This window comes from Gobio gobio (assembly GCF_949357685.1).
Source record: "Gobio gobio genome assembly, chromosome: 14".
Classification (NCBI taxonomy): Eukaryota; Metazoa; Chordata; class Actinopteri; order Cypriniformes; family Gobionidae; genus Gobio; species Gobio gobio.
This window is the reverse complement of record NC_137107.1, coordinates 25,330,681-25,394,470: the sequence shown is the minus strand read 5'-3', so window position 1 is coordinate 25,394,470 and position 63,790 is coordinate 25,330,681. Positions and strand designations below refer to the sequence as shown.

The 63,790-nt window shown below is 40.9% G+C and overlaps 1 protein-coding gene across 2 annotated transcripts; it reads left to right on the top strand.

The window, feature by feature from the left end:
• The first annotated feature begins 12,121 nt into the window (after positions 1-12,121).
• On the top strand, positions 12,122-41,106 carry LOC307136906 (complement factor B-like). 2 transcript variants are annotated; one of them, XM_079834265.1, is made up of 18 exons: positions 12,122-12,285; positions 12,545-12,760; positions 13,220-13,405; positions 13,695-13,868; positions 14,006-14,101; positions 14,963-15,096; positions 17,844-17,988; positions 20,045-20,176; positions 22,866-22,958; positions 23,142-23,279; positions 23,676-23,773; positions 24,020-24,146; positions 24,254-24,392; positions 24,469-24,548; positions 36,275-36,387; positions 36,834-36,963; positions 37,128-37,177; positions 39,732-41,106. In XM_079834265.1, the coding sequence occupies exons 1-18, from the start codon at positions 12,225-12,227 to the stop codon at positions 39,900-39,902; spliced, it is 2,283 nt and encodes a 760-aa protein (XP_079690391.1). In that variant the 5' UTR covers positions 12,122-12,224; the 3' UTR covers positions 39,903-41,106. The 2 variants fall into 2 exon arrangements, 1 of the variants encoding a protein (XP_079690391.1); XR_013817855.1 differs by lacking the exons at positions 36,275-36,387; positions 36,834-36,963; positions 37,128-37,177; positions 39,732-41,106 and adding exons at positions 25,538-25,647; positions 26,113-26,458.
• Positions 41,107-63,790: the final 22,684 nt, after the last annotated feature.

Below are 63,790 nucleotides of genomic sequence, written 5' to 3'. Positions count from 1 at the left end.
ATTAAATGGAAATTGAATTGAAACCTAAATAAATGTTTTAGTGGATAAAGTTGTGTCTGTCCCTCAACAGAAGCAGAAGGTTATTAAACAATTCTTATCTTTTTTTTGTGACTTTTATCAACAGTTTATCAATATTTGTCTCTCAGGCAAAACATTGTTTTTAGGGTAACATTAATGTATTAACTATGAGCAATACATTTTATACAGTATTTATTAATCTTTGTTAGTTTTGAGTAATTAAAAATACAGCTGATCATGTTCACAGTAAATTATTTTGATTTTAATGTGTATTAGTAAATATTGAAATTAACATTAACAAATAATAAATGCTGTAGCAGAACTGTTTATTATTAGTTCATGTTAACTAATGTGTGTTCAAAACATAAATGGTAATTTCCAACTTATGGACAGCTAGTGTGAATAAAAGTGTTGAGAGACATTTGTATCCTTAAAATAATTATTGCATGATAAGATGCATGCCGGTTAGAAATGTGTCCGAGGGCGGTGCGCCTTGCTGTGATGTCATGCCGACGTATCACAAACTTTGGGTGTCTTGTTCATTATATTTATTTTCATATAAAAGTAACATAACTTAAATTACATCCACTTTATCAGCAACAAAGCGCACGAGTGTGAATCCCGCGATATCCGCCTTTGATCTCGCAGGTGTCTGATCCACTACTACGAGAAGAGAGAACTGTCCGTCTTGCCTGCACTTTTTTCACTCCTCCCCTCACTGCAGCCGCCTAGTCTCGGCTGAATTTCAGGCGAGGCGCATCTCAAACTAGCCTATTGAATCAACATAGAATCGACGTTTCTCGTGACATCGAAACGACGTTGATCTCCGACGTCGAGCCGGCATCGTTTTGCTCATCGAAGTAATGTTGAACCAACGTCAGAAACACCATTCAAAACGAACATAAATCGATGCAACTGGTTTGCTTACCTAACGTTGAAACGATGTTGATTTCCATTAGTTGAAACGACGTAATAGAATTAACACATATTCAACATAAAATCTATATAATTGATTTGCCTACCTACCATTGAAATGACGTTATAAATAGGCTACAAAACACATTTTCTACTGCATGATTTAAAAATCTCATAGTACTTAATTACAATAAATAAATTAGTCTGTATAGGTAATAATTTATTAAACACATCACATTCAGTAAAAATTGCTTTATTATTCATACAAAATACATTTACGAATACCATTTTAGATCATACAAATACACAGAAAGTATAAAAGTAAATTATAGTAATGTATAATCTAATGTCTCAAATTACAATTTAAAAAGCGATATTTACTCGTGCTATTTTGAAAATAGGTGTGAAGCCATCATGAAACTGTCCCCCTTACTTTTAATAAACTGCAGTTACCTATGGTTACCCCCATCTATGGTTACCCCTGTCTCGGTCATAGACCGTAAAATAATATATAAGGTCATGAAAACTTGTGGAAAAGTGAAAATGCATAATGGGTAGGTAGGCTACCGTTTAAAAGTGATGCATTTAGTTTATGCGACAGTGCCACCTAGCGGAATTACAAAAATACAGCATATTTTGCAAACGCGCAGTCCACGCGTCAACAGGTAGGCCTACATGTGGATATATTAAGATCAAATATATTATATTATAGATCAAATAAGAAACTTTTAGCTGCTTTTAGTTGCTATGTGTCATGGGAGTAAGCAGAATCCACTAGGCTATTCCGCGGGTTTAATGGAAGTTCAAGTCCATTTACTAGTAGGCAGTGGCGGTTCTAGACCACGGTAACTAGGGGGGCCAGGCAGGGGCCACTTGTGCGTTTAGATAAAATGCACACGTTAACATTTATCTTAACCAGTAGTTAATTAGGTAGTTCACCTAAAAATGAAAATTCTATCACCATTTACTCACCCCCATGTCGTTCCAAATATGACTTTCTTATGTTGAACACTATTAACTTATTTATTTTATTAAACTGTTGTATAAGAGCAGTAGGCTATCGCATTTGCAGTCATGCTATTCTGGGTAGAAAAACTTGTGTGATATTGCACTCGTTACTCATGTTAATGCTTAGTCTATATCATGATGTAAATGTGAGGGCGTTTTCACACTGGCAGTTTAGTTCGAATAATTGGTAATGTGAAAGTTGTCATGACCCAGGTGAGCTGAGCTCAGGGGAACTGAATTCGAGACTGCCTGAAGGAGATGCTCTGAGCTTGGTTGCGCAAATTGCGCTCGAGCTGTGCTGCGATTCATGGGAATATGAAAGCAACAGCTAACATACGACCAGCGGGCCAGTGGCGGACCACTGGAGGCAAAGTTGGCGGCCCGCTGGCATTTTGCTCATTGTTTTCCTAGCGGACCACCAGCAGCAGCCACCACTTTTCCGACAGTGCTCCGCTACCGAGCCGCTGGTTTATATTACATGTTTTCTGGCCGCCCACGGACGATCCACGGGTCATATGATTCACAACTGGGTAATTTATAGTTAGATCCAATATAATATTATTTTATGCAATAATCAAAAACAAAATACACAACTGCTAATAACCATTGTATATGTATTTTATTGGATAGAGGCAACACAAATGCGTAACAAGCTAAACAAATGGAAATAAACATAAAATAACTAAACATTATGGTAGCCTATTCAAAATATGTACTTTTGTTTTTTTTATTTATATTATATATATATATATATATATATATATATATATATATATATATATATATATATATATATATATATATATATATATATATATATAGCCTATATATATATATATATATATATATATATATATATATATATATATATATATATATATATATATATATATATATATATATATATATATATATATATATATATATATATATATATATATATATATATAAACAGGATACATAATATTGTATTTTATATTATAAGATTAAGGACTCGGGTGCGCAAGAAAAGTAACCTGCACATGCATTTTATCAGATGACGATGTATTTAGTTCAATAAAACACATGTAGGCTAAGGGATGATAGTGTTGATGATTTACCTTGGATACGAGCGAGAGGGAGCCTGCGGTGTATTCGCGGTTTAGAATGCGCTCTGACGCGGACCACAACAAACGTGCCCAGTGTAAAAACGCTCTGAGACTAAAACTCAAACGGGCATTTTTGCCGCATATCTTGAATTTTATGGACATTCTAACTAAGAAGCACTGAAATGGTTTGGTTAACAACATTCTAACTAATACAGGTTTTGGAACAACACGAGGGTGAGTTACATTAGGTGTTTTTATTTTCTTTTTGGGGGAACTAACCCTTTAACTTATTGCCGGATTATTGGAAGTCTTTTTTATTTGGCCATATACTGTATCACTCTGCAGTCTCTACACGTGAAGTAAAATAATTTTAAGTTCATTTATTTATTTGAAAAGTAATGTAGGGTAGAGTGGGGGAAAACGCCCCCCCGGGGTAAAACGCCCCCCACCTGTTTTTCCCAAAATAACCACTAGAGGGAGTCAAGATATATTTTCACTGTTGCTATGCACTTCGTTGACAACGGGGATAAACAAATCTCCTTGGAGAAGCTGACACCAGCGACGTATTTGAAGAGAAGAGGATTACATGCTAAGTGCTATAATTTTCAGATATTAGTAAACAAGTGTTTAAGAGAATATTGTTCTGCAGGATATCACAGTGATGTATGATAGATGAATAGTGAAGTCTGTAGTTTGAGAGGAAATGTTATTTATAAGGAATATAATTATATCTTAAAAATTAAACATTTTTTTAAAAAGTCATAGCTTGTGGGGTAAAACGCCCCCTACGCTGAGGGGTAAAACGCCCCCCAAAGGGCATAGTTTCTCTCTATCATAATTACTATAATAACATATTAGATTATGTGAATGGCTACTGAATTAAAGTTTATTTATGTATGTATTTATTTATTTGTTTATTTAGTATTTATTTTTTTATTTATGTATTTATTTATTACAACACATTTGTTTGCATGGCTTAGTTATATAAATATAAATGGTAAAATTGCTGCGAATGGCTAATGAATTAATGTTTATTTATGTATATATTTATTTATTTGTTTATTTATTATTACAACATATTTGTTTGCATGGCTTAGTTATATGTATATATATAAATGTTAAAATGGCTGTGAATGGCTAATGAATTAATGTTTATTTATTTATTACAACATATTTGTTGCATGGCTTATATATAAATATAAATGGTAAAAATTTGGATATTTTGGACATTCCTCAAATAAATATTAATATATATACATGTTGATACATTACTTGCCTTTTACTTTGAGAGATTAAAAACTATAGTCTGCTCATTTTGCTGTTGATCTATGAAGCAAACTGGTTGGGAAGAAAGGGGGCATTTTACCCCACCTTGGGGGGCGTTTTACCCCACCGCTGGGGCAAAACGCCCCCTTTGTACAAAAATATTTTCAGTCAAAATACTAATTAATTATGAAGGCTGTGCAATTTTAATATTTGGTGAATAACTCCTGCCATAGTCACTCAAAACCGGGATGGCAATTCAAGTCACATTTATGTTTTGTTTCACTGTAATGTCACATTTTCCTTAAGGGGGGCGTTTTCCCCCACTCTACCCTATCTGTAATATGATCATGCATGCTCAATTTATAAAAGTAAAACTAAACCATTTATTTTACATGTTTTGTAGCCTTCCTGCTCTCTGTTAGCGGACTCTTCGCAAAGTTAGCATGGACATAAAAACAAACATCTAATACTCTAAGCAACACTGGACAATTGGATAAAATAATATTATTTCTCGCTATATGTGAACAAGACTGAAATTACATTATTTTCTGTATCTTTTCTCGGGTATGCCTATCTGTCATATTCGCACATGAATGGTTCTTTCATTGCGTTGGTCATAATTTATCTTTGGCTGCATCTTCCTAATTCGGAATATGATCAAAGACATATGTGTTCAGTTAGAAATTAGAAATTTTGAAAAAATATATATTAACTACAAGTAGGCTAAATGAACCAAATGACTGAATGGAATTCAAAGTCGTCAAGTCAGTAAAATTAATCTACAGTAGCTATCACTGCTGCGTATGGGTAAAGTTACACACAACACAACGTGTAGAGAGCTTATTTTATCTATAATCAAGTGCGTAGCAACCATTATAGCCCGTGTTTTACAACTATTTGAGCGAATGCAGACTGAGTGACGAATCATTCATAAACAGACTACTTGCGTCCCACAGCGAGCAGCCTCCTCATTGCTTCTCTGCATTGGTTATTGGTTATGACACAATAAAGTGCTCTTTTCATCACTCACCGCCACAGCAAAAACCGCACATTGCAACCAGTTTAACCAGTTTTTTGTTTGGTGCGATATGATTCCAAATTTACGGGGGCCAGAAGGGGGGCCAAGCTTGTTGACACAGGGGCACCGGCCCCCCTGGCCACCCCCCTAGAACCGCCACTGCTAGTAGGCTAGTATAGACCTTTTTCGTGTTAAACAAGTTGTTGAAGGAAAGCTGCTCTTAATTTTTTTTTATTGATTATTGCAGTGTTCGTTTAAATTGGAAATGTTTAAAGGCCCACTGAAATCAAAATAAAGTTTTTTAGCTTTTAGTATTATTATCTTAGCCTTAAGGTTATGAATAAGCTGGGCTGCGTTCAGCCCCTACAAAACGTTGCAAAACGTTTTTTAAACGGAAACGGTGCTGCGTTGAACACCCTGTTCTGTTGACACAAGAGTTGTAACTATGGCAGCCGAGAAGGCCATTCTTTGTGTTCTTTTCGAGGAATTTTCGGAGCCTGATGAAATCGATATAAATACGTGTTTAGCCTAATACTGCAAAATACATGCAATCACTTCCCTTGCCATTCAGAATAAATGACAACACCACAATCACATTTATTTAACTTTTTTATCTCCTCGTAATCAATTCTAATTTAAATCATTTTATTTCTAGTTCTTACTTTTTTAATAGCTTGTATTTCTCACTTTATGTCAAGCAATTACCATATATGAAATTTGGTATATAAATAAACTTGCCTTATGTATATATATATATATATATATATATATAAAACTCTTACGACAATCATGTCTTCTAATATCTTCAATTGTTGTGTATACCGAGCTGCAGCGGACACATTTGTAAACATTACTTGGACCCATTGTGTGAGCTGTCTCTTTAATACCGCGTGGTTTATATACATGTTGCTGCTGATTGGACTGACATATTTGACACACCCACCAAACGAGAAAAAAACGCATCTCAAACCCGTTGCACACCGTTACACACCGTTTCCAGGAAACATGACGTTCAACCGGAAACCGTAGCAAAACGTTGCGCACCGGTTTGAGCTTTGAACGTGCCCCTGGTGGCGATATTTTTTTTCCCAGGATGGTAGGGGAAGGTACCGCCTTTTTCGTCTATGATTGCTAGAAGGGCTCTCCTCCGATTGGTTATATATCTCACGTTCATGGCAGGCTGTCAGTCTGTTTTGATCGTCGTTAAACGAAGTCAATCCAACATAGCCTACTAAGAAAAGCGCTATATGTGCGTGTCTTCAGATTTATATTTCAAGTTCACAATTTCATAGCCTGTTTAGATTAGTCTTAGCTGTTTCCTAACCCTAACCTCTCAATACCTGCGCCAAAACCATTTATTACTGGAGCTGTTCTCCCTGTCCGTTGATTTATACCTAATCCTAACCTCAAGATGATACGGTATGATGTTCTCCAAGTTCTGGGACAAGACCCACCCACTTTTTACGATCAATAATATTGGACCCACTCTCTTTTATCGTCTCTAACATTCAGCACATGTCTGTTTACCTACCCCTAATCGATAAACACTTATTATTAAACACATATTAGACGCTTTATTTCCACTTTTCTAATATTTTCTTAATTTGTATTGAAAATAAATGCCTTTCCGATTTGATATGTGATGGGAAAACGGAGAAGATTGATTTCGGCGAAAGCCGGACTCGAACCGCGGGTCGAATTGTGTCAAAACTAGATGCCGTACGTCTTACCCCTACACTACTGTCACTCTCAATGATAAAAAGATTTACGTAATTTTGTCTTTCCGACCTATACGTTTACCAAGTAAAGCGGTATATTTGTACTTAATGTAATTGGCTTCTAACGTTACTCCAGTAAAAAAATTCTGATGACCCACCCACATTTTTTTTGCTTCCGACGCCCATGCACACACACACACACACACACACGCACGCACGCACGCACGCACACACGCACGCACGCACAATAATTACTAGTAATGTTTAACATACAGTTAATGTTGATGCACTAATATTGTGTAATCCTTACCTTGAAATGGCTAACAAATGTTATTTGTTTTGGAAAGAGATTGTTTCTATAGAAGATGGGACGAATCAGTACATTAGCATGACAAAAAACTCTGCTAGCTATTGAAGAAGATGGGACGAATCAACACATTGGCATGACACAGTGGCCCTTAACCACCACATTTCTGTGTGGCTTTAAAGTTACTGTACAGTCAATTTACCCATAGTGTTTGCCTCACCTAGATACACCATGTGAACTTGGAATATAAATCTGACGGTACGCACACGACAGCCTGGCCTGCCATGAACGTGAGATGACGTTTCACGGCCAAATCAAATAACCAATCGGAGGAGAGCCCTTCTAGCCAATCATTGACGAAAAAGGCGGAACCTTCCCCTACCATCCTGGGAAAAAAAATATCGCCCCCTGGTGTGTTCCAAAGTCTCTCACTTCCGGTAAAACGAATCACAGATTTTGATGACATCATCGCAGACTTCACCTTCTCATCAAATCTTCTGTCCAATCAAATGCGCTCTATAATCTGAAGTCCCGCCCCCTGCATTATAAATAGACCCTGAACTGCCTGAAAACGGTCAGTTGTTCACGCATTTGCTATTTTCTACATGGTGAATGGCACAGCGCAATATGCGATAGGAAACGATTCAGAAGGTGTAAATATGCTTTCGGTTGAGGCGAATGAAGTCTGGGTTCACGATAGTTTCACACGCACCGCCGCAGCGCACACACAGTCTAGACCAGAGCCGTTGACTAGAGACACGAGAGCGCAGCGCGGATCATATGCGCGAGTCGGCGCAGACAACAAAACATATCGGACCCATTTAAATGCTGCACAGAATGCTGTATTTCATTTAGTGCACGAGGAATGAACACTAAATGTATAGAGAGTGCATGCAAATCATTGACACGTTTGACAGACTCCAAGGCCAGGTGCAGAGCTGTCTTGAAAGACAGAAGCCTAAGGGAATTGTTTCCCAGGGACTCAAAAGGCTGTTGGGACAAAGCCTCCAGCACCATGGAGAGGTCCCACTCTGGAACTGCTCTACAGGTGACTGGAAGAGAACAGCGAGTGCGCTTCATAAATCTATGAATAAGGGGGTGTTGCCCCACCGTAGCATCCGAAATGACATGCAGCGATAGCCGCTAAATAGACCTTAATAGTAGTGATGGCAAAATGAGGCTTCCTGAACCACTGAGACCTTGCAGCTCATCGCTTCACCAAAAGGTTCATTACCCAAAGCTTCATTAATCATTGCTCACTATAGTGACACCTAGCTACAGTGAAAAGAAATAGCAGACAAATCCATTAATCCTGAGCAGACATTTGTCCATTGCCTGGGTATGAAATAAAATATGTTTCTTTCTCTGTGTCGGACTTTACTTGCACAAAGACAACTGTCAGACCCAGTGTTGATTAATTATTCATAAATTGTTTGGATAGTGACAGTATGAACAACAAAAGTGATGCTGTGTTGAGTGCAGTGATGCCCAGCTTTTTTCTGTAACCATTTACAAAGATGGCAAGTGTATGATGCCTGCTGTTTAAAAATCTCTTCACATTTTAAAAGTCATGTAGTGTATTCCAGCCTTTAATCAAACCATGAGCAACCGGCAACAAATGCAAACAAGGAAACAGAACGAGAAACAGCAACAAACCAAATCAAAATCCAACAGAAACACAGACTACACATGACATACATATTCCTTTCTCTCTCCTTTTGTTAGTCTTTTTCTCTTGAAACCAAGAGTTAAAGCACGTTCCATGAAAATAGGCCACATGTTTATTATTAACAGCAAAGTCAATAACAAATGTATTGTTTGGTTCCAAAGATGAATCTACTGCCTATGTGGGCCATTCTACAGAACTGGTTTAAAGTTGTTTCCCCAGCGGCGTAATATCATTGCTCCGCTGCTCCCATGGTACGGCAGCAAAGTTCCTTGATTATTACGCGGGAATGAGAGAATAGTCCCTAGCCATATCGGTCTAGAAAATCGCAACTTTTCATTTTCCGTCGGTCTTAATACACGATGTAACTATACACATCACAGCATGTAAATAGGAAAATGTTGGTGTCATTTTGTCACGTATTAAGCAGTAGGCTAGCTGGAGCCGTTTACCCCGTCTTTGTGCTAAGCTAGGCTAGCGGTGGGTGCATCAGACAGAGTTATGGCACGCACGGAGATGAGAATGGTATGTATTGTAAGAATCGGTTTTGGTGCTAAGACAAAAGCTGAGATACACACCCCAGCAATAGAACAATAAAAGTCACTAATCTTGAGAGAAGATCTCACAGAAACTGTGTGACACCACCCTGACAAACATTTCTCCCCCCTCCCCATTTTGCCCTCTCCTTGCCCTGTTTTCAAGTCACCAAATGCAGATATACCAGTGACGATGTATCTTGTAAATCTATTGTTTTATCCCTTTCATGTTTGATGTCTTTTTAAAGGTCTCGGTGCGAATGGTAAAATGGTCTCAGTTTCACTGCAGTCACTAGTAGTATTAGAAAGATTGAAAACTAATGAGAATTCAGTTCTCCTTTTGAGGGGTCTCTTCAAAGATATCTGATCCACTCCCCCAAAACCAGGTGGTTGTGTTGCAAATATTTACAACCCTTTTGTTCTAGTTGGAGTATTTAAGCCAGGGTAACCAAGCTTTCAGGGGGAGAAAATTCTGTATCCAGAACCCCCATGTGGTGCTGTGTCAGTGTCTTTGGGGCACACACATACACGACATGTAGACTATGAGCCAGACAAGATGACTCTTTTAAATTATTTTTATATTGCTTTGCAATTGTGTTTTATGTTTTTACGCTGATCAGTTGTGTACCATGGATTCTTGTTTACTTATTTACTTTTCCTGTCTGGCCAAAATAAACTTTCATCTTGATTTATCTTGTATTATTCTGAAATCATTATTCTAGTATGGATCGATGTAGACTCCTTTATTACCGCAAAATCTAGGGTTATGATAGATCACACCGATGACGGCACGACTGAAGCATGGGGCGCAGCGTGGGCGATATTCCGATTTCTGACTATCGCTGGATTGGCAAGTTGCAGTTCGTGAATATTACTAAAATTACACTTTTTGTTGAGTGAGCACGTGCAACCACTTAAAGGTAAAATATTCACTCTGCATCCTCTGACTAATTGCAGAAGTAAACATTTTGTGCCCGTGAACGCGCGTCCAGAAGCGTCTGTTTCTCTGCGATATTGGGTCTCTCGATGAACGAATATGAAAACTAGGAAGATACAAAGAAAATCAACGATCTAAATTAAATCGCAAATAATCTTAAAATCAGCTGATAAACTCTAAACCTAACACACTTTATGGAGTCACATAAAATTGGAGTCAGATAAAAATATTAATGGAGTCAGATTTAAAATGAGAACTTCACCAAAATGCTGAAACGGCTTACATGCAGAATTCCTTTTGACCAAAAAGTTAGCATCCGGTTTTTGGGCTAAATGGATGGAAGTTTACAGTATGGACTTATCTAACTCTGGGGGATACGGTGAATAAGATAAAGTCCCAAAAAGTCGGCTTATTCCTTTAAAGAACAAGCGTGTTTCCAATTGCAACTACAGCTTTAATGGTGCGTTCACATCAGACGCTAATGAAGCGTTAAGTGCAAGTGATTTACATGTTAAGTCAATGCAAAGACGCGAATAGACATTCTGCGGTGCGAATGACGCGATTCACGCAAATTGAGTGTTGAAAAATCTGAACTTTGGCGGATATTCGCGCCACGTTAACCAATCATGAGCTGCTCCGGAGCAGGTTATGTTCAGAGAGTGAGTTGCTATGGCTACTTACATACCCTGAAAGTTAGCTCTGTTTTTGGAACTGAAAGTTGAGGTAATCCGCTTACTTACTCTTCAACATACCCTGGTATGTCACATAACCTGCTTTCTGGAATACCCCCCAGAACTTGTTCTTGATCCAGTCACATTAGTATAGCTTCAGGGAGTCCATGTCAAATGCCGCGATGCAATAACTCAGTCACTTCCATATCAATGCAGCGAATTTGCGTAAATATATGAATGTGAAATCCATGTGGGGAACGAATTCCTCTCGCTACATCCCGATTGCACAATTCTTAGAGGAGATGGAGTTTCGCCCACCGAATTCACCATATGAAGGAGCTTATATATGTATGCTGTGATAGACACATCATATGGCAACCTGTGGTTTCGAAATACTATTGGGTAAACCGGCAGCGAGCGGTATCGCACAGACCAAAACAAAAACAGACATTCCGACACGGAATGCACATTTCAAAGTAGAACTGGCTGTAGCTTTGTTTTTCTGAGAAACAAGTAGGTGAATTTAGCACGTTTCCTACATATCTGCAAGCATATTATGGTATTTTTATGCTTTAGAAAAAAGTGAAAAACTTACATACAGTATCTTAAATATTCATACAGTAAGCTGATGTCAATGTATGAGGCAAGCATTTTAAAGAATATTGTTCTCAAATTGAACCCTCAAGTTTGAACTGCTCTTTGGGCCCTAAAAAAAAAAAAACCAATTATTGTGCTGTTTAACTTTAAAAATAATATTCTGGATTTACCCAACAAATCCGCTGCTTTCTACATCTGTATATTTGATGCAAATAGAATCCATGATAGTTGGCCGACAAGAGACAAGAGATGAACATAATTGTTTTTGTTTACTGACAAGTAAACAAAAACAATCTACTGATGACGGTAATTTTTTTTTCTGTGTACCAGGAAATTGATTCTCTTTATTTGACTTGAGGTTAAACATTGTCTAAACATTGATTAAAATCCACTTGCTGACCTCACTATAAAGATGTTCCCTCCAGTCCATTTGCTTCAGTTTTCTTTTATATCTCAGCTGAAGAATTGTAATAAACAGCATGGAGTGTGAGCAGCGGTTGAATTGGTTAATGCTTGCAATGATATGTCCTCTTATTGCAGGTAAGTCTTTTTGCTTAATCAAGATAAATGCATTCTGAAATGTATATAAAATAAATATTTAAATAGAGACAAAACATCTTTCAGCATGAAAGGAATATATTAAAACAAAGGTAATTTGAAAGACTCTGTGATAGACAGCTAACAAATAATTGTCATCTAATTCTCATCATATATATATATTTATTCCTGGAAATCAAACGACAACAAAGGTTATTTTTTCTTGCGACCTCTTCCAATGATTTGATTGTTTCTACTATAGGTGCGCCATCTTCCATGTCCAAAAGACATGCATCATGTCCTGAGGAGAATCTAAACATTATCGGAGGGAGCTTTGTTCTTTCTAACGGCTATTCAGATGGGAGTTTCCTAAGATACATCTGTCCGAATGGATATTACCCATCGGTTCAGTCACGTCGTTGTCAATATGGACTCTGGACCCCAAAGACTAGCACCAGAAAAACCCCAGAGTGCAAAAGTAAGAAACAAGACAATATCATGTGGGTGAATGTGATTTCACCAAGTAAACGTTCCTGGATCAACATTCCAATCAACCAATCAGATTTGAGGGACACGTTTAGAGTTTATTTCAAGTTTAGACTTAAAACAAGGGTTAGGTGTCTACATCAGAGTTGTTCACCCATCATTTCCCTCTGATTTTAGAGATAAGTTATGGATAGTGTTTGGTTTAGGGGTAGGGATATGGTTAAGAGTAATACTACATTTCTGGACAGGAATGATGTTCAACTTCCAGGATCAACAAAACATGTTGATGCAGGTACATGTTGTACTTGGTGAAATCACGTTCGCTCACATAGTCATTTTGAGTCATTATCATGAACTTAGTTATTTTGAAGCAGAGTAATGTATTTTTTTATTTGAGGCTGCTTTAAAACATCTCTTCTACATTATGTGTTTATCCATGCTTTTATTCTAGAGGTCACATGTCCCAATCCTCGTGTTTTGGAGAATGGAGAGGTGACCCCATATAAATCCAGGTACTATGTAAATGACACAACCACCTACTCATGTCATTCCGATTATAAGTCCCGTGGCTCGGCGGTCCGTGTTTGCAAGCCGAATGGAAAGTGGAATGGAAGCACCCCAATTTGTGGACGTGACTGTGAGTAATTGCCATTATTTTCAGCAGTTTCCATAAACTAATCAGATATAAAAAATGCAAATTGAGGTCCTGGTATAATATCACCTGCAAGTTAAAAACATATACCTATAAAGTCCTTGGGTTTAGCTTAAAAAACTGTGATGTGTATTCTGTTGCGTTTTTATCTGATGTCATGTTAGTTTGACACAGTTCGAGCAGGAAGTTCTCTCCATGCATCTGTAGATCAAATGGGATGTCCACAGATCTTCACTTCCATTAGTCTCTTTTTAAAAAAAATACTTTCTCACAGCTGATCACTGCCCTGATCCTGGCGTTCCCCCTGGTAGCAGTCGAACAGGCCACATGTTTAACATTGACGACAAAGTCAAGTACCGCTGTGACAGTACATTGACCTTGATTGGTTCCAAAGAGCGAGTGTGTCTGGATGGTGGCCAGTGGTCAGGGACAGAGCCACAATGTTACGGTGAGTCTTCTAATATCTACATCGAAGCTCCAAAATGATGTGCCTTGTTTGGACTTGTGTTCGCAAAAATAAGAGCTTTTGTTTATGAAATGTTGCTTTTATTAATAATAATATTGTTGTCTAAATACTAAATACAGCACATTTCACATACGACACCCCAGAGGAAGCATCAGAAGCATTCAGCAGTGCTCTAAAGTCAAATCTAGCAGTTTCTCAACAGGATGAAGGAAAAGGTACCTTTGTGTGACTTAAAGCCTTAATCATATAGGGCTGGGCGATTTTTTGATTCAAATGTAATGTTTTGCTGTGATTGCGTTATTTTAAATCGAAAAATTACGGTTTTTAATAAATATTTCAGCAAGCGTTACATTTAGACATATTGACAATATATGATAACAGTTAATGAATGAATGAGGCATTTATATAGTGCTTTCATATGTACTACTGTACACCCAAAGCGCTTTACAACTATGTCAGGGGTCTCTCCTCAACCAATGCAAAAAGTCCCACACACTATCAACTTGCAATTACGACTGTTTTGGTCTCATACAGCAATCATGACAACTTTGTATCTTTGATAGCTTGAAAAGCTTCAAGCCTTTACTGGTGTTATTTATTGCTATTACTTTTTGGCTAAGAAATATTTAGCATTGCTCTTATTTTATATTATTTCTGAGTATATAGGATATGTTTAAGATACGTTTGTACAATAGTTGCCTTTATATTTCATGCATATTTTCTGCAAAGATATTTAACAAATAGCAAGTCATTTATTTTACATTACACAATGATGATCACTTCAGGTGTGGTGCACTTGGAATATAACTTTTTTAACCAGATGGTTAATAAAGAGAATGTTACCTGAATCATACTGTAGTTAGGTTTTTAAGTTGATTAGTTAAACATAAAAAAATATATAATAATAAATCGTGAATCGGTCAATTATTCTGAAAAAAAAGTAGATTTCTTCTTTTTGCAATATTGCCCAGCCCTAATATATACACAAATGCACGTTTTTCATTGTCATGCTCAGAAAAAGAAAACAATCATATTAACAAATTTAAACATGAATGCCTTGTTCCTTCTTTCTTCAGATCAGCAGGGGAAGAAAATAACTTTGGATGAAGGTGGAAAACTTGATATCTACATTGCCGTGGATGCATCTGACAGCATCAATAAGACAGAATTTAAAAAGGCAAAACAAACCATTAAAATGCTTCTAGACAAGGTATGTCCCCCAGAGCTTGCTGTAGTGAATTTGTAAGTCCACTTATTTAGGCATTGTTTTTAGGCTATTGATGTAGGTAATGAAGATTTCTTAAATTGTTCTAAAAGCAGTAATTTACTTGCTGTTCATTTGGATGTTAAAGGTTCTGGAGAAATGAATCAGTAAAAATACCAATATTTGAATAGGAAGCATTGCCATTGTGATACTTTCAATAGTGAACTTGATTTTTAACCCCACATCCTTGTCGAAAGCCTCCAATATGAGCCTTAAAGGGTTAGTTCACACAAAAATGAAAATTCTGTCATTAATTATTCACCCTAATGTCGTTCCAAACTGGCAAGACTTTCATTCATATTCGGAACACAAATGAAGATTTTTTTTATGAAATCTGAGAGCTTTCTATCCCTCCATAGACAGCTATGCAACTGAAACTTTGACGCTTCAAAAAGTTCATAAAGAGATTGTAAAACTAATCCATATGAATTGAGCCGTTTAGTCAATTTTCTGAAGAGACACGATCGCTTTATATGATGAACTGATCGAATTCAGGCTTTTATTCATCAACTCACACACTGGTTGTGGTAAAATGGAAGCTCAAGCATGTTCGCTTGAAGTGCATGCGAGAACCAATGAGGTTTGTTTTTGCACGTCAAGCAGGTTTGGTTGAGCTTCTTTTTATATTCGCTGATCAATATTTAAATGTAAATAATAGCCTATGTGGCACCAAGAGGTTTTTGTTGTATCATTTTGGACTCATGCTTAAAAGATAGTAACTCAGAACTTCCTAAACTCCTTATAACTCCAACTATGCCACCCTGGGAATTTCACCCAGGGGAACTAATGGTCAAATAGGACACATAGGTTCGGTACCACAAAGATAAAGTAGAGATGAGAAAAAAAAAAAAAAAAAAACCCAATTACTTTATTTATAAAAACACAGTTCCACACACAGTGCAAAATGATGGGAATAGGTCTGACAACAACAACAAAATAATAATAAAGGACAAAAAAAACTAATATTCAATCCACAATCAAAAATATATGTGAAATGGAAGGGAGAAATAACAAAACCACCCAAACTCCACTTCAATACGCACTTCAAACATACACTAATGTATTCACTTCACCACGCACGTGCATTCAGGTGACAAAAGAAAATGGTTTCAAATCACTCAGTGAACAAGGGTACCCATTAGTTTAGAGTGGTTATCACTCCTTCCTAAACAAATCGTTAGACAAAAGGTCTCAATTTTCACAGATTTAAATTAAACACACAAAGTGTGTAAAAACGTAAAATCAATAAACATAAGAAAAATAAATAAAGTTGACCAATTATGTCACAATCTCAAACAAAATACAAAGGAAACAGAATAACCAAAAAATAAATCACATACACTTTCACTCAAATGAGACCATACTCCATCTGCACGTACGCACAAAGCACCATGACGCATGCGCGAGAATATGACGTAGAGCACAGTTCGGGCATCCATGAAATGCACACTTTAGCACCATTTTGAGCACTACGCCAAGACCTAAAGCACAATCAATGTTGAATTCAATAGCTTAGATACAGGTGTCATGAGAAATCGTGTCCTCCTGTGAAATAGTGTCCACTTGGGACCCAACGTGGTAAAAAATGGGAGCAATATCATGCCTAACATATTGTTAATTATATCAATTATAATTGATAAACTAAGTAATAATACCAATACAAAATCATAACCTAGTAATGTACCTATAATGTAAATAATAAAGAATAAAATAAAAACAATAATATACAGAACAGGTGCACAAAATAAATACAACAGGATTTTTTTTTTATTGTATAAACATTAAAGCGGGGCTATGGCTTATAAAATGTAGGGTAAGTGCTACTGTGGTGTATAAACTAAGCTAATCGGGTAGCTGTATGCTATGCTAGAACGTACGCTAACTAAAAAAACATTAAGAACGAGATATGCTTGATTTCACAACTTATAGCTTCGGTTATATACTAGTATATGAAACATATGATTTGCAAGACTTGTAATCAGGCTCTGAACAGATTACCCATTAAAAGTTCTTTTCAGAATCTCCTTCACTAGCCAGGATAGTCTGCATTGTTGCAGCAATCGTTGTATCGAACAATCCTTGCAATCAGCTGGAATGCAAATTGAAGGAGCCAGACAAAAAACGGCGTGGTGACCAGTAGTTCGTTCTTTGTTAAAGGTTTATCTAAATTTGTAGGCTTCTGGTGAGAAGCGAGAAGAGATTTTTGAATGTCATAGTGACGCTGCTTTTAGCTGTTATGCTCCTTGCCTCTGGAATAACCTTCCAGAGGAGGTAAGATGTACTGAAAATATTAATAGTTTTAAATCTAAATTAAAAGCATTTTTTTTTTAGTCTGGCCTAATTTTTCTTAATTTTATATTTGAATCCTTATAAACTTTATCCTTATTCTTGATTTTTAATGGGTCTATTCGTATTTTATTTTTATACTAACTATTGTTTTAATGTTTCTCTCTTGCCTGTAAAGCACTTTGGACTGCATTGATTTGTTTGGAAAAGTGCTATATAAATCAAATTTGCTTTCTTGCTAGCTAAAATCAAGTCTCTCACTAAATTCGATCCTAATGAAAATCCTGTTTCACATTATAGAAGCAAAATGCATGTTATTTCATGTAGACTTACACTTTTTAATTTTTTTGACTGAATAGCTGACAGATGTTGCTTCCAACTGAATTCTTAATGCTCTTTCCCAAAAGATTAGTTATTACCAGGTCTCCCCAAACTATGAGATCCTGATGTTTGCTACGGACGTCCACAAGATAATCTCTATGAGGAACTTTAAAAGTAACATCACAAGCCTATCGCAGGTTTTTGAAGATCTGGATGGATTTCATTATGACAGTAAGTATAGCTCTGCAGCTTATTGTATACACTGATACAGTATGATTTAGAGATGATTATTACAGAAAATGTGCCATGCCAAAATAGAACATTTAAAGCTGGATAGCTAGATAACCTTAAAGACCCCCTGAAATCAAAATGTAAGTTTTTAGCTTTTATTATTAAAGGGTTAGTTCACCCAAAAATGAAAATTCTGTCATTAATTACTCACCCTCATGTCTTTCGACACCCGTAAGACCTCCGTTCATATTCGGAACACAAATGAAGATATTTTTGTTGAAAGCTGATGGTTGAGAAAGGCTTCAGATAGGCCTCCATTGGCATTCAGTACATTTACACTCCCAAGACCCATAAAAGGCACTTAAAACGTCGTTACAAAGTCCATCTCACCACAGTGACTGTTCAATAATTTTACGATGCGACGACTATAGTTTTTGTGCGCAAAAAAAAATCATAATAACACCTTTATCCAACTTGTTCTTGTCCTCCGTGTGTGCCTCCACGACGCATGCGCGAGAATATGACGCAGATCCGGCGTTCGGACACATGACCCAGAAGCGATTTGTTTACAAGCAGAGGAAGACGCGCGTATCTAAGATGTTGAATTCTACATTGATCGTGCTTTAGGTCTCGGCGTAGTTCTCAAAATGGGACTAAAGTGTGCATTTCATGGATTCCCGAACCCCAGCGCTACGTCATATTCTCGCGCATGCGTCGTGGAGGCACACACGGAAGACAAGAACAAGTTGGATAAAGGTGTTATTTTGATTTTCTTTTGCGCACAAAAACTATTTTCGTCGCATCGTAAAATTATTGTAGAGTCACTGTGGTGAGATGGACTTTGTAACAACGTTTTAAATGCCTTTTCTGGGTCTTGGGAGTGTAAATGTACTGAATGCCAATGGAGGCCTATCTTAAGCCTTTCTCAGCCATCAGCTTTCAACAAAATTATCTTCATTTGTGTTCCGAATATGGTCTTACGGGTGTCGAACGACATGAGGGTGAGTAATTAATGACAGAATTTTCATTTTTGGGTGAACTAACCCTTTAATATGTTAGCCTCAAGGTTATGAATAATCTAGTGTGTTCCAAAACAATGACAAAATTCTAATTTAAGAGATATAAGCATTCAAAATGTACAGTCTCTCACTTCTGCTAAAATGGATCACAAATTTTTATGACATCACCGCGGACTTCAGCTTCTCATCACCAATCAAATGCTCTCTAGAATCTGAAGCGCCCCACCCCCTAAATAGACGCTGAAGCTGCGTCTGAAATCGGTCACTTGTTCACACATTTACTGAATGGTGAATGGCACATAGTGCACACTATATTGGGGATAGGGAACGATTCAGACAGCGTAAATGTGCTTTCAGTTAAAACGAATGAAGTCTGGTTTCATATTAAATGCTATTGGCTGTTTTTAAAAAGGGGAGGAGCTGCCTGATATGTCCCGCCCTGTCTCAGGGGAAATTACGTCAGCAAATTGAATAATGCTGCACGTTTCAAGGCACTTCAGTGGGCCTTTAAGTAACAGATGCCTTAAACAAGTTGTTGCCAATAACCTGATAGCTTTCAGCAAAACAGTGCTTCCCACAGATTTGAAATATACTTTTTGCATATTCAGCAATGAACAAATATTTTCCTCGAGCTAGTCTAGACCAGGGATGAACACTTTCAGTCCTGGAAGGCCACTGTTCTGCAGAGTTTAGCTCCAACCCTAATCATACACAACTGCCTGTAGCCTTCTAGTAATTCTGGTTCTGGTGTGCTTGATTAGGGTTGGAGTAAAACTCTGCAGAACAGTGGCCCTCCAGGATTGGAAAGGCCCACCCCAGGTCTAGACTAGCTCGAGGAAAATATTTGTTCATTGCTGTCCAATACAGAGTAAAAAAACTAAGCAAATCGTATATTCTTAAAAAAAAAAAAAAAAAATATTCATGTTACAATTTAAATTAATTTTCATTTAGATTTAATGTTGTCATTTGCTTTTAGAATCAGAAAATGTTTCTCATTAACTTGCTGATTGTATTTGTTTATGGTGTTTTTGTAACAGATAAAAGTGATAAAACAGGTACCAATATCGCAAAACTCTATTTAACAATTCTTGAAAGTATGAAAATAGAGGAGATCAAAGATCGAGTTGGCTTCCTTGAGACCCAACACATCGTCATTGTGTTCACTGATGGTATTTACATACATCTATTCCATTCCATTTTACTATTCTAACTACACACATGTATGTATGTATGTATGTATGTATGTATGTATGTATGTATACTGTATATACCGGGTTGAGTTTAGGGTTAGTGTTAAAGAGATAGTTCACCCAAAAATGAAAATTCTGTCATTAATTACTCACCCTCATGTGGTTCCAAACCATAACACCTTTGTTCATCTTCAGAACACAAATGAAGATATGTTTGATGAAATATGAGAGCTTTCTATCCCTCCATAGACAGCTACACCATGTACTCGGTTACTCACGTAACCTCGGTTCCCTGAGAGAGGGAACGAGTATTGCGTATGGGACAAGCTCCTTTTCTCGAGAATATGAAGCAAAAACTTTATTCTATATAGTATCTATGTAAAGCCCAGTGCAGCTGCACAGCCGATAGAACAACGCAAGCTGCGCGCTGATTGGCTGTGCTGCGGCATCTGCAGGAACAATAATGTACATGTAGGCCGGATAGAATGGAGCCATATGATTATAGAAACTATGACTGGACATAGTCGGGCCTTATAGTTATGTAGTATAAACACAAATGCTTGTGAACAGTTTATATGTGTAGAATGGGATAAGACTGGAAGTAAATTGGGTCTAATAATGAATGGCAATACCTATTAAATGGAGAGAATCCCAGCTTGTAAACGGGGACTTCCAGTTTATAAAAACCTGATAAAAGTGGACGGAGAGGCCCAGCCTGCCGCCGCACAGATATCTTCCAGAGGTATGCCACATGACCATGCCCACGACGAGGCCATGCCTCTGGTGGAATGGGCTTTGATGCCTATAGGGCAAACGATACCTTTAGACTTATAAGCCAGTAAGATAGCGTCTACTTTCCAATGTGACCGTCTTTGCTTCGTGACAGCGCAAACTTTAGTGCGGCCAATAAAGCACACAAAGAGCTGTTCCGACTGCCTGGAAGGGGCGGAAAGCTCTAGATATAGTCTTAGTGCTCTAACTGGGCAAAGCAGATTCGCGTCTTTTTCGTCCTGTGACGCGGGCAGGGCCAATAGTGAAATGACCTGTGCCCTGAAGGGAGTGGAAAGCACTTTAGGAATATAACAAGCCTCCTGGCCCCTTTAAGAAAGCGCACAATAAGCTTGCTTTTCCCCAGTGATTGTCCCGAGACCTGAACATGATATGCTGCTATGGCGGCAACATACACCTTGAGCGTGGAGGGGGAACGACCCGCGTCCATTAGCTCTTGAAGGAAGGTGAGCACTTCTGCCACCTCGCACAAGTGTGCATCGAGGTTTCGTGCTGTACACCAGTTAGAGAATACCGACCATTTCAGTGCATAGAGCCACCTGGTTGCGGGGGCTCTGGCTTCAGAAATAGTATTCAGAACGCTTTCAGAGAGGTCCCCGGGTATCCGTTGATGGGCCATACATGAAGGGCCCATAATTTGGGACGGGGATGCCAGATTTTCCCTCTCGCCTGCGTGAGGAGCTCTCTCCTCAGCGGAATCGGCCATGGGTCTGTGTCTGACATCTGAGTCAGTTCGGAGACCCATATTCGTTTTTTCCAAAGCTGAGCTATTAATAGCACTGTGGATTCGGTTTCCCTGATCTTTTTGATGTAAAGTTTACTGTAAAGTGTAAAGTTTGACCACAGTCTAGTTGACTGCAATATTTACATCTCCAGGCAGCCACCTGAACCAAGGGAACTGGGAGAATGTAAGGAAGTCCGGGTGGTATGGAAGCCATTTTACAATGCCGTTATACTCTAGTCTAGACCAAGAGCGTGTGTGCAGACGAGCGTGTTTGACCACAGGCTAGTTGACTGCAATATTTACTTCTCCAGTCACCTGAACCAAGGAAACTGGGAGAATATAAGGAAGTCCATGATGGTAATCCAGCCGCGGTGGGATTTATGAGTGATTTTGTGGCGCTGAATTAACATTGCTTATGCAGGGGTGCACACTGTGTAGTGGACACATTGCCTACAGTGTTGAACCTCTCCAGCCGACTGAATAGAGGGGACTGGGAGAAGTGATAGAGTGAAAAAGGCGCAGGTCTTGGCAGCCATATTACGACACCGTTATGCTCTAGACAGAGAGCGCGTACTATGACATAAGTTGCTTAATGTAACACTGCCTTCCGTGTTCAATTTATGGAAAAAGTGTTGAAAGGTCCTCGAGCAACCAGGTACGCTCGTCATGACGTCAAGTACGCATCTTGAGTTTCACTTTCAACATTCAACACTTTTCCACGGAAGGCGGTCGGTCGAAAGTTTACTTCATAAAGTTTTAAATATGGATATTTTTCTTACACAAACACGTCGATTCGCTTCCGAAGGCCTTTATTAACACCCCGGAGGCACGTGGAGCATGTTATTTGACGGACAGATGCACTTTTTATGGACTTCAAAAACAGAGTAACTATTACTGCAATTATAATGCTTGGATTAGCCTGGACTTTTGTAATATGACTCCGATTTTATTTGTCTGAAAAAAGAATGTCATATACACCTAGGATGACTTGAGGGTGAGTAAATTATGGGCTAATTTTCATTTTTGGGTGAACTATGCCTTTAAGGGATGGGATATACAGTTTGTACAGTATAAAAATCATTATGTCTATGGAATTGTAAATTAGAGATCAACTTTGAAGCAAATATTCACCATAATTGTTCTCATCTTCCATAGGTCATGCAAACATGGGGGGGGATCCCAAACCTAAAGTGGACCAGATCAAACATCTTGTCACCAAAAATGATCCGAAGCGAGAAAAGAAACTTGGTAAGCAATGAATTTTATTAATCATAATTATAAAATGAAATATTTAGGACTAATAGTATTTTCAAAATTGTCTTAAATTTACAAGCAGTATCATCAGGACAGGCAAAAACTGCACATATTGATTTGCACATATTGGATTTATTATTGATTTCATATTGATTTGAATGTGTCCTCTTTTTCCAGATCTTTATGTGTTTGGAATTGGAGGTGATGTAAATAAACATGACATTAATGGCTTGGTGTCACAGAGGGAAAAAGAAACATATTTCTTTAAGCTTCTAAACTTGGATGAGGTGCAGAAGATGTTTGACGACATGATTGGTACTGTAGCTTTTAAGAATAGATTTAATATAGATATACATTTTTAGGTATAATATTTATAGATATACATTTCCTTCATGCTTCTGTTCAATTCAAACATAGTGCCTTTAGATATGTCATAGCAGGTTTGACTTCATTGACAGAAAATGTCATTAATTCTCAAGTGTGTGTATATGTCAGAGGAGAATGCATTTCTTTGAATATGTAGAATGGACAATGAGATTTTCTTCAAGATTTGTACTTTTGTGTTCCATGAAGGAGAGAAAGTCATACAGGTTTGCAACTGCATGGAGGTGAATGAATGTTGACAGAATAAATGGACTTATGGACTTAAGGAACCTCTGGTTCTTATCATGAAATGAGTGATTGTTCGTATGTACCTGCTTCCTTACACAGATGAGAGCACCAGTGTAGGATTGTGTGGGATTCATCAAAACTATGACGAAAATAATAAACGACGTGCATATCCCTGGTTGGCACAGATTCATGTTGCTGTGAGCATAACCTTTTTTATCATATGTTTATTTTTGATAGATAGATAGATAGATAGATAGATAGATAGATAGATAGATAGATAGATAGATAGATAGATAGATAGATAGATAGATAGATAGATAGATAGATAGATAGATAGATAGATAGATAGATAGATAGATAGATAGATAGATAGATAGATAGATAGATAGATAGGCTGAAGAGATGGCGCATGACAACATCTATCTTCTCTGCTCTTCATACAGCATCCTCCACAAGGTTCAAACTGCATGGGGTCATTAGTCACCTCAAGTTACATCTTGACAGCTGCTCACTGCTTCAAAGAGGGAGACACACCTGAGAAGATTACAGTTACTCTGCAAAAAGAACTGGGTAATGTTGTGTCCTGAACTGATACACCCGAATTGTCAGTGTGATTAATGAAGAAAAATGGGTTACAGCGTACATATTATCAATGACGTTTACTTATCCTTTTGCAGTTGTAAAAGTAAAAAAATTCATACTTCATCCTGACTATGACATCAGAGCAAAAGTGCATATGGGAATAAAGGAATATTATGAATTTGATGCTGCTCTTATACAGCTGAAAGAAGCTGTTACGATGAGTGTTAATCTACGGTGAGTAGTATGTAACGTGATGTTACTTTATTAAGAATTTTAAAAAGCTGAATTCATTAAAGATCATCATGTGTAGACCAATCTGCATCCCCTGCACCAAAGAAACCAATGGAGCTCTGAGACTTTCAGACAGTGAAGGGACGTGCAGAAAACATGGTAAGGTACCAGATAAGATATCTGCCAGACATGCTGCATGCATATTACAACCATATCAAAAAGTATGAAAGATTCACTTTAACTCTGCGGACCCACCGGTGGGTCCAATTTTGCATCATCATAATCATTTTAAAAAATCTCTAAGTTGTGCATCACAAACATAAATATATATGGTATTGTTTGAAAGCTTAGAACCTCAGCTTTCAGGAAAACCCCATCACTTTAGGATTTATGTTACATAGAAGAAGATAATACGGTCTAAATTCGACCCCCCCGCAACGACCCCCCCTTGAAAAAATGGTATGAGCGATATTAAATTTAATATTTATATCACATAAACTCACCAAAAATAGACAAGTCATATATCAAATGAAAGCTCTCACTCTCAAGAATATCACTGTGCAGTTTATTTCACCGATCCAACAATTTACAGTAACATTATTATCAAAAGATTTACGAAAACTGAATCGATTCTTTTGAACAAGCAAACACATGAGTCATATTCCTGCTCGGATCACTTACTCCGTGTGGAGCTACTAGCCACAAACGCTATATCAACTCGTTCCTTATGTTGTTTTCTTCAAAATGAGAGTATTTTCACATGTCTGTGAGCATGCATGGCCAAATGACACTGTAATATGTCACCGATGTCCAGATCAAAACATGCGATGCAGATAAATACTTTGAGTGGATCGTCTCTATCACACGCGCTGTCTGAGACGTCATCATGTATTGCGTCATACGTCAAAAAAGCTGAGCTTTCTAGTGATCGATAGACATGTCGATCATGATTGTAGACTAATCAGAGCCCGAGATCTCCCTTCCCAAAGTTTAGGAGGCGGGTCGTCTTCATGATTTTCCAGCGGCTCGACAGGCCAAGGGAAGACAGTTTGGATATTGGTTTTTCGAGTTATTGCGTGCTTTTTAGGACTGATTGGAGTGTTTGTTTTTGAACAATGGCTTCAAGAAAGTTTTTTGTCGGTGTGGAGGCTGTTTTGGCAGAGCTTGATCGAGAGAGCGATACTGAAACTTGCAGTGATGGAAGTTTTGACTCTGTTAGACAAGCAGCGTACAATGCGGGCGAAGATCCTGAATTTGAGTAAGTACACATTTCGAACTTATAAACGTTGTATTTGTGTATTTCATGAACAAATGCATGCAACAATACAAAATATGCATGCAACAGACATCGAGAAATATTATAACCCATGCATGCACGCGATGATTCAGACATGCATATTTTTAGTGTTGCACGCGTTTGTTCATCACTTGCATTGATGCATGTGTGTATGTCAAAAGCAAATGCTCCCAAGCTTATTTGAACTATGGCATGCATATGTGCAGCTTTTTTTATTTACTTTTTTTGTAATCTATGCATAAAATGCATTCTACATGTTTCTGTTGCATTCATATTTGAATGCACATTTATTTGTGTATCTTATGTGGATATGAAAATGATATTCTTGTATCTGTTATGTGCATATGTGAATTATTTTTGTGCAAGTAATATCAGCATGCATTTCTAAATAGCAATGTGGATTTATAGATTTGTTTTGTTTTGCAGTCTGGACCGTGAGGAAGAGTGGCAGCCTAAACTTTCAGGCCTCAAAGTAAAGACTCCATTGTACTGTACAAAGTGCAATGTACCATTGTGCTTGGTGCCATCTAGAAACTGTTTTAGAAAATGGCACACTGATGGACACTCGGGTCCGTGTAACGCTTCACAATTCAATTTCAGACCATATAGTGCCAATGCAAAAAATAAAATATTGAAACAAACGTCCATTTTTTCCTTTTTCTCGGTTACTTCATCAGTGGATTTTTGCCATTTTCTCTCCTTTTTTCAAATTTCCTTTTGCTAAATTATGACTTAAGAAATTATCTTTTGAATAAATTGAAATCTAACCGACTTTATTTTCCTTCTATTTTTCCCCCCAATTTACGTGGACTGTGCCATATAGCGGGGGGAGGTCGCGGACTGTTTTACATCGTTTATTTAGGCTATAGCCTGCGTCGTGCACGTTAAGAAGTAACTTATAGTTTAAAAGGCTAACACAGAGGACGCCATAGTTTTTATTGTTAATAACTGTGCTAAATGTAGAATTCAGGTCTGGCCATCGGGAGCAGAGGGCAAAACGGTGGCCTGGCTACTTATTTAGCCCGCTGCTTTGTATTTATCTATACTTATTTGTTATTAGTGCACACACACACACACACACACACGTTTGTTTTTGTGAAATGTGAGGACATTCCATAGGCGTAATGGTTTTTATACCGTACAAACCGTATTTTCTATCCCCTTACCCTGCCCCTGCCCCTAAACCTAACCCTCACAGGAGACTGTGCAGTTCACTTTCTGTGAAAAAAACCTTGTTCTGTGTGATTTATAAGCATTTTGAAAAGTGAGGACATGGGGAACGTCCTCGTATTTCACCCTCTTTTTGTAATACCTGTGTCATACCCATGTCATTATACACATTTGTGTCCTGATATTTCACGAAAACATGCCCACACTCACGTGCACACGCACACACACACACACACACACACACACACACACCTACTTTATTATATTGATGCATGCCTCGATGTACCCGAATGATTTAAGGACTCGCCATTTGATAATTACGGCTTGTAATGAACCGAGTTAATGACTAAATTTAAGGGCACGAGAAGATACGTGAGAAGCAGTATATTCAATGAAAAGTTCAATGTTGCCGTGGAAACGAAGAATGATGATCACTAAGTGAAAACATCGGCAAATGAGTTTATTTAGGCCCAAATATTTTGTATGTTTGCATGTAGGCTAGGCTAAGATGTGAATAAAAGCTAACAAAAAAAATTGCTGAACTTTATAACTTTAACAAAATTTTAAAGAAAGAAAAAGTGAAAAGACAGTCACAGACATAGGCCACCAATTCAGATAGATTTTAAACATTAATAATAACTTCTTCTACTCTACAAGAAGAAAAAGTGAAAAAAGAGAGAGAGCATTTTCTTGTGGTGCCCCTGAGCACTTGGTGCCCTATGCGCAGCACGTGATGCACGTAATGGGAGCGGCAGCACTGTGCATTTGTCACACTTCCATGTCTGAAAACCAGAAGCAAGCTCAGCGTAAAATAGGCTCTTCCGCTGCCTGTATCAGTGGCAGTGCCCATAGCACGAAAGTATCGTAATTTATTGATGTAGCCTGCAGTTCATAACAGCCACGGGTAACAGGTGCCATGGACCGCTCATGTTCGCATCAGTGGCATAACTTTAACCTAGAAATCACGGACCACGGTGCACAAATACCATAACTATCTAAAATAGGCCTACTGTAATATATTGTATGTTATACTGTAATACATACAGTGAGGAAAATAAGTATTTGAACACCCCGCTATTTTGCAAGTTCTCCCACTTAGAAATCATGGAGGGGTCTGAAATTGTCATCGTAGGTGCATGTCTACTGTGAGAGATAATTTAAAAAACAAAAATCCAGAAATCACAATGTATGATTTTTTTGCTATTTATTTGTATGATACAGCTGCAAATAAGTATTTGAACACCTGAGGAAATCAATGTTAATATTTGGTACAGTAGCCTTTGTTTGCAATTACAGAGGTCAAACGTTTCCTGTAGTTTTTCACCAGGTTTGCACACACAGCTGGAGGGATTTTGGTCCACTCCTCCACACAGATCTTCTCTAGATCAGTCAGGTTTCTGGCCTGTCGCTGAGAAACACGGAGTTTGAGCTCCCTCCAAAGATTCTCTATTGGGTTTAGGTCTGGAGACTGGCTAGGCCACGCCAGAACCTTGATATGCTTCTTACAGAGCCACTCCTTGGTTATCCTGGCTGTGTGCTTCGGGTCATTGTCATGTTGGAAGCCTCGACCCATCTTCAATGCTCTAACTGAGGGAAGGAGGTTGTTCCCCAAAATCTCGCAATACATGGCCCCGGTCATCCTCTCCTTAATACAGTGCAGTCGTCTTGTCCCATGTGCAGAAAAACACCCCCAAAGCATGATGCTACCCCCCCCCATGCTTCACAGCAGGGATGGTGTTCTTGGGATGGTACTCATCATTCTTCTTCCTCCACACATGTTTAGTGGAATTGTGACCAAAAAGTTAAATTTTGGTCTCATCTGACCACATGACTTTCTCCCATGACTCCTCTGGATCATCCAAATGGTCATTGGCAAACTTAAGACGGGCCTGGACATGTGCTGGTTTAAGCAGGGGAACCTTCCGTGCCATGCATGATTTCAAACCATGACGTCTTAGTGTATTACCAACAGTAACCTTGGAAACGGTGGTCCCAGCTCTTTTCAGGTCATTGACCAGCTCCTCCCGTGTAGTTCTGGGCTGATTTCTCACCTTTCTTAGGATCATTGAGACCCCACGAGGTGAGATCTTGCATGGAGCCCCAGCCCGAGGGAGATTGACAGTCATGTTTAGCTTCTTCCATTTTCTAATGATTGCTCCAACAGAGGACCTTTTTTCACCAAGCTGCTTGGCAATTTCCCCGTAGCCCTTTCCAGCCTTGTGGAGGTGTACAATTTTGTCTCTAGTGTCTTTAGACAGGTCTTTGGTCTTGGCCATGTTAGTAGTTGGATTCTTACTGATTGTATGGGGGGGACAGGTGTCTTTATGCAGCTAACGACCTCAAACAGGTGCATCTAATTTAGGATAATAAATGAAGTGGAGGTGGACATTTTAAAGGCAGACTAACTGGTCTTTGAGGGTCAGAATTCTAGCTGATAGACAGGTGTTCAAATACTTATTTGCCACTGTATCATACAAATAAATAGTTAAAAAATCATACATTGTGATTTCTGGATTTTTTTTTTTAGATTATGTCTCTCACAGTGGACATGCACCTACGATGACAATTTCAGACCCCTCCATGATTTCCAAGTGGGAGAACTTGCAAAATAGCAGGGTGTTCAAATACTTATTTTCCTCACTGTATATTCTAGAAATGTATTAAAAAGAAAGACGCTTTCAGCCTTACTCAAAGGCCGCGGAAACATGGCCAGTGGGTTCTTTACGCAATCCATTCCCGGGATTCTTATTTTGTTTCTTATGTATTAAATATACAGGCCATTAGTTTATGAAACCTTGATCAAAATTAAAATACAATTTATAGAAAAAGAAATTCACTTTAAAGAAATGATTTCTGCAAAACAATACTCAATAAAAATCATGTCTGACCCCACTCCATGTCTCCAGACATATTGCGCGTCTTATAGCCAATATCTTACTCATGCTGCTCACTTTTCATCATCAACATATGAAATTAAAACAATAATACAATAGGCTAATATTTAAACATATAGCCTAACTATGAATCTAAATAGGCTACGTTTTGCATTTAGCCTACTCCACTCCAAACGCTTCAAAATTTTATTTTGTTTATTAACGCAAAGTTTTTAATTTCAAATTTAATTTCTAAATTCAGTTCATATTTCCAACAAACGAAATTCCGAGCCAAAATAACGAAGTGGTAAAAAAAACCTGCAAAAATGAAAAATATTAAAGAATTCGCGGGCGCTTTCGTTGGCATGAGTAAGATAGGCTATAAGACGCGCAATATGTCTGGAAACATGGAGTGGGGTCAGACATGATTTTTGTTGAGTGTTGTTTTGCAGAAATCATTTCTTTGAAGTGAATTTCGTTTTCTATAAATTGTATTTTAATTTTGATCAAGGTTCATCTAATTGCCTGTATATTTAATACATAAGAAGCAAACCGAGCCGGGAATGGATTGACATGCGTAACGAACCCACTGGCCATGTTTCCACGGCCTTTGAGTAGCCTAAGGCTGAAATAGCGTCTTTCTGTTTTTAAAACAATTTTTGAATATATGTCTTAATTACAGTAGGCCTATTATAGACAGTTATGATATTTGTGGCTGCACCGGGGTCCATCATTACTAGGTTAAAGTTACACGCTTATCATTAGTGATCCATGGCACCTGCTACCCATGGCTGTTATTAACTGCAGGCTTCAATCAATAAATTACAACAATTTCGTGCTATGGGCACTGCCACTGATACAGGCATTGGATGAGATATTTTTCTGCTTTCAAACAAGTGTGACAAAGGCATGGGATAAATACATTCTCTAATGTGGATACAGACATATATACACACATCACTATACAACACCTTATTAGGAGAAAATACATGTCGTTTTAATGAGAAAAATATGTCGTTTTAACGACATAAGATCTCGTTATTACGAGAAAATTATGTTGTTTTTACGACATAAGATTTTTTTTTTATTTATCCTTTGTTTTACCAGGGTAGTCACATTGAGACCGTAGTCTCTTTTTCATAAGATCTCGTTATTATGACATAATTGAGTGAAACAAATAATATGTATGTGGCAGCAATGCGTCACCGTAATATTTACATAAGGCAAAATGTTTAAAATCTATTTGAATTGGTAGCCTATGTCTGTGACTGTCTTTTCACTTTTTCTTTCTTTATAATTTTGTAAAGTTATAAAGTTCAGCAAATTTTTGTTAGCTTTTATTCACATCTTAGCCTAGCCTACATGCAAACATACAAAATATTTGGGCCTAAATAAACTCCTTTGCCGATGTTTTCACTTAGTGATCATCATTCTTCGTTTCCACGGCAACATTGGACTTTTCATTGAATATACTGCTTCTCACATCTTCTCTTGCCCTTAAATTTAGCAGTCATTAACTCGGTTCATTACAAGCCGTTAGCCGAGAATGATAGGCTTTGATATGCCTATGTATATGTAGGCTATATTATGATATGCTGCAAGTCAAGAGTAGCGGATTCATAATTTGTATCGGTTAATTATCAAATGGCGAGTCCTTAAATCATTCGGGTAGCCTACATCGAGGCATGCATCAATATAATAAAGTAGGTGTGTGTGTGTGTGTGTGTGTGTGTGTGTGTGTGTGCATGCGTGCACGTGAGTGTGTGTGTGTCTGTGTATGCGTGCACTAATAACAAATAAGTATAGATAAATACAAAGCAGCGGGCGAAATAAGTAGCCAGGCCACCGTTTTGCCCTCTGCTCCCGATGGCCAGACCTGAATTCTACATTTAGCACAGTTATTAACAATAAAAACTATGGCGTCCTCTGTGTTAGCCTTTTAAACTAAAAGTTACTTCTCAACGTGCACGACGCAGGCTATAGCCTACATAACGATGTAAAACAGAAAACGCATGCGCGAGAATATGACGTAGCGCCGGGGTTCGGGATTCCATGAAATGCACACTCTAACCCCATTTTGAGCACTACGCCGAGACCTAAAGCACGATCAATGTAGAATCCAACAGCTGAGATACGCGCGTCTTCCTCTGCTTGTAAACAAATCACTTCTGGGTCATCTGTCCGAACGCCGGATCTGCGTCATATTCTCGCGCATGCGTCGTGGAGGCACACACGGAAGGCAGTAACAAGTTGGAAAAAGGTGTTATTTTGATTTTTTTTTCGCACAAAAACTATTGTCGTCGCATCGTAAGATTATTGTAGAGTCACTGTGGTGAGATGGACTTTGTAACGATGTTTTGAGTGTCTTTTATCCGTCTTGGGAGTATAAGTGTACTGAATGCCAATGGAGGCCTTTCTCAGCCATCAAGCTTTCAACAAAAATATCTTCATTTGTGTTCCGAATATGAACGGAGGTCTTACGGGTCTCGAACGACGTGAGGGTGAGTAATTAATGACAGAATTTTCATTTTTTGGGTGAACTAACCCTTTAAGTCATAATTTAGCAAAAGGAAATTTGAAAAAAGGAGAGAAAATGGCAAAAATCCACTGATGAAGTAACCGAGAAAAAGGAAAAAATGGACGTTTGTTTCAATATTTTATTTTTTGCATTGGCACTATATGGTCTGAAAATTGAATTGTGAAGCGTTACACGGACCCACTCGTCTGGATAATGTGCAGTTCCGTCAACTATTGCAATATTTCAACGTTTGCAAAAAACAAAAACTACATGTTATGCTTTTTTCTTTTTCTTCTATAGTAACTTGTTGACTTTTTATAGTTACTATTAGGGATGGGCATTTTTGTCAATTTCTCATTTCGATCATCGATAGGTCTCAAAAACGAGTACTCGAGTAATTGGGGGCGGGGCATGTGCAGGGGGCGGGGCCTGTCCGTCATTGAAATAATGAAAATACTGTTATGAAAATGGTTGTTGACAAATACAAACGTGACATGAAAACAGGTATATGAAAACATGAACATATAAAACAAAAAATAACTGCTAGATTATGATGCATAAATGTCTTTGAAAAAGAAACATCTTTATAAAATGACCGTCTCAAATAACCAAGTCAGTAATATCGCGCATTGCCTTTGCGCTGAAACTGTGAAATAACACCACCCTGCAGAGCTTGCTAGCTGGTTAATAAACTCAACCAAACGCACCCTATATCAATATTAATATGAAGATTATTATGAACCTATTACGGCATAAATCAACACAAAAGGACGTGAATGCGCACGTGAACTTCAGCGTGCTAGATTTGACAGGCGAAGGGTTTGAAACGGAACATTTTGAATGCGCTCTTCCTTTAACAACGCTGATACACGGACAACGAAAGCACAGAAACAACATTTTATTAAAATCCTGTTCTCATTATAATGCTTTGACAGATTGACTCTGCACATCATGCACTTCATTTTATTATTCATGATCGAAGCGTTTACAAACATCACTGCGCGTTTTCGAACTCATAGCGAAAAACAACTTTAAATAAACTAGGTCTACTGTTAAAAAATATGAGACCAGTATAGCACTGCTGCATTACTCATATCAATGATTCTGAGAAAGAAATAGCCTATCTAAAAAGAATATGACTGTCTCTAAACCATCATGTCGAGCATGAAATATGCGTTTGAGCTGAAACTGAAGAGAATGAACAACAGCCGGTTTAACGGCAGCGCTTTTCTAGCTTATTAAGCTCAACCAAACGGTTCTTATATTAGATTAATCAGATATAGAAAACATAAAAGTATCTTACAACGTGCATCTGCAGAAAAGGACACGAATGCGCACATGAACTTCACGCGCTAGTCTGAGTGTTCTCGCTAGTTTCTCTGTGGATAAGCTGATACACGGGGAACTAAGCACAGATCATTTACAGCTTTCTATTTCCATCGTGTTCTCATTATAATGCTATGTAGGCTATGACAGATTGGCGCTGCACATCTTGCACTAACCATTCAATGATCACAGTGATTCCAGACATCACTGCAGTCACTAAAGTTTCACTTTATTTCGCCGCGGTCAGGAGGCGTGTTGTATAACGCTAACCAATCAGACCTCCGGTACCGCTCAAAACGACGCAATAACCAATAAAAAAGAGACAAAATTATGGGGCGCCGTTTGTAAAGCGGCTCACGCTGAAAATAACAGCAACATTTTGACAAATTTAGCTTCAAACAATGTTTAAAAAACTGGTATGAATTTTTGGCGGTCACTTTTTTAGCACATTTACAACAATATTTGTCAACTTAGAGATATTTTAAATAGTTAAATCTAAATGTTAAATGTTAAATCTAAATGTTAATTGTTAAATCTAAATGTTAAATCTAAATCTAAATGTTATATCTAAATGTTAAATCTAAATGTTAAATCTAAATCTAAATGTTAAATCTAAATGCTAAATCTAAATCTAAATGTTAAATCTAAATCTAAATGTTAAATCTAAATGTTAAATCTAAATGCTAAATCTAAATGTTAAATCTAAATGTTAAATCTAAATGTTACATCTAAATCTAAATGTAAAATCTAAATGTTAAATCTAAATTTTAAAACCGGTTATCTGCATTCTGAATTTGCATATTAGTTAAATATTTAGTTTCACCCGAAACATTTAGATTCAACATTTATATTTAGATTTAACATTTAGATTTAACATTTAGATTTAGATTTTGTATTTAGATTTAACATTTAGATTTTACATTTAGATTTAGATGTAACATTTAGATTTAACGTTTAGATTTAACATTTAGATTTAGCATTTAGATTTAGATTCAACATTTATATTTAGATTTAACATTTAGATTTAGATTTAACATTTAGATTTAGATTTAGCATTTAGATTTAGATTTAACATTTAGATTTAACATTTAGATTTAGATTTAACATTTAGATTTAGATTTAACATTTAGATTTAGCATTTAGATTTAGATTTAACATTTAGATTTAACATTTAGATTTAGATTTAACATTTAGATTTAGATATAACATTTAGATTTAACTATTTAAAATTTCTCTAAGTTGATAAATATTGTTGTAAATGTGCTAAAAAAGTGACCCCCAAAAATTCATACCAGTTTTTTAAACATTGTTTGAAGCTAAATGTGTCAAAATGTTGCTGTTATTTTCAGCGTGAGTCGCTTTACAAACGGCGCCCCATACAAAATCACAAATATATATTTTTCAGGGCGATCATCGTTCTCATGATCGATGATCGCTGTCACGTTCGAGTACTCGATTACTCGACCACTGTTGCCCATAGTTACTATTTGCTGTATATAGTTATTTTATATCTTAGATTTGTATATTGTGTTTTTGCACTGTTTTTTGCACATTTTTCTCTAAAACATTTAATTTATTTTCTTGGAGTTTCTTTATGTATAATAAAATACAAGAACTGCTACTTTCTGCTACTTTTCATTATTTTGTTAATATATTACATGATATGGGTTAAGTTAGGTGATAAAGTGTTTATTCTCTTGTCAAATGTAACATGGTAAAAATAGTATTTTACAGGTAATAAGCCTGTTTTTGCACTTTGAATAATTTGGGTTTATGGAGTAAACGTGGAGACTTCAGAGAAGACATTGCCTTTCTTCAATTAAAGCTAAATAACTTTTGTTAAGAAGATGATAGAAAGATAATTCTTTTTTCTCTATTCACTGCCACCTAGATGATTCAAAAGAAACCTTCCGCAGGGAAATACACCAAACAGGTCCTAAATTACAGACTCTCAAATAAAAACTTTTTTTTTAAATGAATCAAAATCTGACTTGTTATCCTTGTTTATCATAAAATGTTGAATAAATACAATAAATATATATGCAATATTCCACCACTGTGTTAAAATATAGAGTGTTTCCTGTAAAATGAGACAATTTTTATCCATTTACTCCAATGTATGTGGGTAGGACGCTCTTTTAAATTCAGGTATGCTCTATTGTTTCAGAAATAAAAAATGTACACCGTAAAAGTAGACTTGGAGACACCAGTGACTCCTTTCAGATAAATCTCAATAACTTTTTTTTAGAAGGTGATATCAAGAAAAATCTTTTTTCCCCTGTTTACTGCCACCTAGTGGAATCAAAAGAAAATTTCTAAAGGGACATAGAAAAAAAAGGTCAATTTTTTTTATATATATATATATAAAATATTAATTAAAAACAGTATCAAAAAATGACTTTTTATATGTGTTTATCATAAAATTGTGAATTTATACAATATAATATATGCAATATTCCACCACTGTGTTAAAATTCAGAGTGTTTTCTGTAAAATGAGACCATTTTTATCTATTTACTCCAATGTATGCAGGAAGGGCACTCTTTTAAATTCAGATATGCCAAATCCTCTAAAAAATTCAAAATATGCTGCAGAGTTTAAGTGGTTAAAATGCAGATATATTAAACATGTGACACTGCTTATACAATGAAACATACCAAACACAAAATGTCATACATTTTTCTCCATGCATTTGTTACAGAGGAATTACTAATGAGCAATGAACTTGTGGAAGCTGCTTTTACGTCTAAAATGGAGCTCGCAAAGGATACACCACGACAAATAAAAAGCATCACAATCAAGCGTGGAAAACATGTAAGGATTTTATTTTATCGTATTTCTAATATGATGGTAGTAGTATTAATGTAAAAATTAGTTTCTCTCAAAAAAAAAATCTCCAGTACATTATGCGTCATCAGTTTTTTCTAAGATTGTATACCTAGAAGAGAGAGGCTGTACTTTTTAAATGTATGTTGTGTATTTTCTAAAAGCAAATTTTGTCAAGGTTTACAATTACACAGGAATATGAACAAAATTAAATCAGCAAAACGGTAACTTTGATTTTATGGGTCCTTTAAAATGTCACGAAGTTAATATACTGCACAATCTTTTGCTAGCACTTGAATTTAATTTAGCCATTTAGCATTAATTATGTGCAATATGCAACAGAAAACTTATTTGAATCTTATTCGTATTGATATAAAAAAATATATTTCATCCACAACAATCTAAGAACACTTCTTGGTGTACCTGTTCTTTAGCGGGATGCCTGTGTTGAAGATGCAAAAAATGCAGAAAAAAGCAACGTGACAAACGCAAAGGACGTAGTTACAGACAATTTTCTGTGCAGTGGTGGTACTGAACCAGCAGTAGATGATGTCGCCTGCAAAGGTATGTTTGATTTTTGCCATCATGACGGGAGCTTATATTTGGCTCTAATCTACCATTCAGGTCCTAACATTTGTTGATAACATTTTAAGAGTTTACATTTTATCTTAAATTAATTGATATAACTCTTACATAGTTCCTTGTGTCTGCATGTCATTTTGTAATAGGTGAATCAGGTGGGGCCACTTATGTGAATAAAAAAGGTCGACTAATTCAGGTGAGATTTACACTTTCTTTTGAAAACAATATTGGTCATGTGGCTGTAAAGTCTTAAATGGCACTTCAGCGAGGGGGCGCCCTTAATAGGGGCGTGCCAAACGAAAGTGAACACCTTCATGAAGGGCCCTTCCACAAGTCTGTTATAGGGTACATGCCATGCTCACTTCCAGGAATTAATTATAACATTTATGGTCATGTGACCCAGAGTGGTGAGTCCTAACAATTCATTTTAAAGCTAAATGGCGGGAGAGTCTGAGATAATGTATAAACAGCATACTTCAAGTTGTTTTGTTTTGTTGTGAAATATTGCACACATTTTAATTTGTCATGTATTATTTCATATGAAGTTTAAATAAGTTACATATTGGTAAGAAATATGTTTAATGGTGGAAACATTATGTTATGTGACTAGCTCCAGGGTACAAAGAAAAGACGTCAAGTTTTAAAGTTGAAGAGAAGAGAGGAAACTCCCCAGATAGCAAACAATCATTGAAACAATGTTGTGTCAATGTTGATGCGTCAAAGCTAAATGAATTGAATCAACATTATGAAGTGATGTTGGATCAATATCACTTTTGAACCCGCAATTAATGTTTAAACAATGGTAAGATAAAAAAAAAATTTGGTATTGTTGAATCAACGTTACACTATGATCGATTTCCGCATCACTGATGTTGAATCAATATTGAAATTAACAAAAATAATCATTTGTAATATAATGTGATCAAAGTTACAATGATGTTGATTTTAAATCACATTTGTTGAAACATTGAAAATACAACTGAAATGTAATGTTGTCGACATAAAACAATGTTACCATCTGATGTACCAAGTTACATTAATATTTCAGCTACACTTTAATGGTACGTCAACAAATTCTCTTTATACTTTGAGTGTAACTAAAACGAGCCAATGAACATTGGTGTGCAATGATTGCACCAGCAGCTCTGCCACGGCGTGTTTATAAAAAATGTACGTTAAACTTGGAAACTTGAAAAATGACTATATTTCACATTCTGACTAGCAGACTCAGCAAGGTGTTCGTGGTCAAGGGCTTTGATGTGAAAACAAATTACAAATCAAGAAGGTCAAGATGACACTGGTTTCAGTCTTCTAAGTGTCCAACTTTTGAAGCTATACACAATATAAAATTAACAGTCACTATGAAAAAAAACAGATTTCGGACCGGAGGACCGCATAACCTGAATTCACAAATCATGAACAATGACATGCGATATTATTTGCATGTCTACGACTGCGCGCCAGGGATTTATGGCCAAGCAAATTCTGAATATCGAATTGCAAGCTATCTTTACTGCGGTATGTCGAACACACCTTTAGACTACTGAGAAGTTCACATGCAGAAGCAAAATGGGCGTTTACCAATCAGTGCACATTTTCAAACTTCATCACACTTTATCACACTTCCTATATCCAGTAAGTGGAGCAGTGTACCGCTACTGGTCCCATCAAAACGCAATCAAAATGAATGGCTGAATTCTCTCGCCGGTGTTACTGCAGCTTTGCTCTAATTCTAAACAACAACACCCTTATCTCACATTTCCCACAACAAGAATTGAGGAAAGCATGGGTGAGACTGATATGGCGGGATAAAGGTCCTACTTCTAAAATAATACGTGGGAGTATGTTCATGTGTAGTAATGTTATGCATTTAGAAACTGAGAATGTTTACATCTCATATCTTACACCTGCTGAAATGTCAAATGTGCATTCTGAATAAAATACATTTATTTCCGAACTAACCTACCGCAGTCCAGTGCTCGTCTTCTCATTAACTGTTGTGTTGTTTTGGTTTTATTTGTAGTAAAACCATGGTTAATTTTCGTAAGAGCAGTATTAAAATAGATGAATGAATGCATGGTAACTACCTTTAATAAATGTAATCAAATATTTAATTAATCTTAAACAGTTGACAGCGTGGCTACTCTGAATATTAATTAATAATTTTCTCAGATCAGCTTATGTTGGATTAAAACTATTGAGTTTGGAAAATTCTGTGCACAGTAATCGTAAGAATATCTAATTTGAAATCCTCCTGCGGATGCTAATTTTAAGAGCCGTTTATTTAACTAGGTGATTACAGCACATTGAAAATATACAAAACCGGAAGAATCGATACTCTGCTTCGACGAGCACTTCCGGTAACCAGTTCCTCTGTGATAAAACGTCTATTGGTGTTTTTCAACTATATTTCAATAGAGTTGCTAAAATCACGAAGGCCACCAAAACCAAGTGGATTAGATAAAAAAATTAATAGTAATCAAAATAAACAACAACATCAAAATTTCAACGCTGATCCCTTTAAACATTGAAATGTCAATCTCAACCACAATTATGGTTTATATCAAAACTCAACATAGTATCAATGTCACCGTGCTATCTGGGCCTCACACATACACATTTAAAGCCATGAAGATGTTCATTTGCAATTGGAATTTGCCCAAAATGTGTTACAGGGTAAATTTAAAGATTAATTTAAGAGAAGCTGAGAAATGGGAACCTTTTTTAATATCTGTAAAATCTTTAATTAGGTTGGTGTCGTAAGCTGGGGAGTGAGGGACATCTGCTTAAAAAGACAGGACCCCCCTTCAGAAGCAGACACCAGAGATTACCATACAAATCTTTTCAGTGAGAAGATACAATCATTCCTTCAAGAACACCTAGGAAATGACCAAATAGGTCACCCTCTATCGTTCTTCTGAATGTTTTAGCAGCCTGAAACTGTGTTAGTGTAATTTGATAAAACACTTTGATTAATTTTCATAGATATATTAAGACTGAAACTGTGTGATAATTTGATCCAATTTTCATTGATGTATATTATGACAATTTTAAGTAAAATACCTGGTCTTTGTTAAAAAATAATCTAGTTTATTATCAACAGTCTTTCTTGAGTTATTCATTTAATTCTATGGCTATGTTTTGTCTATGTTTGTGCAATACTGTCTGTATATCCAACCAGTGGCAAGCAGGCGAACACACACACACACACACACACACACACACACACACACACACACACACACACACACACACACACACACACACACACACACACACACACACACACACACACACACACACACACACACACACACACACACACACACACACACACACACACACACACACACACACACACACACACACACACACACACACACACACACACACACACACAGAATCAAACTTGTTTTAAAGGGATAGTTCACCCACAAATGAAAATTGTGTCATCATTTACTTACCCTCAAGTTGTTCCTAACCTATATGAGTTTCTTTGTTCTGCTGAACGTAAAAGATTATATTTTGAAGAATGATTGTAAGATAGATCGAGCAGATAGAGCAACCATTAACTAGCGTAGTATCCCCCCCCCCACACTATGGTAATCAACGGTTGCTCTATCTGCTTTGTTATAATCATTCTTCAAAATATCTTCTTTTATGTTCAGCAGAACAAAGAAACTCATATAGGTTAGGAACAACTTGAGGGTGAGTAAATGATGAAATTTTAATTTTAATTTCATATAATCGTTGTTTTGAACACAAGATTTTTATAATATGTAATGAGAACATTTGGTTTAATCACCGAAAACACAACAGTATGATCTTCTTTCAATTTAGTAATTCTAACAATCAGTTCATTTAACAGCAAACAATGCAAGATACATGTTTCAAATCACCCTTGTTGCTGAATTATATACTACAGTACATATAGTAACAGGCTATAGATGCCACATAAGAAAATACACTTACATTACCTAACTTATGTAATTGAATCCATAATGTTTGTAATAGAATCTATTCAGTGTGTTATCAAACGGTGTGATGAAGTTTCGACACGGCCATGAGGTTCTGGGCTATAGAACAGAGTTTGCTACCAATAAAGTGAATGTTCTCACTGTACCATAAGACTGAATTGACTGTAGTTGACCTTTATAAGGGTGAGTAACATTAATGGTAAGCTCTACCATAGTAATCTGTTTACAGTATCACATGGCATACATACTGTAATGTAAAATGCTGAATTTGATGCCATCTGTCTTATCCATCCCTTATACTCTACACACACACACACACACACACACACACACACACACACACACACACACACACACACACACACACACACACACACACACACACACAGTTTATAATCTAAAATATATCCTTTATAATGTACAAATAATTACAGTTTTTTTTATTCGCTTTGGTACTGTTTTCACAAGTAAGGTGTACTTTTTCAAAACTCACAGTACAAAAATCCAAACTGATCACACTTGTAACATAGCTCGACATTCTTTCAAAACCTGATGTAAATGCTTTCATTCAGTTGCACATATTTTCAGTCCACATAATCATTGTTTCAAACAAAAGATTATTGTAATATGTAATGAGAACATAAAGGGGTGGTAAGCCACGATTTCACTATTCTAACTTTAGCTAGCGTGTAATGTCGCTGCTTGAGCATAAACAACATCTGCAAAGTTACAACGTTCAAAGTTTAAAGCAAAGGGAGATATTTGCTTTTAAAGAAATCAATTTCTAAGGACTACAGCAAACTGCCAGTAGGCGACTACAGACATTCCTCCAGGGTTGGTGACATCACCAGGCTCAATATTTACATAAACCCCTCCTCCGAGAATATTAAATATGGGGGGTGAGGCCATTTTGTATCGCGGCGCTGTTGTGGTATAGTTAGGCTGGAGTGGTGTTGCTGCAATGCCGACGAAACGCTGTTATTTTCATCCGGATTGCAGGTCTGGGGTACGTGCTTTGTTCAGCCTTCCTTGTGGGACGGGGGTGCGTTGCAGAGCGTTTAACATACAGCATGTTACATGCACATGTGTGTTTGAGACGGAGGGGAACAGGCGCGCACGGGGCTCCCGCTGCACATTTCACGGAGGAAAACTTCCACAAACTTCGCGAGTTCACTACAGGATTCGCACAACGTCAGCTGCGTGAGACAAACACGGCCAGTGTGAATCATGCATGACGCGTGCGGGGCTCCCGCAGCACATTTCACGGAGGAAAACTTCCACAAACTTCGCGAGTTCAATGCAGGATATGCACAACGGCTTGTCCTGAAAGCTGGATTTACAAACAGAAGCTGTTTACGGGCTACAACCTGTAAGTGTGATTTATTTTTCATCGATGTGTTTTCCTGTAATACGTTAATTGTGCGTAGTAGCAAGGAAGGAGAGGGAGTAAAATCTTTGCGTGGCAGGGGGAGCTGCCACAAAAACCTGCCAGGACTGAAGGCAGCTGTCACAAAACCCGTCACTGATCAAGGCAGCTCCTCTAAAACCTGCCAGTGCTGGAGGCAGCTGCCAGTCCGGTAGATGCGTGTGAATGAGGACAACGCTGTTCTTTTTTCACAATATGTAATTCCGCCGTTTTTACACAAACTACAGTACGTGAGAGCCACTACGGTACGCACAATAGGTCAATATTCACTACTAACCAAACGCTTTTTGCCTGCCTCAAGATCTCTCACTGTTTTAAAGCTGCCAGATACACAGACTGAAGCACGAAAGCAACATACAGTGCTATCATGCTCTTATTTTAGTTATTCGCGACCTTACCATGTATTTTATCCACTCATTTGTCTGTAATGGAGCGCGCGTCCCCGTCCCGTAACCTAAGCGTTGCGTCCGCCACAGCTTAACGTCGCGCCTGCCTCGAGATCAGCAGGTAGTGCAATCATGCCCTTATTTGCCACTTTGATTTATATTTTATTCCGCTATTTTTGTTTGTATAGAACGCGCGTCCCGTCATCTAAGCGTTGCGCCAGCCACCACTTAGCGTTGCGCCTGCCTCGAGATCTCTCCGTGTTTTACAGCTGCTTAGACCCAGATTGACACAGGAGAGCAACAGGCAATTAGCCTGGTTAAAACCAGACCATTCTCAGTAGTAACTGAGTTATGGTCTGGCAAAGCTTCATAGACAAATCATTTCCAAAGGGGCGTCACCAACGGGCGTCGCTCAAATGCCTCTCGCCGCAATTGGATAGACCTCAAACCAATCAGAGCAATGAGGGAGATGACGTATGCAGAGCGACGGAGAAACATCTGAGACTCTGGCCGTTTCTCAATATGCTTACTTGTCTGTACTTGTGTTCTCAAATAGGAAATGTCCCCGGTTTCCATTTCAGAAATCTGGTCGCCTTACCTAAACCACATATTAATGTTTAATTATTTTTAAAATGTAAACGAAAAGAGGCAGGGTGTTTTATACTTCGTTTTATTATAAATATATAATATAATGAATGTAGGCCTAACTACGCGTTGCCTGAACCACATGTGTGTGGCTAATATGTTTAAGTTTTGTTTTTTTTGTTTTTTTATGAAATGAGGCAGTGGTGTTTTTTGACATATTTTGTACGCAAACTTCTAACTTGCGTCCGTGACTTACCAAGTTTGACTCCGGAGAATGAACTCCCGATGACGGTAAAACGAAATATTTAAAAAACCCGGCCTCTTTTCGTTTACATTAAAAAATAAAAACATGTAATTTCATGTGTGCATATAGCCTATGATTATCACTGTAATACAATGAGATATGACATAAAACAAAACCCAGTCTCTTTTTGTTAAATGTTAGTTTAATGCGTGATCAATATCCATTTTAAAAGTATAAGTAAAAGGTATAAGAAGCTATACAATACATAAAGCAATTCAGTCAAAGAAAGTCAGCGCTAGGAGACTACAACGGTAAAGTTTAATAGCTTACAAATATAAAGTTATGAAACTTCACTTTGCCCTCAGACAAAACGATCTGTCAGGGAACAAATTATAGATTAATGAGAGCAAAGATCAGCCGTTAGATCTACACAAGACGAATCATATCTTCACATCAGAGCCAGCAGTAGACGGCAGAAGGACTGGCCGAGGAAAGGCGCCTCTCGGTGGGGTTGAGCAATTGAGCGCCGCTGGTCCGCTGGAGCTCACAACTCAAAAAACGGCAGATCAAATTTTCAAAAAAGCGCTCTCTTTATAAATAAACCACAGATTTTGGCTTTAAAAACAACTACATTCTCGCCTGAAAAGGACTTAAAACTATATGTTGTGAAACATTAACACTACCAGAGGGCTCTCGCTAAGACAAGCAAGCTGGTATATCAGACTTTTGCTGAATCCAGTCGGTAAGACAGTGATAACATCTTTTTTAGATATGAAGGCTTCTTGTGTTGTTCTTTGCTCTGGTTTTAACGGAATGGAAAAGTTTAAATCACTTAAAACAGCCGCGATAGCTGATAGTGATGTTCCACTGCTGCATCCATCTTTGTAGTCAGTGTACAGAATCTGCTTCACTGTCGCTGCGCTGTCGTCATCGTGTAAAGCCCGCCTCAACGTTTCTGATTGGTGCCTCGATTTCTAGGGCTTAGAAATGGGTTTGAATGGGCTCTTTGCCAGACTACTTGCAGAGCAAATCTAAATTTGCCGGAAGTTGTCTGGGTTTTCCCAGGCTAACAGGCAGTGCAATCATGCCTTTATTTACCACTTTAATTTATATTTTATTCCGTTATTTGTGTTTGTATAGAACGCGCGTCCTAAGACGGCATTGTTTCTAATACTGACTAAAGCACAGCCTCCAGGTAAGGGGCGTGACGTTTCCGACAAACGTGCACTAGGCGGTTAGCGAATCACAACACACTGGGCCAGCTAACCAATCTGAGCCCATCGCGTATTTTTGAGGGACTGGCTTCATACAACCCGGAAAGCATCAGACCGTTTTACAAGGAGGGACAGAGCAGTGTAGAATAAAGGTCAAATATATGAAAAATAATGATTTTTTTTAAAAAACGAAGCATGAACACATGTTACAATGCACCCCACAAACACAATCAAGCCTTCAAAAGAATGTGTTTTACCACCCCTTTAAAGGTGAACTATGTAGGATTTTTGCAGTAAAATATCCAGAAACCACTAGGCCAGTGTTATATATTTTGTTCAGTTGAGTACTTTGAATATCCCAAATGTTTCCAACTATTTGTAAATTGTAAGAAAATTGCTATTTTAACCAAGGAACCGGGACGTGTGAGCTATGCGTGTGAGGGAGTCGCCTGTCGATTGCGTCATATCTGCGTCACCCTCGGTTTCCGGTTTTATTCAGTTAAACACTTTACTCTCACTGCAGTGTGAACAAGTGTCATAGCCGCCGCCAAGCGAACGTCATAACTTCCTTTTCAACACACTCAGATATATCTAATACGATAAACAGAGTTGCGTTACCTCATATACTCATGACTGGAAAAGAGGAAGTGGCGCCGGCAACCGTGTCATAATAAAAGTCCCGCCAGCGACTATGCCATAATAACAGTCCCGCTCTTCAATCGCTCCTGCGGCCTTGCTCGGCTCCACAACACTCGGTCCTGCTCTGCTTCATACTACAGTAATGTTAATAATCGCATCCATGAACATGATTTCTGCCCGAGTCCTATCCTGACTGTTTCCCACCGGCTGTGAGGTGAAGACCTCATGTCCCCAGAATCTGCGCTCAAACGTGCCGTCATCAAACTACGCCTTTGTTTTGAACAGGCGACCTCTAGTGGACGGAAAAGTTACATAGTGTAGCTTTAATCACCGAAACACAACAGTGTGATCTTTCAGTTTAGTACTTTTAACAATCAGTTCATTCAACAGCAAACAACGCAAGATACATGTTTCAAATCTCCCTCGATGCTGAATTATCTACAGTAACAGGCTACAGATGCCACATAAGAAAATACGCTTACATGTGTTATCAAAAGGTGTGATAAAGTTACGACACAGCCATGAGGTTCTGAGCTATAGAACAGAGTTTGCTGCCAATACAGTAAATGTACCATGACTGAATCTACTGTAGTTGACCTTTATAAGGGTGAGTTACAGTAATGTGGCAGTCTCTACCATGGTAATCTGTTTACAGTATCACATAGAATATACTGTAATGTAAAATGCTGAATTTGATGCCATCTGTCTCCCTTATTCTGATGCATTTCTGATCAGTCTGATGTTACACTGTCATTGACTATTTCCTTTCCCTTTTACTCTATTCTGCTCCATGTTCACTCACACCCACATGTCTGGTTCACTATCTTTCTGGGTATAAGCAGGCGTAATGGTTACAAACTGTACAAACTGTATATTCTCTCCCCTTACACTAACCCTACCCCTAAAACTACCCATCACACAAAACTTTCTGCATTTTTACATAAAAAAAACAACAACAAAAAACACATTCTGTATTTATAAGCTTGTTTCCTCATGGCCATGGGGACCAAAAAATGTCCCCGCAAGGGCAAGGATTTAGGATTTTGCCAAAATGTCCCCATAATGCAGAGTTTACCAGGCCACACACACACACACACACACACACACACACACTTTGAACATAGTAGTTATAATCTAAAATAAATCGCATATAATGTAAAAATTATTCATTATATATGGTTACCCATATCGGAAATTGCAAACAAAGTATATAGAATCAATATTTAAAGAAATCTATAGGTGTACCAAATGATTCATTGATTAACCATTAAGATCAGTTGGATAAAATAATAGACAAATGTATTAAACTGAATGAGAAGAGATGCAAATCAAAAGTTTGACAGTAAGAGCTTTATGAAAGGCAGTTACTGTGAAAGAAACATTTATTTAGATGAAACAGTTATTTTTTGTGGTGAAAATGATACTTTGTGGTTTTGTGTATTGTACTAACACAATTGAAAATATGCTGAAATGTTTGAAAAAAGTGCACTTTTGATGATCTGTTGTGATATTACAGTTTTTTTTACTCGCTTTGGTACTATTTTCACAAGCAAGGTGTACATTTTCAAAACTCATGGTACTAATATCACAACATATCATCAAAAGTGCACTTTTTTCAAACATTTCAGCATATTTTGAGATGCAAACCAAAAGTTTGACAGTAAGAGCTTTATGAAAGGGAATTACTGTGAATGAAATATTTATAAAGATGAAACGCTTATTTTGTATAGTGAAAAAGATATCTTGTGGTTTTTTGTATTGTACTAACACAATTGAAAATATGCTGAAATGTTTGAAAAAAGTGCACTTTTGATGATATATTGTGATATTAGTGCTATGAGTTTTGAAAATGTACACCTTGCTTGTGAAAATAGTACCAAAATGAATTAAAAAAAAAAAAAAGTAATAAAAGCCTTATAATATATCACTGCAGTCAGCTGTTTTATGGTTGAAGTATATGAAAGAAGATTATGTCCTACATGAAAAATGACTACTATGGCACTGAGCAGAAAAGAACCATTGTCAAGCCAACATATTTTACAAACACACAGGCTGGATGTCCCAAGTATCCGTAAGCCATTCTGTGCAATAATGTGTGCAAATTCGCTCATACATTGTCTGATTAAGTTTTCATGAAAATCCTGTAAAGTAAGTTTCTAACATATTTCCAGTGAGCAAGTAGCCTGACGTCGTCATACTCAATTCTAGTCAGAATTTGAGTCTGATACTGCTCCGTTGGGCTGTGTGATTATGGGGCGTGTTTCAACCGAACCAGGAAAGACCTGAATTGGATAGGCCTACAACCAATCAGAGCAACGGACCGACGCATAACGTTAGTTGTCAAATGTCAACAGAACTCAACTGCACTGTGTTGCCATGTCCGCAGGTTGAAGTGACCCCAATTATGTGATATACTAGCCTGGATGCCAGCCGAATTTAGCCCCGCCCACAAAAATTTTTGCTCGAGCAATTCGGTCTGGACTCGCTCCATAGAGGAGGAATTATGCCCGAACAGAAACTGTTCGGACCAATGAAATTGTCAGGGCGGGCTTTAGACGATGATGGACAGATGATCAACAGTAACGTAATCATCCACGTCATCAAAGGCGCTTGGGTTGAATTTGCTCTTATCCTAAACGGAGAACTTGTTCGTATATGCATTCACCTTCACTATTTCTCTCAGAAACGATGATCGTGTTGGTAAGTACTCTGTGTATCCTTAAATAATTTTATTACTGGCAAAGATCGTTTACACTCATCTTTTTCTTGTAACGTTACTTAATCCAGCGTGCGTGCAGACAGGGTTTCCAAGTGTTTTTGCAATGTCGCGCACAATTGCTACTCAAAACGATAGCCCAAAACAATAACTTTCCGGGGGGTTCTCCGGAAAAAAATGGCGTTTGGTTGGCAAAATATGTTATTTTGGCAAGGTTGCCTGCTAAAATTCGCATTCCTGGGTTTATATAATCACATAATTGGGGTCGCTTCAACCCGCGGGCATGGAGAAAAACACGGACTTGGTAACACAGTGCAGTTGAGTTCTGTTGACATTTGACAACTAACGTTACGCGTCGCTCTGTTGCTCTGATTGGTTGTGGGTCTATCCAATTGAGGTCTTTCCTGGCTCGGTTGAAACACGCCCCATGGTCAAAGCTCAATGGAGCGGTACCAGACTCACATTCTGACTAGAATTGAGTATGGCCACGCCAGGCTAGTGATATACAGACCCAGGAATGCGATTTTTAGCTGCCAGTCCAGCCAAAATAACACATATTTTACCCCCCAAATGCCTTTTTTCCCGGAGAACCCCCCCTGGAAAGCTATTGGGCTTGTTTTTGGCTAGTTTTGAGGAACGTTAGCAATTGGGCGGGTTTTGTTGTAAAAACTTGGCAACCCTGTACCTGCACGCACGCTGGAATAAGTAGCCTAACGTTAGAAGAAAAAGATGAGTGTAAACGATCTTTGCCGGTGTTGTAAAAAAAGAATTTAAGGATACACAGAGTACTTACCCACACGATCATCATTTCTGAGAGAAATAGTAATGGTGAATGCATATACGAACAAGTTCTCCGTTTAGGATTAGAACAAACTCAACCCAAGCGCCTTTGATGACGTGGATGATTACGTTAATGTTGATCATCTGTCCATCATCGTCTAAAGCCCGCCCTGACAATTTCATTGGTCCGAACAGTTTCTGTTCGGGCATAATTACTTCTCTATGGATCAAGTCCAGACCGAACTGCCCGAGTAAAAATGCTGTGGGCGGGGCCAAGTTCGGCTGGCATCCAGGCTAGTGAGCAAGGCTACCGTTACAGTGAAATATAATTATGGAAGATGAGGAAGAAACTCTGTGAGAAACTACAACTTAGCATTCTCCAAATACTTAAGTTTAATATATTAAATTGTTACATAATAAAATCATTCACATGCTTATTTTGTAAATTATAGGACACATTTTTGGATTGTCACATTGTCTCAAATTATCTCAGACACCAGATTAGCAGTGTCAATTAGACTGGTATATGATTATGTGAAACTTGTGTAACTTATTGAAAATTATAAACACATTAAAATAAATGTGTATTTGAATAATTTGTAAAATAAAACAAGACATATTCCCCTTTATTTATTTACTATTTTGTACTCCCAAAAAATTCACCAATATGTCACAAATTTAGAATCTTTATTCACAGAAGCAGTAAAAGTTTCCGGAAATTGTTTATGATTGCAACAAAAGGGGGTTTTCAATGCAGTCAACATGTGAGATCATGCAATGATCACAGTGACATCACACCATTCTCACACTGTGAGTGAGTTACGTGTGAGCTCATTGTGAATTCAAATTCGCATTTTTGCAAATTTGCATTTTCTGCGAGTAAAGTTTGTCATCTTTGCAGGACTGATAGGAAGAGTGTGCAAAGTAACATATTTTAGCAACTGTGTGAAAGTGAATAGCACATAACAGGCACAATACTGGTATAAACATATCAGGAGTATCAGGTTCACATATGTGTTCACATATGGGCCAAAAATCACGCAAACCGCGCTCAGACCCTGAAAAAGTGTGAAAACACCCTTAATCAAAGCTTTTCATAGTCATGGTGCACGTGCTAAACCTACACAGGGTAATGCAGAGTTCACACAGCACAATTTTAGGCCCGATTTCGCAAAATCGCAGACAAATGCCGAAATGTCGGTGCTCTTTCACACGAGTGACAATTACGCAGTGTTGAGGAGCAACTAACTAGAAGTAGCGATGCTACTAGCTTAACTACTGTGGCGCGCAGCTGGTGCTCATTATCACTCGCCACCGGCCCGCTCTCACGGTCCCTCGCCTCGCTGCTTGCCACAACTACATTTTTCAGTAGCTTGTCAGTAGCTCAGTTACTTTTAAAACAGTATAGCTTTTACAGTAGCTAACTACTTTATCCAGCAAGTAGCAGTGCAGCGTGATAAACAGCTACATTCCGTTTTGGGTTCTGACGAGTTTGAGCCTGTAATGGTGAAGTGAAGCAGTGTGACGCTCAGCTCAATATTCCGCTCAATGCCAGCACGCTCCAGTCAATCGTTCACGAACCGCTCAACGGTAAAATGACGTTCTCTCAAATCTGACATGAAATTTCTCTGTTCTGTAGCCTACTATAGGCCTACTTGTTGTAGCCATAAAAAAGTATTTTGTTTAATATTTATGTTTAAATATTATAATGTTATTTTTTAATTTCATCTATGTTGATAATGAAAAGTGAACTGCATGAGTAAGATAGGACACATCATAAGATGCGCAATATGTCGGAAGACATGGAGCGGGTTAAGACGTGATTTTGATCACTTCATTAAGTTTTGTTTTGTAGATTTTGCTTGTCATTAATTACTAACCCTCATGTTGTTCGACACCCGTAAGACCTTTGTTCATCCTCGGAACACAAATCAAGATATTTTTGTTGAAATCCGATGGCTCAGAAAGGCCTCCATTGGCAGCAATGACATTTCCTCTCTCAAGACCCATAAAAGGTAAAGAGTCGTTACAAAGTCCATCTCACTACAGTGGTTCTACAATCATTTTTTTAAACCAAGAGAATAGTTTTTGTGCGAAAAAAAAAATCAAAATAGCGACTTTATTCAACTTTATTCTGGGTCTCTGACGTGAACTCATGAAGCACCACGCTGAATATATAATTCTCATCTCACAAGACGTTTTTATGCTATAATGTATTTCTATAATGGGAAAAAAAACATATGATATATCTTGCTTTTTGAAGTAACGCCTTGTTGGCCATTTTGTTTCTTCCCCTCAGTGCCTGTGGCTTTGTTTTGTATTTTGTGAATGAATTGGTATTGAATCAGCTTTATTTGTATATGTTCCTTTGAGTGGATATTTACTTTTGTTTTATTTAGATTTTTTTGTTGTTGTTGTTGTTGTTGTTGTTGTTGTTGCTTTTAAGTAAGGTTATCTTTCTTTTTGTTGGCATTCTTGAATGAGTAAATTTTTCTGAAACTTGCTAACTTGATTTCTAGTAATCCTGTTTTATTATTTGTTTGTAAAAGCGGAGAAACTGTAACGGGGAGAGGGCCGCAGTTAGTTGGTGTCCACATGGAGTGCTGTGTTTAACGATTTATATTGCTTTTGTGTGTGTGTGTGTGTGTGTGTGTGTGTGTGTGTGTGTGTGTGTGTGTGTGTGTGTGTGTGTGTGTGTGTGTGTGTGTGTGTGTGTGTGTGTGTGGTTTGTGTGTGTGTGGGTGGTGTAGGTATTGAGTATGTGGTAAAGCTGAGGACCTCTGCTGGCCGTCCCCCTCTTTATTTATATTTTTTTTTTGTATTTGTGTGATTGAGACCGTGCCTTTTTTTTTTTGTTGATTGGATTTTTTTAAAACGAATTTTTGTATGTTAAATAAAGTGATTTGTCCTTATACTCTGTCCATGTCTCCATGCTCACCCTGTCCTTAAGCAACGGACCTGTGTGCCCTTGCGTAGGGCTGTTATTTCCTGGTGTAGTCCAGGTGGCGTAGTCGACTATCAGTTAACAGTAGAACTCTCAGTTGCCTTTGTTAACCTGAAGCTCTTTTCTAACCTGACCACTCTGCTTCACAAGCACAGATGTTAATTCGTTTAATTCGGCTCTTGTTATTATATAATTAGCATCAAACAAACAAAATTTTGTTGGATGAACTTTCTCCGGGATGCATGTTTGGCACCAGCATACCCTGAGAAAGCAAGGTTCCCTTTCAAGGGAACTCGCGCTGCGTCACCGCTCTGGGAACGCCTCTGCGTGATTGCGTCGTGAAGCACGTATGTGTCACGGGGTGACAAAACAAACCGAACGGGACTAAGATCCTGGTGAATACTGTTGCAGGATTTTCCAGTGAACCTCCGGTCTATGCCCTGTGAATCTGTTGCCATGGCAGCGGGGCTGATTGCCTGAGTGACAGCAGGTGTGGGGCAATTATAGAGAACGCTGTGAGAGGGACACCTATTGAGATGAGGCTTTAAAAACAGAGAGAAAACAGACTGTTGGGTGGTTCTCCTCCCGTATGATGCTGTGTTTGTCAGCGGGTTGCTCTTTTTATTGAGGCTGGGCTGTGGAGTGGGGAAGATTGGAGTTGTGGAAGAGGAAAGGAAGGAGTGAAGTATTTGGCAGCGAAGACTTGAGGAATATCGTCCGTAGTGAGAAAGACGCAAGTGATGAGTATTTGATCCGTTGTTTATATGCACTAACACTGAAGTGGTGTGGAGAGTTTGGAAAACGTTTGGCACGAGTGAACTATTACACCGAGTGAATTAATGATCTGTCTCCAACTTCTGTCCTCTCCTTGCCGAATGTGGTAATCGCTGCATCATTCTTCTGCTTTCCCGGAGCAAAGTCAAGCCCTGATCGAGGACGAGATCCGACCTGGTGGGAGAAAAGACCGGTGGGTGAGTGCTGGCCCGAATGCACGGTGTGCGAGTGGAATTGCAGTGCCTGAAGTGAAGATTTACACGGTTTGTGCTGTGAAGTGAAATTTGTGTGTGGAGAAGTAATAGAAGTCTGCCGTGCACTCCTCTCCTACAGTCTTCCACCCGCTGTCTCTAACGAAGGGTCTTGATAAAGCAACTGCCCAACTTCCGGCTTGAAAAGACCCGGCCCCGCTAGTGCTGAGTGCTTCATATATCATGTACTGTTGAAACTGTACTGTGTCTATCCCAGTGTTCAGCCGACGCGAGCGCCCCGCTCTAAGTGTCCTCCCCGCCTGGTGGTCTCCACACGCCCTATTGGAAGCCTTTACCCTGTTCAGAAGAAGAAAAGGTATATCAGTTGCAAGCTTCGTGTACTGTTGAACCGTTGAAACTGTGCTGTGCCTATCCCAGTGTTCAGCCGACGTGAGCGCCCCGCTCTAAGTGTCCTCCCCGCCTGGTGGTCTCCACACGCCCTTATTGGAAGTCTTGATCCTGTTCAAAGGAGGGAAGGTATATCAGTTGCAAAGCTTCACACACTGTTGAACCGTTGAGACCTTGCTGTACTGTTCCAGTGCTCAGCTGAAGTGGAGTGCTCCGCCCAAAGTGTCCTCCCCGCCTGGTGGTCTCCACACGCCCCTATTGGAAGCCTTTACCCTGTTCAAAAGGAGAGAAGGTATATCAGTTGAAAAGCTTCCCATACTGTTGAACCGTTGAGACTTTGCTATACTGTTCCAGTGCTTAGCGGAAGTGGAGTGTTCCGTCCAAAGTGTCCTCCCCGCCTGGTGGTCGAGTGTTCCGTCCAAAGTGTCCTTCCCGCCTGGTGGTCTCCACACGCCCCTATTGGAAGCCTTGACCCTGTTCAAAAGGAGAGAAGGTATATCAGTTGAAAAGCTTCCCATACTGTTGAACCGTTGAGACTTTGCTATACTGTTCCAGTGCTTAGCGGAAGTGGAGTGTTCCGTCCAAAGTGTCCTCCCCGCCTGGTGGTCGAGTGTTCCGTCCAAAGTGTCCTTCCCGCCTGGTGGTCTCCACACGCCCCTATTGGAAGCCTTGACCCTGTTGAAAAGGAGAGAAGGTATATCAGTTGAAAAGCTTCACACACTGTTGAACCGTTGAGACCTTGCTGTACTGTTCCAGTGCTCAGCGGAAGTGGAGTGTTCCGTCCAAAGTGTCCTCCCCGCCTGGTGGTCGAGTGTTCCGTCCAAAGTGTCCTTCCCGCCTGGTGGTCTCCACACGCCCCTATTGGAAGCCTTGACCCTGTTCGAAAGGAGAGAAGGTATATCAGTTGACAAGCTTCACACACTGTTGAACCGTTGAGACCTTGCTGTACTGTTCCAGTGCTCAGCGGAAGTGGAGTGTTCCGTCCAAAGTGTCCTCCCCGCCTGGTGGTCGAGTGTTCCGTCCAAAGTGTCCTTCCCGCCTGGTGGTCTCCACACGCCCCTATTGGAAGCCTTGACCCTGTTCGAAAGGAGAGAAGGTATATCAGTTGAAAAGCTTCACATACTGTTGAACCGTCGAAACTGTGCTGTGTCTGTCCCAGTGTTCAGCTGACGTGAGCGCCCCGCTCAAAGTGCCCCCCCCCCCCCGCCTGGTGGTCCCCACACGCCCTATTTGGAAGCCTTTACCCTGCTCAGAAGAAGAAGAGAGTGGCTCGCTTGCCCCCACCTCTGAGTACCTCCCTCCGGAGTAACCCCAGTGACTCGCTTCGCCCTCGCATCGGCATACTTACCTGGTTCCAGTCTGAATGGGGTTCGTCTGACCACGGCCTCCCCTCTTGAGTCCCGTAGAGGAATACTTACCCTGTGACCTACCTGGACGGCGCGGGGATTCCCCCCCGATTCCCCTCCGACGAGCCTCCGGTCCGCCACGAACGTCCCTCCCCTCCCGTCCCGGGAGGTCGGTAGACTCTTGAACTGTCCTGGTGGCAAAAAGAAGATTTTAATTAGGACTTATCCAATTCATCGACCTTTTAACAATAATAAATAAACTGTATTATTTTATTCCCTTGTCTGTCTGGTCCTTGACACGTTCCTCGGGGTGGTTCCCGGGTTTCCAGGGGTGGGTGCAGTCTGGTTTGGCCCGCCCCGACCTGTGACAGAACTTGGCGTAGTGCGGCAGGGTTACCACCTCGAGTGGAGCGATCAAGGACCTAGATGGCAGAAGAAGAAGAGCCAGTGGCCCGGCAGCCCGTTATGCCTTTCTTTATGGGGGCCCCGTGGGCCCAGAAGTACGGAGGTCCAGGGTCAGAATTGAGCCTGTCAGCATGGAAGACCCAGGTTGAATACCTGGCAGGGCTCCAAGGGCTAAGTGCCCCTCAGAAGGTACAGTTTGTGCTAAATTCGTTGGAGGGAGAAGCAAGAAGAGAAGTACAGGCAGCGCCGGAAGCAACCCGCATCACAGTCCAAGCCATCTTTGATTTTCTCACGGGGCAATACGGAGACACCACCCCGGTAGCTGTCCTGAGAACACAATTCTTTAATTGTAGGCAAGGGCCTCGACAAACTGTTCGGCCATTCGCGTTGCAACTGAGGGAACAGTTTACCAGGCTAAGGGGAAGACAGGATCACGGCCTGGGGGACGAGGAGACCCTATTGCGAGATCAGTTTCTGTTGGGATTACGGGAGGGCCCCGTGCGTCAGAGTCTGCGGGTGCAACTGAGACGGACGCCGGACCTCACGTTCGAAGAGCTGCGGCAGGAGGCTCTAGCCCTCGAGCGTGACCACAACGAAGGTATGGATCCCCCCAGCTGTCTGGCTGTGAACGCTGTCAGTGGGCCTTCGGCCCCTGTTACTTCCGATTGGAAGCATGCCCTCCGGGAGGAACTAAAGAGGGATATCCGTGAGCAAATGTCTGAATTGTCTAAGTCTGTCGTCGAGGAACTCCGCCGAGAACGCCTCCATTCATTACCCTCACCGCGGGAGCGAGCCTACTCCGACGGGAATCACCCTCCAGAGCGTCACTTCACTCGACCCACGGGTCCCCGATTCCAGTGGGACGAACAGGGGCGTCCTATCTGCAACGGCTGTGGGGAAGCCGGACATTACGTTCGTCAGTGCTCCGCCAGACGCGCTTCGCAGGGGGGTTTTTAGAGTCTCCGGCCACTGTGGGTCAAGTGGTCGGGACCCCCTTTTCAGACCCCTCGTCTTCCAAACTGTCGAAGGAACGCCTGGTGGGCCGTTGTCCGGTCATCGTGGTTCAAGTCAATGGCCAGAAGGTGCGGTGTCTGCTGGACACGGGGTCGCAAGTCACTCTGTTCGCGGAGAGCCTAGTCCAGGAACTATTCGGTACCCAGGGCCGGCCGACGACCGAAGCCCCCTGGCTGACTCTGCGAGGGGCCAACGGTCTCGACATCCCATACGTGGGATACGTAGTGACAGACCTAGAGATCCATGGCATGGTCGTACCCCAGAAGGGGGTGGTGGTGGTTCGCAACGCCTGCTTGGGGTCTCATCGCGCCCTGTTGGGCATGAATGTCATCTCCGAATGCTGGGAGGGGCTGTTCCAGAGTGGGCCGGCCCGAGCAACTGCGACGCCTGAGGGCAGAGAATGGGATCGCATTAGAGCTGACTGTCGCCGAGTTTGCCTGGCCGAACAGCAGGGGGACCGGGAGAGCACTGGAAGAGTGGCTTGCCGCTATGCGTTGTCCATCCCGGCTCGAAGCGAGGCGATGGTTTGGGTCCGGGTGCCCCCTAGACTTTACCACCCGGAGGAGTGGGTGTTGGTAGAACCGCACAACGACGGTCCTAAGGTGGAAGTGGCCAGAGGACTGGCATCCGCCCGAGGCAGCCGAGTCCGGGTGAGAGTCCGGAACACGAACCCTTTCCCGATCCAACTGCATCGTCATCAGTGTCTAGCCCGAGTTACCTCAGTGTTGCCCCAGCAAGTGCAAGATCCAGGAGGAGTCAAGTTCAGTCAAGTGGGCCCGACCGTAGTGGAGGTTGCGTTGGCGCAGACGGGGACGCACAGAAGAGAGGCTGAAGGAGGACTGCCGGCCCATCTCGGAGGTGAGTCCCTACGGGGAGAAGGGTTGGAGGAGGATCAAACAAGACGGCTCAAGGCTTTCCTATCAAAATGGCCACAGTTGTTCTCCACCCATGACGAGGACTATGGGTGTACTAACATCGTTCAGCATCAGATTCCCACTGGAGAAGCCCCGCCTAGTAGGGAACGCTACCGGCCGGTACCTCCAACATTATATTCTGAGGTTCGGGCTCTTCTGCGGGGGATGCTGGATAAAGGGATCATCCGCGAGAGCAGTAGCCCTTGGGCGGCCCCGATTGTTCTGGTGAGGAAGAAAACAGGCGCATGGAGATTCTGTGTGGATTATCGGAGGTTGAACCAAGTGACGAAGCGGGATGCTTTCCCATTGCCTCGAGTCGAGGATTCCCTCACGAGTCTCACCCGGGCGGCCTGGTATTCCACACTAGACCTGGCGAGCGGATACTGGCAAGTACAGGTGGACGAGCGGGACCGGGAGAAGACAGCCTTCACGACTCCTTTTGGGTTATATGAGTGGGACCGGATGCCGTTCGGCCTCTGCAACGCCCCCGCCACGTTCCAACGGCTAATGCAGCGCTGCCTGGGGAGCCAGCTAGTGGATACCGCTCTTGTGTATCTGGATGACGTGATTATCTATTCCCCTGACTTTGAGACTCACCTTCAGCATCTTGAGCAGGTGTTCCGCTCCCTGGAGAAGTACGGGCTGAAGCTCCAACCGGATAAATGTCAGCTTTTCCGGAAGGAGGTGAAGTTCCTGGGCCATATCGTGAGCGCTGCAGGAATCGCTGTGGACCCAGAGAAGGTGTCGGCTGTACAGGGGTGGACTGCCCCGAAGACCGTGCGTCAGGTTCGATCCTTCCTCGGCTTTGTCGGGTACTACAGGCGATTTATTAAGGATTTCTCTAAGATCGCCAAACCCCTGAACCAGTTGCTGGGTGGAACGGGACACACCAAGGGCCGAGGGTCCCCAGCGATTCAGTGGGATCCGGCATGCGAGACCGCCTTCCAGAGGCTCAAGCAGGAGCTGTTACAAGCACCCATCCTGGCATACGCAGACTTCACCCAGCCCTTTATCCTCTACACTGACGCCAGCCACTTGGGCTTGGGGGCTGTCTTAGCGCAGAAACAGCAGGAGGAAGAAAGAGTCATTGCTTATGCGAGCCGGAGTCTACACCCCGCGGAGAGGAACGATGCCAACTACAGCTCCTTCAAGCTTGAGTTACTGGCCATGAAGTGGGCGCTCAGTGAGAAGTTCAAGGACTACCTATGGGGAGCAAAGGTGACCGTAGTGACCGATAACAACCCACTGGTACACCTACAAACCGCCAAGTTGGGGGCGGTGGAACAGAGGTGGGTGGCACAATTGGCCAACTTTGAGTACCAGCTTCAGTACCGGCCAGGAAGGGAACATACCAACGCTGACGTACTATCTAGGTGGCCAGAAGGAGGGCCGGAGGGTCCGAGACCCATGCGGGAGGTGGACCGCGACGAGGGAATGATGGTGGGCATTGTGGAGGCACCGGGACCACCGTTGGAGGAACCGCCCGCAAGTTGGGGATGGGACCCACAGCGCTGGAGGATGTTGCAGGGCGAAGATGAGGACCTGTCACTGGTCCGGGTCTGGCTGGAACAGGACAAGTGGCCGGAGGGTGCGGGACGCCGGGCTCAAACCCGAATCGTGAGGGGCCTACTGGGCCAGAAGGAGAGGCTCCATCTGAAGGAAGGGGTGATTTGTCGGTCCCTCCAGGACTCACGCTCGGGTGACCCGGTCTGGCAAGTGGTGGTCCCCGAGGGAAGATGTCACGCTCTGCTGGAGGCTTATCACACCAAGCTTGGTCATCAAGGGCGGGAGAGGACGACGGCACTTTTGCGACGCCACTTTTACTGGCCTGGGATGGAGGGGACCGTGAGGACTTACCTACAGGGCTGCCCGCGCTGCACCCTGTTCAAAGCCAGGAAAGAGACACAAGCTCCATTGGTCCCAATTCGGGCTAAAGCACCGATGCATATCCTCGCTATGGACTATCTGACGCTGGGTCGGCCGGTCGATCGCATTCAAAACCTCCTAGTGGTCACTGACCTGTTCACCAAATATGCCTGGGCCATCCCAACTCTGGACCAGACCGCCATTACCACCGCTAATGCCCTGTGGAGGCATGTCATCCAGCCCTTCGGGTGTCCCGAAGTGTTCCACTCAGATCAAGGGCCAAATTTTGAATCCAGGGTAGTACACGAGCTGTGCCAACTGTACGGATGTAAGAAGACCCATACAACGCCCTATCATCCTCAGGGGAACGGAGGGTGCGAGAGGTTTAACCAGACGCTGCTCGGTCTCTTGGGGACCTTGGAAAACGAACAACAGGGGCATTGGGCTGACAACCTTCCGGCAATGGTCCAGGCGTATAACAACAGCATACACAGCACGACCGGGTATGCACCGACCTACCTGATGTTCGGACGGCATGTGAGACTACCAGTTGACCTACTGCTGGGAACTGCGGCCGCTGAAGAGGGAGGCGGTGTAACGGAGTGGGTGGCCAGACACCATCAACGCCTTCAACTGGCCTACGAACGGGTCTCGGACCGAATTAAGCAAGCCGCAGCCAAGAACAAAAGGTTGTATGACCGTACGGCTAGAAGTGCGCCGCTACTGCCTGGTGAAAGAGTTCTGGTGCGAGATAGCCGGCGACAAGGGAAGGGCAAACTCAGTGATCGGTGGGAGCCCCAGCCGTACGTGGTCCAACGACAACCGCATCTCGATCAACCGGTGTATGCCCTCCGTCCCGAAGGGAGAGAAGGTCCAGAGCGGGTGCTCCACCGAAACCTGATGCGCCCTTGTCCGAATTACCCCGAACCAACTGTAGAGAGACCTCCGACTGAACCAGCGTGGATGCCTCCCGTGGTGGGATGGGCTGTGGCCCCCCGGAGGCTGGAAATAGGGCCAAGGCCAGAGGAACCTAACTCCCCGCCAAGGCCAGAGGAACCCTACTCCCCACCAAGGCCCGAGGAACCTAACTCCCCGCCAAGGCGATCCCAACGGGAGAACCGGGGGCAACCCCCAGCCAGGTACGGAGACTGGGTGTCCGGATCCCGTTCTAGGGACTAGGGACTTTCCAGTGAACCTCCGGTCTATGCCCTGTGAATCTGTTGCCATGGCAGCGGGGCTGATTGCCTGAGTGACAGCAGGTGTGGGGCAATTATAGAGAACGCTGTGAGAGGGACACCTATTGAGATGAGGCTTTAAAAACAGAGAGAAAACAGACTGTTGGGTGGTTCTCCTCCCGTATGATGCTGTGTTTGTCAGCGGGTTGCTCTTTTTATTGAGGCTGGGCTGTGGAGTGGGGAAGATTGGAGTTGTGGAAGAGGAAAGGAAGGAGTGAAGTATTTGGCAGCGAAGACTTGAGGAATATCGTCCGTAGTGAGAAAGACGCAAGTGATGAGTATTTGATCCGTTGTTTATATGCACTAACACTGAAGTGGTGTGGAGAGTTTGGAAAACGTTTGGCACGAGTGAACTATTACACCGAGTGAATTAATGATCTGTCTCCAACTTCTGTCCTCTCCTTGCCGAATGTGGTAATCGCTGCATCATTCTTCTGCTTTCCCGGAGCAAAGTCAAGCCCTGATCGAGGACGAGATCCGACCTGGTGGGAGAAAAGACCGGTGGGTGAGTGCTGGCCCGAATGCACGGTGTGCGAGTGGAATTGCAGTGCCTGAAGTGAAGATTTACACGGTTTGTGCTGTGAAGTGAAATTTGTGTGTGGAGAAGTAATAGAAGTCTGCCGTGCACTCCTCTCCTACAGTCTTCCACCCGCTGTCTCTAACGAAGGGTCTTGATAAAGCAACTGCCCAACTTCCGGCTTGAAAAGACCCGGCCCCGCTAGTGCTGAGTGCTTCATATATCATGTACTGTTGAAACTGTACTGTGTCTATCCCAGTGTTCAGCCGACGCGAGCGCCCCGCTCTAAGTGTCCTCCCCGCCTGGTGGTCTCCACACGCCCTATTGGAAGCCTTTACCCTGTTCAGAAGAAGAAAAGGTATATCAGTTGCAAGCTTCGTGTACTGTTGAACCGTTGAAACTGTGCTGTGCCTATCCCAGTGTTCAGCCGACGTGAGCGCCCCGCTCTAAGTGTCCTCCCCGCCTGGTGGTCTCCACACGCCCTTATTGGAAGTCTTGATCCTGTTCAAAGGAGGGAAGGTATATCAGTTGCAAAGCTTCACACACTGTTGAACCGTTGAGACCTTGCTGTACTGTTCCAGTGCTCAGCTGAAGTGGAGTGCTCCGCCCAAAGTGTCCTCCCCGCCTGGTGGTCTCCACACGCCCCTATTGGAAGCCTTTACCCTGTTCAAAAGGAGAGAAGGTATATCAGTTGAAAAGCTTCCCATACTGTTGAACCGTTGAGACTTTGCTATACTGTTCCAGTGCTTAGCGGAAGTGGAGTGTTCCGTCCAAAGTGTCCTCCCCGCCTGGTGGTCGAGTGTTCCGTCCAAAGTGTCCTTCCCGCCTGGTGGTCTCCACACGCCCCTATTGGAAGCCTTGACCCTGTTCAAAAGGAGAGAAGGTATATCAGTTGAAAAGCTTCCCATACTGTTGAACCGTTGAGACTTTGCTATACTGTTCCAGTGCTTAGCGGAAGTGGAGTGTTCCGTCCAAAGTGTCCTCCCCGCCTGGTGGTCGAGTGTTCCGTCCAAAGTGTCCTTCCCGCCTGGTGGTCTCCACACGCCCCTATTGGAAGCCTTGACCCTGTTGAAAAGGAGAGAAGGTATATCAGTTGAAAAGCTTCACACACTGTTGAACCGTTGAGACCTTGCTGTACTGTTCCAGTGCTCAGCGGAAGTGGAGTGTTCCGTCCAAAGTGTCCTCCCCGCCTGGTGGTCGAGTGTTCCGTCCAAAGTGTCCTTCCCGCCTGGTGGTCTCCACACGCCCCTATTGGAAGCCTTGACCCTGTTCGAAAGGAGAGAAGGTATATCAGTTGAAAAGCTTCACACACTGTTGAACCGTTGAGACCTTGCTGTACTGTTCCAGTGCTCAGCGGAAGTGGAGTGTTCCGTCCAAAGTGTCCTCCCCGCCTGGTGGTCGAGTGTTCCGTCCAAAGTGTCCTTCCCGCCTGGTGGTCTCCACACGCCCCTATTGGAAGCCTTGACCCTGTTCGAAAGGAGAGAAGGTATATCAGTTGAAAAGCTTCACATACTGTTGAACCGTCGAAACTGTGCTGTGTCTGTCCCAGTGTTCAGCTGACGTGAGCGCCCCGCTCAAAGTGCCCCCCCCCCCGCCTGGTGGTCCCCACACGCCCTATTTGGAAGCCTTTACCCTGCTCAGAAGAAGAAGAAGAGAGTGGCTCGCTTGCCCCCACCTCTGAGTACCTCCCTCCGGAGTAACCCCAGTGACTCGCTTCGCCCTCGCATCGGCATACTTACCTGGTTCCAGTCTGAATGGGGTTCGTCTGACCACGGCCTCCCCTCTTGAGTCCCGTAGAGGAATACTTACCCTGTGACCTACCTGGACGGCGCGGGGATTCCCCCCCGATTCCCCTCCGACGAGCCTCCGGTCCGCCACGAACGTCCCTCCCCTCCCGTCCCGGGAGGTCGGTAGACTCTTGAACTGTCCTGGTGGCAAAAAGAAGATTTTAATTAGGACTTATCCAATTCATCGACCTTTTAACAATAATAAATAAACTGTATTATTTTATTCCCTTGTCTGTCTGGTCCTTGACACGTTCCTCGGGGTGGTTCCCGGGTTTCCAGGGGTGGGTGCAGTCTGGTTTGGCCCGCCCCGACCTGTGACAGAACTTGGCGTAGTGCGGCAGGGTTACCACCTCGAGTGGAGCGATCAAGGACCTAGATGGCAGAAGAAGAAGAGCCAGTGGCCCGGCAGCCCGTTATGCCTTTCTTTATGGGGGCCCCGTGGGCCCAGAAGTACGGAGGTCCAGGGTCAGAATTGAGCCTGTCAGCATGGAAGACCCAGGTTGAATACCTGGCAGGGCTCCAAGGGCTAAGTGCCCCTCAGAAGGTACAGTTTGTGCTAAATTCGTTGGAGGGAGAAGCAAGAAGAGAAGTACAGGCAGCGCCGGAAGCAACCCGCATCACAGTCCAAGCCATCTTTGATTTTCTCACGGGGCAATACGGAGACACCACCCCGGTAGCTGTCCTGAGAACACAATTCTTTAATTGTAGGCAAGGGCCTCGACAAACTGTTCGGCCATTCGCGTTGCAACTGAGGGAACAGTTTACCAGGCTAAGGGGAAGACAGGATCACGGCCTGGGGGACGAGGAGACCCTATTGCGAGATCAGTTTCTGTTGGGATTACGGGAGGGCCCCGTGCGTCAGAGTCTGCGGGTGCAACTGAGACGGACGCCGGACCTCACGTTCGAAGAGCTGCGGCAGGAGGCTCTAGCCCTCGAGCGTGACCACAACGAAGGTATGGATCCCCCCAGCTGTCTGGCTGTGAACGCTGTCAGTGGGCCTTCGGCCCCTGTTACTTCCGATTGGAAGCATGCCCTCCGGGAGGAACTAAAGAGGGATATCCGTGAGCAAATGTCTGAATTGTCTAAGTCTGTCGTCGAGGAACTCCGCCGAGAACGCCTCCATTCATTACCCTCACCGCGGGAGCGAGCCTACTCCGACGGGAATCACCCTCCAGAGCGTCACTTCACTCGACCCACGGGTCCCCGATTCCAGTGGGACGAACAGGGGCGTCCTATCTGCAACGGCTGTGGGGAAGCCGGACATTACGTTCGTCAGTGCTCCGCCAGACGCGCTTCGCAGGGGGGTTTTTAGAGTCTCCAGCCACTGTGGGTCAAGTGGTCGGGACCCCCTTTTCAGACCCCTCGTCTTCCAAACTGTCGAAGGAACGCCTGGTGGGCCGTTGTCCGGTCATCGTGGTTCAAGTCAATGGCCAGAAGGTGC

Excerpts from the sequence above, each read along its gene's own strand:
- LOC307136906 (XM_079834265.1), top strand. The coding sequence starts at position 12,225 with ATGGAGTGTGAGCAGCGGTTGAATTGGTTAATGCTTGCAATGATATGT. Across the intron at positions 23,280-23,675 it reads GATGTTTGACGACATGATTG|ATGAGAGCACCAGTGTAGGA; the intron begins GTACTGTAGCTT and ends TTCCTTACACAG. Across the intron at positions 37,178-39,731 it reads AAAAAGGTCGACTAATTCAG|GTTGGTGTCGTAAGCTGGGG; the intron begins GTGAGATTTACA and ends ATCTTTAATTAG.